This window comes from Phragmites australis, chromosome 20 (genome assembly GCF_958298935.1).
Source record: "Phragmites australis chromosome 20, lpPhrAust1.1, whole genome shotgun sequence".
NCBI classification, from domain to species: Eukaryota; Viridiplantae; Streptophyta; class Magnoliopsida; order Poales; family Poaceae; genus Phragmites; species Phragmites australis.
In genome coordinates this window covers 12,400,939-12,472,718 of record NC_084940.1, presented here as the reverse complement: position 1 = coordinate 12,472,718, position 71,780 = coordinate 12,400,939, and the positions used below count along the sequence as shown (strand labels likewise).

Genomic DNA, 71,780 nt, shown 5'->3' with positions numbered 1-71,780 from the left:
TCTCTAGTCGCAATTTCAGCCAATTGTGCCATATGTCATGGATCCCACTCAACGAGATCAGCACTAAGGACGTCTAAATCACTGACCACCCGGGAGTAGCTACCATGATCTTGTTGCTGACTCCATCTCAGCCTAACATGCATCCACCGATATCCTATCGTATGCCTCATGTCATCTGTAATGCCATCAAATATGAGGACTGGATAGTAGCTCTTGAGCACCTAAGGCCGATAAACCGGGAGGTACTCCCAGCTCCACAGCTGTAAGAGGCGTAGGCAGCCTATAACATATCTCTTCTTTTTTGATCACTAGGTTGCATCGCACAATCCTCTGTAGGTGGCAGCCAGCATAACAGATCCCTAATTATAAGATAACGTCTCATAAGGATGTCACACAAGCTGACTCGATAATCATACAATATGGAGGACGACATAATCGTCTGCCGTGTTGCAGAATATGATGCCTCCCGGCAGGACATACAAGTACACCTTATAGTGAGGTATAACTGTAGCCTCGTCCATATTCGGAGGGCATGGACTGAACTATGGCAACACATGAATCCAGGACATGGAGAGGCCAACATCCTTCTTGTCATATTGCATACCAAACCTACAAGATGCAGATGATCAATGAAGCTTGAATAGCACTACAATATTTGAAGTGCCTTACATAATAAATAATTATATGCCCCCAATGTAACCCTTCCACTGCTCCTTTATTGGCCACGAAACTACTAACGAGGTGCCCCTGATTGGCAGCCCGGTCAGCATTGCCACATCCCTCAATGTTACGGCCATCTCGCCAAAAGAAAGTGGAACATGTGCTGTCACGTCCCAAATTCCATAATCATGAGATTAAGCTTAATCATGTGTCATTAGCGTCATAATTAATTTCGAGGGGAATTATTTTGGCACATTAGAGCAATTTATTTTGGGTCATTTGGATAAGAGAAAAAAATTTGGGAGAGAAAAGAATAGAAATCGCATTGAAAATACCTCATTTCTCTAATTCGTGGGCCCCATAAGTGGGCCCACCCTCCCAACCACCAAAAGAGGCAGCACCACCTACTCCCTCTCTCTCCTCCCTCACTCCCCATGCCTCCACCGTGCAGCACAGCTATAGCAGGCCCTCTCTCACTCTCCCACTCAAGCTCTCTCTCCCTTTCTCCCAAAAATCTGACCTTAAGAGAAGGATTTGAGGTACGCATATGTTACCATTGCGATTCTTAGCTCATAAGCTACTCATCTATCCAATTCATTTTCGTTTTCATGGAAGAATTGAGTAGTTCTTGAAGTCCTTAAAGTTCTTGAGCTTTTAGAGCAAAAATGGAGTTTTGGGCAAATATGAGCTCTAGAGTCGTGTTGCCATTTAATGAGTAAGTTCCAGGACCCTTGGACTACCCCTAACAAGTTCCATTAGGCTTGGAAAAGATCGCAACTCAAATCAACCAAAAATCCACTTGAGAGCAGTTTTCTGGGCTGATCCGGATATTCCAGCCTCACCCGGATACTCCGTGTTCAGCAGAAATCGTCCGTCGAATTGTGTTTACAATTAGTTAGGGTTTAGGGTGCAAGTTAGGTTTAGAATCCTTTGGATAGGGCATATACACATTTGTGTAGCACAGATTTGTAAAGTGAGTCAAATCGATTGGGGGAAAAGTTGTGGAAGAACCTAAGTCTGCATCACCTGGATAATCCAGGTAATCCCGGAGACTCCGGGTAATTGCGTTAATGAATAACCGAGAGCCTCTCCCGGAGCCTCACTCGGAGTGTCCGGCACATCCCCGTTAAGTTAGAACAGTGGCTAACCGAGAGCTTTTACCTGAGGATGGCCCGGAGGCTCCGGAACCCGGATGTTCCGGATTCACCCGGATACTCCGGGTCAGACAAGCAAAAAGGTGGTAACTGGGCGCCTCTTCTGGAGGTTCACCCAGAGGGTCCGAACCCAGACACTCCGAACCAACCCAGATACTCCGGATGGCTGTTAGTTTCCAGATTTCATTTAGATCGTTTAGTATTGCATTGGTTCGCATGTCTTATACTTTTAGCATGTTGTTAAGCATTGTGGCATACCTTGTTGCATTCACTCATGCTCATCATTGCATGCGCTCTTCTTTAGTGAACAAGGAGCCGAAGCGGGAGGCGACCGTGATCGAAGACGACTCCAATCTTCCAGATTTCTACGAGTGTTACGTGGGTAACTATAGGTAGCCACCTGAGCAGCAAGGCAAGCAACTAAGCATATTGCACCTTTGTTCAATTAAATGAAGTCTAAAATTGATAATCTATGCTTATGTATGTTGCATTTGTCGAGTCGAGATCAGGTACAAGTGGGTAGATCCTATGTTGAATGTATTACTTCTACCTTGAATTGTTGTTTATCCTCTCCATATCGCCTTGAGTATGTTGTTGGTGTCTAGATTACAAGTTAAATCGAAATGCTTAGCAAATGCATAGGTCATTCGGTAGAAGTCGAGCGGTGAATTGTCTCATCGTTCGCGAGCATAGGTGTTATTTACTTTCACAACGATAACAATGTTGGATATGTGATGATGATGGTTGGATGAGTGGTGAGTATGAGACGAGATGTGAGCGGTGCTAGGGGTGTTATTTGCACCGGAGGAAAGTCCTGGGGGCAGGATGGGAGAGAAACCTGGATACCGTAGACCGCTTGCGTCGTTTAAGCACTGATCATCAGTGTAGTCAGCTTTAACACTTACCTTACTCATCACATGCCGATCTAATGGTAAGGCAAGCCGAATACCTCTGTAGCTGTGATCTTTTGGGCATGAACATCGACGGTGTGAGCGAGCGGGCTTGTAAGAGGTGCTAGTTTGCTCCGGGAGTAGTTCTAGTACCTCTGCGTTGAGCGATGTATGATCCAAATGGTTGGGGCTTATTGGGAAAGGTTGACATGAGTACCCCTTGTATGGATCTGTGTGGTCATGCAAGTCGTATGGTCCTTAAGTCGTGTGGGTCTAGAGTATCCCCTGCAGGGTGTAAAAATATTTCGAAATGTCGCGCTCTCGGTCATGAGCATGCTTCTGTCTGTCTGCATCGGTCGTAGAGTTTTTCGCTTGTGGTTGATGGTTGGATATGTGGGAGATGGTTGAGTTGGTCTTTGTTACATGTATGTTCTTATGGTTCCAGTTATGTATGTTTAGTTGGTTATGGCAGGGCAGATTTATGTTATTGTTGGTTAAGTTAGTTGCTCAAACATATATGTCTAGATTGCTTACCGCTTATGTTTAACTTAACCATGTGGTTTTTCCTTACTAATGGCTCAAAGCATAATCATTGGAGTCGAGCTATATATATGTGCTTTATATGGTTTAAGTTTTGCAAGTACCTTCGTACTCATGCCTGCGTTTTCAGGTGCTGCTGGTGAGGCGGAGTCAGTGTTTGGCTACTTTGTGCCTGCCGATCAGGGTGGCGGGCAAGAGTAGTGCATCCTACTCTCGGAGGTCGTGCTTTTGGGGTGGAGCCTAAGGGCATGTGGCTCCACTTTCTTTTGTTGTATAGGTTTATATTTCTGCTACGTAGTTGTTGTTATCTTTTGATGTAAATTATCGAAATGGTTGCATGCTAAAGACTTGTAATGTAAATGTTAATTACTTGCTCTTTCTTAAGCTATATTGTGATGCTATTTGTTGGATAGCATGTGTTCCGATCTTGGGCACAAAACACGTGCAGAGACTATCGGGATGATATTCTGTTTAATCATCGAGATTGTGATTATAAATAATGATCCTCCTGGTGATTAATTAGAATATTATTTGGACGGTTCCCCACATGTGTGTCACCCATGTTACCCTGCAGCCTCTTGGCTCTAGGTCTTCCAGGATCTGTGCGTCGTGCTCGGGGATAAGGTACCCACTAGGCCCCTCGATCTTTTTGTAGCTACTCCGATGTTGAAGGACCACATCTTTGGAAGCCATGTGCTCCTCAATGCATCGATCGTGAAGTATGGTGCTATGTATTGTGATCTGTCATTGTCACCCATGTCTCTGCAAGCAGCTATGACACGCGAGCATGTGATATGGTGCAGTTTTGGCTTATTGTATATGCACTTCACCTCATGAGGCCCAAGTTGACATTATTGTATGGTGTCCCCTGTGCTATAACCTAAAGCATACCTATGGAGGCACATGAACTCGAATTCATTGTTGGTCAGGTCGTAGATCCTTGTCCGATAAAAGTGTGCCTTGTTTCTCCTTCTGAATATGGTTTTCTCCACCTTAGGTGCAAATCGTGTACTTCAATTCATAACAGCATTATCACAGTCTCAAAAGTAGTCCACTATTCTATAGAATATGAGCTCAATGATTGCACAAAACGGGAGGCCTCATACTCCCTTTAGGATATTATTGAACGTCTCCACTATGTTCATTGTCATGATGGTGTACCTAACATGAGATATAATAATTTTAGAAGGTTTATTTGCATAAGAAAGGGTACAATATGATCATTTAAATTCTATGTGCTAACCTGGCACCATGAGTGTCATGGAGTAGGGCCCAACGCTCTGTTGACTTCCCCGCTATTCACTGGCTAAACATAACATATGAACGGCTAACGATAGTTTGTCCCCCAATTATTTGCGTTCGCAGATGATCCTCCTATGCTCGTTGATCTGTCATCATCTTACGAGTGGTCTCATTTAACTCTGTCCATATCTCGTTGAACTTTGTCTGCTGGTTCTGCAAACACAACCATTTGAATCTCTTTACAAGAGACTTGCTGCGGTACCTTGTATACAGGTTCACTCCCAAGTATCGCATGCACCATCTTCTCTCCACATCAGGCCATGCAATGCAGTAGTTTGTGCTATCATGCAGCACGTCCAACGCATGCAGAAGGCCCTTGTTGTGGTCTGAGATGATGCAAACTCGTTCCCTGTTGCCCATGACACATGTCATCACCAATGTGAGGAATCACAGTCAGTTATCATTGTTCTCACTCTCAACCAATGGAAATGTGAGAGGAATGATCTGATTATTTGCATCCGCCGCTATCACTGTTATAAGGGTACCATGGTATTTGCCGCTCAGAAATGTGACATCCACACATACAACCGGCATGTAATGTTTGAAAGCTTCGATGCATTATCCAAAGGACTAGAATAACCTAATGAGATATCGGTTAGTGGTGTTTTATGATCCATCCTCTAGCTTGATCGGTCCATCCACCATGGCCCATTGAGTCCCTGGATTCGTCATGGCAATCTTCTGCAATAGCCTCGGAGCATAGTTGTAAGACTCCTTGAAGCTTCCAAACAACATCTTCAACGCCTTTTGCTTCGCTCATCACGTGGTGTGGTAATTGACCAGCATACTCGTCTTAGTCTGCACCTCCTCCATAATGGATTTTGGTGACAAACAAATGTCTGTGCCAACAAGGGTGATGAGGAGTTGGGCTATGAACCTCGCATAAACGACGTGGCTCACATTTCTAATAGCCTCTTCATTGCATTTATGTGAGGTGTGTCTATTGATCACAAAATAGTTCTCATATTTCAGCTTATGTGCCTATACGAAATAAGGACAATTCGGGTGCTTGATACACCTGATCTCATACTCCGTAGGGTTAGATCGGATGCACTTGTGGTCCGTTCTTGTCATTATAGCATAGGTGCTAATAAACTGGATGACCTCTCCCTGTCACGAAACTATTACTCGACCTGGATGTCGCTATTCTGGTATCCCCAATTAGATAAGGTGTTATACTCAACGATAATACAATTATGTAGGCCAGCACCATGAAAGTACTGGATCGTCGGCACCGGGTTATCGTTGTCAGCAGCTTCTTCATCCCTGCTACCACCGGCTTCATCATCCATGCATCATGCATCTACCTCAAAAGGGTCCACTCTAGCTCCCTCTCTACCGGAACTGCCCTCCCCGATATGCCCTCCATCCTCTTCATGTATCACTTGCTAGCCTGATCCTTCCACTGTAGTCAATGTATCACCTTGCACCAGTTGTGACACTATGTTTATATACACCTCCATATTAAAGTTCTCCTCCAATGCCTTGCATGAGTACAAATCCCATGCATTGCTTCTTCTCATCTCAAGCAACGTATGGACAACTACTAAGCTATTTGGAACAAGTTGTGGTCCGATTAAGTGCCTCTGTGGTCCGATTTTGCCCCCATGACCGCCACTCTCAGCTTCTACTAGCGAGCATTGCATCTATCGTTAACAATAAATTGGTGTCGATTGATATCGTCAACTCCGGCGGCTAGAGCCTGTCAATATCTTATTTCTACGTGTCTTAGTGTTAGAATTATTGGGGCCGGCCCATGTAATAATTCCTAATAAATCTCAAAGACCCATATTATGGATAGGTGACTCATGTTGAGGCCCACCCTCTATTAGTATCATATTGCTAATGGAAGTGGAGGTAGGGGGTTTTCCCCTATATATATGCAAGGACACCCACCTCTTTGGGTACACGAAAACATAGACTGCTAATTGGGAGTAGCCCTAAAATTAGAAACACTCTCATTATGTGAGTCTATATAAGAGTTAGGGTTTTTACCTCTTTCTTTTTGTGTTGTGCTGCCGCAGTAGTCTACTCCATCCCGGCGTCAGCGTGCCCGGCAACCGGGAGAGCAGGTCTCCGAAACCCTCGCTCTTGAGATCTTCAGCAACCTCCACAGCGCAGGATGAGTACGTAAAAATTATGTTACTCAAATTTTATTTCCTGCGATTTCTAATTTCGAGTATAGTAGATCTAGTCATTTGTTGTGCTTTCATACACATATCTAGATTATGCTCTGGTAATATGATCATATCAGTTTATCAGTTTCTGCTCATGAATTAATTATGGATTAAATTAAATATAAAAGTGCCTTATACTCTAACAATCCAAAAACCTTATTGTAGGCACTTAGATTTATCAATGGCTGATTTTGTCGATGCACTGAGGCCAAATAAGTTTTCTGGTGTGCACTTTAAGAGATGGCAAGTCAAGGTCACTATGTGGCTGACGGCTATGAATGTCTACTGGGTGGCTAAGGGCAAGCCGGAAGGAACCCTTGCTGCTGAGCAGGAAAAGGCATTCACGGATGCCAATACAATCTTTGTATGATGCATTCTTAGCGTTCTTGGTGGCCATCTTTGTGATGTGTATATGCACATACAAAGAACGAAGGAGTTGTGGGATACACTGAATGCTAAATTCGGTGCATCAGATGCAGGAAGTAAACTGTATATTATGGGGCAGTATCATGACTATAAGATGGTTGAAAATTGCTTTGTAGTCGAGCAGGCTCATGAGGTTCAGTGCATCGTGAAGGAACTCGAACTCCTCAAGGTCAATGTACCCGACAAGTTTGTGGCTGGAGGCATCGTTGCCAAGTTACCTCATTCGTGGAGAAACTTTGCCACTGTTCTAAAGCACAAGAGATAAGAGATTACTATTGAGAGAATGATCGCGTCTCTTGATGTTAAGGAGAAAGTTCGGGCTAAGGATGTGAGTCTACAAGGAGGCGAGGGACAGACTAGCACCAATATGGTGCCAAAGCCCTTCCACACTAAGAACAAAGGGAAAGATAATAAGCCAAACAAAACTATCACCTTCAAGAAGAAGAAGAAGAAGAAGACAACAAAACTGTCTTGCTTTGTGTGCGGTGAGATTGGACATTTCGCCAAGGATTGTCCAGACCGCAAGGGAAGAAAGGCTCCACAAAAGCAGAACTCAAAGACTGCTAATGTGGTGACCATTGGCGAAGCTGGAAACAGAGCTGCAGGGTATGAAAATTTACCCTCAGTGTTTTCAGTATTTTAGTCTACCAATTGGTGGATTGATACAGGGACCAATGTTCATGTGTGTGCTGATATCTCAATGTTCTCATCTTATCAGGTCGTCTATGATTCTTCCATCCTAATGGGGAATGAGTCACATGCTTCTGTTCGTGGTATTAGCACGGTAGATCTGAAGTTAACTTCGGGAAAGATTGTGCAGCTAAGGAACGTGCAGCATGTCCCTACAATGAACAAGAATCTAGTTAGCGGCTCCCTTCTTTGTAGAGACGGGTTTAAGGTGGTGTTAGAGTCCAATAAAGTAGTAGTGTCAAAGCATGGACAATTTATTGGTAAAGACTATGAGTGTGGAGGCCTGTTCCATTTTTCCCTTTCTGATTTCAGCAATAAGTCTGTGAACCATATTTATAGCAATGCTAATGATGATGCTAGTGTTTGTTATTCGCGATTATGTCATTTGAATTTTAGTTCTATGACTTGACTTTCCAGCATGAGTTTAATTCCAAATTTTTCCATGGTCAAAGGTTCTAAGTGTCATAGTTGTGTGCAATCAAAGCAACCTTGTAAGCCCCACAGGGCAGCCGAGAAGAGAAAATTGGCATCTCTAGAACTCATTTATTCAGATCTGTGTGAAATGAATGGTGTGTTGACGAAGGGTGGAAAAAGATATTTCATGACTTTGATTGATGATGCGACTCGATATTGCTATGTTTATTTGTTAAAAATGTAAGATGAGGCTCTAGATCACTTTAAAATCTATAAGGCAGAAGTTGAGAATCAACTAGAGAGAAATATCAAAAGAATTAGGTCAGATCGTGGTGGAGAGTATTTCTCTAGTGATTTTGATTTATTCTGTGAGAAATATAGGATTATTCATGAGAGGACACCTCCCTATTCACCCCAGTCAAATGGGGTTGCCGAATGAAAGAACCGCATATTGACTAACTTGGTTAATGGCATGTTAGACACTACGGAATTATCTAAGGCATGGTGAGGGGAGGCTCTGTTGACTTCATGTCATGTCCTGAATAGAGTTCCTCTTAAGGATAAGGAGAAAACCCTATATGAAGAATGGGAAGGGAGAAAGCCATCACTTTCTTATTTGCGCACTTGGGGATGCTTGACGAAAGTCAATGTACCAATAACTAAAAAGTGCAAGCTTGGACCTAAAATAGTGGATTGTGTCTTTCTGGGATATGCTTATCGGAGCATTGCTTATAGGTTTTTAGTGGTTAAATCTGAGGTACTTGACGTGCATGTCGATACAATGATGGAGTTTTGTGATGCAACATTTTTTGAGCTCATATTTTCTATGAAAGATTTACATAACATGTCTAGACTATCTTTTGAGATAATCTTTGAACCTCCTCCACCTCTTGAGATTATTGAACAAATACATGAGTAAGAACCTGAGGAGGATGGCAGTGAAGCTCCTAGGAGGAGTAAGAGACAAAGGATTGCAAAGTCTTTTAGTGATGATTTCACTGTATACCTTGTGGATGACACTCCCAAGTCTATCTCAGAAGTGTTTGCATCTTCAGATGCAGACTACTGGAAGGAGGCTTTACGGAGAGAAATGGATTTCATCCTCGCAAACGAAACTTGGTAGGTCACAGAACGACCCTATGAATGCAAACCTGTGGGTTGCAAGTGGGTGTTCAAGAAGAAGCTTAGGCCTAACGGTACTATTGAAAAGTATAAGGCTCGGCTTGTGGCTAAGGGTTATACCCAAAAGAAAGGTGAAGACTTCTTTGATACTTATTCACCTGTTGCGAGATTGACTACTATTCGAGTGCTATTTTCCTTGGCTAACTCACATGGTCTCATCGTTCATCAGATGGACGTTAAGGCAGCTTTCCTTAATGGAGAGTTGGACGAGAAAATTTATATGGAACAGTCTGATGGGTTTGTAGTAAAAGGTCAAGAATGTATGGTGTGTAAGTTGTTGAAGTCCTTTTATAGCCTTAAACAAGCTCCTAAACAATGGCATAAGAAGTTCGGCAGAACTTTAACATCTGCAGATTTTTCGATCAATGAGGTAGATAAATATGTGTACTATCGCCATGGTGGGGGTGAGGGAGTTATATTGTGCATGTATATTGATGACATACTGATATTTGGAACAAACCTTGACGTGGTTAATGAGGTCAAGTCTTTCTTATCTCATAGCTTTGATATGAAAGATCTGGGTAAGGCTGATGTAATCTTAAACATCAAGTTAATCAAAGGAGAGAATGGGATTACTCTTACACAATCTCATTATATTAAGAAGGTCTTGAGCCGCTTTGGTTACCAGGACAGTAAGCCTTCTCCAACACTTTATAATCCTAGTGTGATACTTTGAAAGAATAAGAAAAGTGGCAGGGATCAACTGAGATACTCTTAGATTATTGGATCACTCATGTACCTAGCTGGTGCTACAAGGCCCAACATCTCATTTGTTGTGAGCAAATTGAGTCGCTTTACTTCTAACTCGGGTGATGAACATTGGTGTGTGTTTGAACGAGTCATGCGCTATTTGCTTGGTACTATGAGTTATGGTCTTCATTATTCCGGGTACCCATCGGTACTAGAGGGTTATAGTGATTCAAACTAGATATCGGATGCTGATGAGATTTACGCCACAAGTGGATATGTATTCACTCTAGGTGGTGCAGCTGTGTCATGGAGGTCTTGCAAACAGACCATCTTGATGAGGTCAACTATGGAAGTAGAACTCACTGCATTAGACACAGACACTGTTGAGGCAGAATGGCTACGTGAGTTGTTAATGGACTTACCTGTGGTTGAGAAACCGATACCTGCTATCCTTATGAACTGTGATAATCAGACGGTTATTATCAAAGTAAACAGTTCTAAAGATAATGACAAGGCCTCAAGACACGTAAAGAGACGATTGAAGTCTGTCGGGAACTTGAGAAACTCTGGAGTGATAACCTTGGATTATGTCCAAATAGCTAAGAACCTAGCATATCCCTTTACAAAGGGACTATCATGGAGTGTGATAGATAATGCATCAAAGAAGATGGGTATGAGACTCATGTGAATTATACCATAGTGGTAACCCAACCTATATGATCGAAGATCCCATGAATTAGGACTTGGGAAGAACAAGCTATTGGTCTAACTGGAGGAGAGTACCTTTGTTGTTTGACCCACTCGAGTGAAGATGCAATACTCTCAGAGATCTGTAAGGCAGGTTGGCTAATACCTTAATGTGTTCTGTTGGCTTTAAGTAGCAAAGATGCTGACCTACAAGGCATTCTTGAAAGAATACACCTATATGAGTCTGACTGTTAGTCGCAGTCATAAGATTTGAGTGATCTCTAGTAAATTCATGAAGAAACCATGGAGCATGACTTATATGCTCCACCCGCGGGGTAGTCTACTGGCAGCCAAGTATCAGTTATGGCTTTAAGTGAAACTTGTTTGCAGACAACTTGCAATTCAATGTATAGTCCATTGTTTAAGTTGTGAATGACTGTAGCTTGATGTTCTAGGTGGATGTTAAACTTAACAGTCTCCACTGAAACACTGGTATATCAAATAAAATTCTCTATGGGACTTTGAGATCTAGTGGGGGATTGTTAGAATTATTGGGGCCGACCCATGTAATAATTCCTAATAAATCTTAATGGCTCATCGTGGAGAGGTGGCCTATGTTAAGGCTCACCCTCTATTAGTACTATATTGCTAATGGAGGTGGAGGTGGGGGGTTTCCCCTTATATATATGCAAGGACCCCCACCTCTTTGGGTATACGAAAATATAGACCGTTAATTGAGAGTAGCTCTAAAATTGGGAACACTCTTATTATATGAGTCTATATAAGAGTTAGGGTTTTGTTTCTTTCTCTTTCTGTTGTGCTACCATTGTAGTTTACTCCATCCCGGCGTCAGCGTGCACCGGCAACCAGGAGAGTAGGTCTCCGAAACCCTCGCTCTTGAGATCTTGCACTGGGAGAGGGCGAATAAGGTTTTTGGGAAGCGCTCCGCGCAACTGCTCAAATTATTCACCACGGTTCATCTTTCTGGTCGCTTGGGCACTGCCCGCTGTTATCGTCAACAATTTCGGCGCATCGTTAGCAGAATTGATTGTGCCATCAACACGGTACAACCAGCATCTTCAGCAACATCCACAGTGCAGGACGAGTACGTAAAAATCATGTTACTCGTATTTTATTTTCTGTAATTTTTAATTTCGAGTATAGTAGATATAGTCATTTGTTGTGCTTTCGTACACATGTCTAGATTATGCTCTGGTAATATGATCATATCAGTTTATTTATAGATTAAATTAAACATAAAATTGTTTTATATTCCAACACTTAGTAGGCCAATGCTGCAACTACAATCTTCAATGAATATATGTGCGCGGTTGCTGAAGACTTGTTCTCACCATGTTTTCTGTTGGGTTTTTGTTGTGGTGATTACTTTTGAAAAGGCAATTTTGTGCAACCTATTGTTTAGTATTATTCTTAGTATCTCAAATTTCGTCGAGGGTAATATAGCATAAGTATTGAGGGGAGGGCATCAAATCTGCGAACTTATTTTCCATCAGTTGACACTTAGGTAGGCTGATTGAATTCTTTTTATGTGTTTAGAGTTAGATTTCCTTGACTTAGAATCAAGTTTAGTTTAGGAATATTTGCCGTAGCCACTCTCTGCGGACTGCATGCGGGCAGACTCAACATCCATTGAGTTTCCTTATCTCTACTTTCTTAAGCACACACTACAAACACCCGTATATATATAGCATGTATATTGCTGGCCTACGACATCAAAATCTAAGTTGCCACGTAGAAAGAACCTTAGGTGGAGAAAAAAGAACATGAAGAGGTAGAGTGTCTAACTGTCTATTTGGTCACACCGAGATAACGTACGATCTTGCAAGGTCACGGTGAGACATTCATTGCATGTGGTGTCTTCAGTTTTAGTATCATCTCTAAATTCATAAGGAGTCCGGTTTAAAGACAACAGCACTGTACATAACATTATTTGTTGTCTTAAACTTTCTAAGAATACCAACCAACAAGGTATCATGTGAAACTGTAATTGTTCTTTACTCACTACCTCATCGATCACACCATAAACATCAACCTGACAGTACAATTATATACCTCAGCTATAAGCTTGATGCTTACTATTTTCTTTGTTTTTTTCACGAGGATCTTGGATTTTCATTGGCACGGAGGTAAAGCATGAGCTTGGAGAATCGTGCTCTCTCATTCAAGAACAGCTTGGTGACGAGAACATAGGCGAAAGATACATATGAAAGGCAGGCCCACACAATGTCTTCTTATGGTGTATCCACGCTATAGGAATATCCTTTGAGGCACTGAAGAAACAAAAGGAGCGGTTATCATCTGATCTCAATTGATAATAATACTTTCAGAGACTACGTGCATCTTTTGATGCAGATGCTGGAATAATGTTATTCCATCATCTACAAAAATAGTATTTTCAGATGTTCGTGACTTCGTGAGTATATTTGAATTATAAAGTATATACCTGACTCTGAATCATATGGATGATTTACATCATCTACAAAAATAGTATTTTCAGATGTTCGTGAGTATATTTGAATTATAAAGTATATACCTGACTCTGAATCATGTGGATGATTTACAGGTGTTCGATAAATCGGACGTCATACGGCTATGGATAGAAAATAGAGCTCAGCTGCCACTAAAAGTTGATAAGATCTCTGTTTAGATGGGCCTCCCCGGGTAAAACCTCGACGAAGTAAAAGCTTTCCCAACCTTGCCACTAAGATCATTTGGATGGACGGTGGGCGGGGAAATCCCAGCCCAATCGAACCTAGAGCCAGGAATGGGCCACGGCAGTCGACGGCGTCCGTACCTCCAGGTGCTATTTTTACAAATAGACTTCTGATGAAACTTTTTTAAAAAAAATGGACACTTACCTCGTCATTGTAGCCCACGATGCCGAGGGAACATAGCTCAGCGTCTTCTCACATAACACCGATATGTGCCACTTAGGATGAGATGCGGGCAAGGGAGCTAGCGTGGTAGAAAGCTCGAAGTCATGGTCATGTGGCTCCACGCCAGGCCTCGTAGCTTGGCGTCCTGAGGTTTGACGCCAAGGTGCTGAGTAGAAAATGCACACTGCACACAACACTCCAAACTCCACTTCCGGGCACATGTAGCTCAGCCACTTGTGCCCATGCCAAGCTAGTCGTGCATGTGTCCTCCTCCGCCCACCACACGCCCTTACTTGTCGTCGCCAAGGTTTCATTTACCGACTGGAGCTCGGTTACCGAGCTCCGGCGGTAACCGAAAATGCGCGATAACTGCAGTTACCGGTCAAAAATTCAAAAAAAATCGGAGAAAATTCATTCGGCAAATTTTAAATTTTTGCGAAAAAATCATGTTTTTGCCCTCTCGGTAACCGAGCGGTTTGGGTCGGTTACCGAGCGGTTTGGGTTGGTTACCGAGGGATTTTCTCGCATTTTTGATTCGGTCGGTTACCGAGCGGTTTGGGTCGGTAACCGCTCGGTTTTCTCGATTTATCGAGCGGTTTTATCGAATTTCAGCGCAGTTCAACAAAAAACCTAAAAAAGGGTTCAATCTTGTAAAATCAATAACTAATTCATCCGAGCTTCAAATCAAGTGAAACAAATTTTGTTGGCTTCCTTGTAACATGATCTACATGATAAAAGTATTTATACTCATAAAAAAGTTCAAAATTTTCTGTGAGAAATTTTATTTGTTAAACCAAGGTAATTGCATAGTTTACTCTTTGCTAATCCAAAAATCATGAAACTAATTTTGATAGTCTTCTTACATGATCCTATATCTTTTAAAAATATATGAACTCATGAATTAGTTATTGTAACATGCATGATTGTGTAAATGTGTTGCGACTAGATTAATTCATAACTGACGCATCACACCTTAAAAATTAGTGAAACCACTTTCATTAGCTTATTTATATTATGATTTACGTAGAAAAAATAATAGTAGACATGAAAAAATTAATTACAGTGATGTTTCTTAACATATTCACTTTATGCTTGTGAACTTTGTAAAAATCATAGAGAATTTAATAAAACTCTAAATAAAGTGAAATCAATTTTAAAGATTCTCTTAAAATACGTTTTATACAATAAAAATATGTGTTTGCATGTTACACTTTTCCTTAACATGAGTTAATAATTGAGCCGCGCGCTTCAATTTTTTTCAATTTTTTTTCAAACTTTCTCCCTATAGAATATGATGCAAACGACATTATTTTTGAAATGTTTTTTCACAGAAGTTCTTAGAATTATGTCTAGTTTTTTTTAAGATTTTTTTGATTTTTTTTTAAAGTTTTTTATTTTTTCAAATTTTTTGAATTCAAATTTCGGTTACCGAGCGGTTTTTGAAATCGGACCGGACCGGGAAGGTCGGTAACCGCGATTTTTGAGCGATTACCGACGGTTTTTTGAACCCTGGTCGTCGCACGGGCCCCCACTCCTATTCAGGGGCGGACTCATATGGTGGTTCTGGTAGGCTCAGGACTATTCTGGTTCAGCCTAAAGTTTACGATATTATACTAAATTTATATTATCTTCTATCAAATTTTATATTTTTTTATCGAATTTATATTTTTAAAAATTTAGATACCTACCCTACGAAAAAATTCTATGTCCTATTCAAACTCTCTCCTCGATGACACTCTACAATCGAACCAGACATGGCCTGGATTTTGAACCATTATGTGCGGTTACCAGGGTATACCTGACGACGAGCCGTGATCCGTGATATGAAACTATATGTTTTAGCTGCATGCATGTGATTAACTTAAGGACACCGCAGGTTATCTAGGTTCGGGTCTCCCTGAAATAACAATCCTATATTATGTGTATTTTTTTATATGGGTTTGAATGGACTGGATACATTTACCTTATTCTCCATGTCTCCCTTCCTTTATATATCCAAGAGAGAGAACTTACATAGGGATCCAAGCTAGACCTATATCTAGCTAATCCTTCTAACCTATGCCCATCGTTACAGCGAGGGACCGAATTCCACTTGCCCTGTCAGTCTGCAGGGTCTATGCCATCGGTCCCACACCCGTGCCATCCTTATCGCCTAGTCTGCTAGGTCCCGTCCCCACGTGTCACCTGCGCTCCTGCAAAACTTGCCCCGCGACCAGAGGTCGCGGGGTTCCCCTCTGAGACCTGGAGACTGGTCAGAGAAACTGGTCACGTGGTCACTAGCTGGACGCGCTGGGGGGCCATGCTCCTGCCTAATCAGACCGTGTAGAAAAGGTTGATATTTGACCACCGTGGATCCCCTGCCAGAGGACCCTATTATTCTTTACACCGATAGTAGCCCCCAAGCTCCCTCGTGGATACAGTAGACTGAGCAATTTATCATATGGTCAGACCCATTCATACCATTTGGGCCCGTGTGAATATGAGTTCGCCATGGGAATGGTTGGTGACATGGTCCACTTTCATGGTTGGCTCAGAAAACCATATACTGAGGGGAGGTTAAATGTCTGGAGAGAGAGAATCCTGGGACAGAGAAAAAACAAAGGCATGTGCATGGGAGAGGATCGTGGGAGAGACAAACTTTAATTGCCGCTGGACCAGAGAGGATTTTGGTTCGCTATGTGGCCTTTCGAATTCCGAAACGGCTAGGCTCGCGGCGGTTGGGATATCATGCTGGCCCTATAAGTTGGACAGCCAAAGGCTCCCCACGAAACTTTTCGCCATCTCCCCAATCACCAAGCCCTAGAGCCCAACGCCCATCACTTTCTTCTTCATCAGAGCTTTCTTTATAGCCCCCTTCCCCAGAAATCCCATGGCGCCACGCACTGGCAACGAGCCAAACTTTCCCAAGTCAAAGTGCACTGAGGCAAGGCTCAAGGTGATGTACGAGAGCCATCTGCTCCCTCATCGCCTTTCTTCTGGGTACCGTGCTGGGGAGGATACGCCTGCTCCCCACGAGGGGTAGATCATGATGTTTGTCTCCTTCCTGGTCGGTCTTGTGCCATCCTTCTCTGAGTTCTTCACTACCGTCGTTTCCTTCTATGACGTCCATCATCTCCACCTCAACCCTAACTCCATTATCATGCTGAGTGTTTTTGCTCACATGTGCGAGAACTTTATCGGGGTCGATCCGTGCCTTGATATCTTTAGGTACTTCTACACAGCTAGGTCGGTGGCCGGGTCGGCCATTGGGAGCTGCGGGTTTCATCTCTGCGATGGCCTCGCCGGCTCATACCTCGAGATGGGCCTTAAGTTCTCGTAGTTGGGCTGGAGGGAGGACTGGTTCTACCTCAAGACGGAGGACGCCATGGATAATATCCGCGTGTCGAGCGGACTGGCACAGTACAACGAGGACTAGGGAACCACCCCCATGCCCACCATGAAGTTGTTGGTCCTCGCGGCCCGGGTCAAGAACCTCGTGAACGCCGGGTTGACGGGAGTGGACTTCATCTGTGACTTCGCCAAGCGCCGACTGTGCCCTCTGTAGAGGAGAGAGCACTTGGCATATTTGTACACCGGGAGGGATGCCGTCACTCGGGAAAGCTCCACAGGTAACGTCGCATCCCTTTTCATGGTGTCTGCTTGTTGATCGTATGGTATCTTACGTATTCCCTTATCTCAGAGTTGGCTAATAATGTCGTTGACCAGTGAGTCAAACTCCTAATGGTGACCGCTGCGAGGAAGAATGGACCTCCGCGAGATGCTTTTCCGCTGTGTGATATGTCGCCTTCGGAGAGGGCCCGCCGCATGGTATGCTTGGCTTTTTCTTAGACTTTTTGATCCCCAATCTTCCCATGAGTTGAGGTTTCGTAGTTTGTGTTATAACAGGATCTTCCACTGGTCGACGTATTGTGTCCGGTGACTACCGAGGCCACGACCACAGAAGTCAGCACAACTGGTCGCGGAGGTTGCCAGACGGAGACTGCAGGTGGTGGTCTTGAGAGTGACACTGGACAGCATGGGGCTGATCCACGTCACCCCGACCAGCCTCACTCCAACCAGGTGCCCACTGGCCAGACATCCCTCTACCAGACCCCTTCTGCCAAACCGGGAGTGGTTAGGCGACTTTCGGCCGAGCGTCTGTGCTTAGGGGGAAAAGACTGGCTGGGGACTCGTTTGTCCTGGACGCGTCCAAGCGCATCCATGGGTCGTCCACAGGCCTATCCTCCTTGAACAGACGGTCCGGCGACTTCGTGAGGACCAGGCTCATGCTCACGTCTCCGCGCCTGCGGTGAGTTCTCTGGTTGGTGTAGGAAACACCGAGTTCGTATTCTCCTTTTGATTCTATGGTTCCGTTGTTGTAGTAGGTGAAAGTGCATCTAGCCCTTATGTATGGTTTTGGTAATTAATGACAATACCTATAGACTAACAATGGTGTTTAGTGTGTTAGTAGGTTGTTCCATAGGTAATGCATTGAGAGATATGCACGAGCTCTAGGTGAATGGGGAGATTGAAAATGCATCAAGATAAATGAGCTCTAGGTTATTTCATAGGAGATGCATAAGTAATGAATCATGAATTTACTGAGAAATGCCATGAGAACAAAAGAAATGTATCTTTGTCAATGAGCTCTCAGTGATGCTCATAAGAAGAAAGAGAAGCTCAAAATAATTGGCAATAAACTTGAAGACTAAGTTACTTATGGAGATCAAGTAACTAAAGGTATGATATTGTCAATAGAGTTTTATAGACTAACCCGTATGCTATATGCTTAAGAATGACTAGGGTTAGGTTCTATATGAAGATTGACAATATGCATGAAGGATAATAAGTTACGTGTGGAGATCAAGTAACTTAAGGTATAAAAGTTGTCAATTAGGTTTTATAGACTAACCCACGTATTTTGTGCTTGAGAGTGAGTTGGGGTTAGGATCCATATGAAGGCATAAGTTGAATTGAAATCATATATGCCAAGAGTGAAGAACAAGAGTGGACTCCATATTTGATAAAATGAATTCCTTGAAGATGTCGAATATAAAGTGGTTTTCTATGGCAAGACGGTGAAGGGCAAGCAAGACACGGCTGCGATGGACCATCCGGTGGTGAAGGGCAAGCAAATGGTGGCGCCGAAGGACCAAGGTGGTGGTGAAGAGCGAGTGAAGGCTTTGTGCCAATGGACCGTGTGAGGCCATGGGAAGCTATGAGTGGTTCGCATCAATCATGTGAAGAATCAAGAAAAGATGGAGTGAAGAATATATGAAAGTTGGCAACCCTCAAGGTTTGAATTAAAGAAGCGGTACTTGAAAGTTATTCAAATGCTCAAAGTGGTTCAAGCGAGTTTTATCTTTAAAATTGAGTATAAGTATGCCGCACTATTAAGAGGGATGCAACGTGAGCTAATTATCGTGTCTAAGTGCTCAAGAGTTTGTAACCAAACCCATGTGAGAGTTTCTTTTTAGAAATCCAGAGCGAAAAGTGTGGAAGTGTCCGAATTAGGTTTCGGAGTGTTCCTAATTTGATCCTATGTGTTTTAGGTCATGAATTCAGTTGAGATGTGTAGCCCTCTGAATAAGCTTTCCATATATTCCAAAATCGTCGAAATCGGACTCCAGGATCAAAAGTTATCACCATTTTTCAGTGGGTAGTTATGCTGAATCCGGATACTCCGGGTTAACTCGGATTATCCGAGTTGTCCGGAGTCTCCGGGTGAGGTTCCGAGGAGAGGTCTCGGTTTGGGCCTTTTCAGTTGACCCGGTTACTCTGGGTGAGATTCCGAGTCTGGGTGCTCGGTTTTGCCTTCTTTAGCTTACCCAGATACTCCGAGTTGACCCGGAGACTCCGAGTCAGTACAGAAAAGTCTATAACAGCTAGTTTTTTGTGGTGGGCTATAAATAGCCCCTCACCCCCATCCTTTGGGGCTGCTGCAAGGGCACAAAAGAGAACATTTTTAGAGCCAAAAGAACTCCTTCCCACTCCATTTTAGTGAGAGATTTGAGAAAAAAAGTGAGTTGGGTTGAGAGATTGAAAGATTAAGTGCAAGTGAGCAATCTTGAGCATTTGAGTTCATCGGCAAGAAGTTTGTGAAGCATTTTTTACTCTTGGAAGCGGGCTAGGTGTTGCCTGGTGAGCTCCCGTGCTTGTGGTGAGTCGCGAAAAATTTTGTGAAGGCTTCGATTTCGCCTCCACAAGGGAAGAAATCAAGAGTAGAAGCCAAGCTCAAGTGTGACCGAGCTTAGAGAGGAAAGTGGTTGAAAGAGACCTAGCTCATTGGAGTTTCCTCAACGGAAACACAGGATTCACGATGGTGAATCCGAACTTCGGGAAACAACTCGTGTGTCTCCTCTCTTGTTCCCTTTCATTTGAGTTCTTGCTTAATATTTGTGCATTTTGCTCGATCTACTTGTTCATGTGTATTTGACTGTAGGTTCTCCATGGATCTACTAGAAATCATCACTTGGAACACACGACATCACTTGGTTTGAGCTAGAACTCTTTAAGTGTACTTTAAATTCAGTTTCGAGCTCCATTCTGTACAGAACCCAGAGAATTCGGATTTACCCGAAGATTCCAGAACTGTACAACCTGGAGACTCCGGATTGACTCGAAGTATCAGGGCAAACAGTGTTTTCAGCCTTATGAACAGTGTTTCCAGCCTTTTTCAATTAGTGCTTTCTTGCATATCTTTTGCTAGAATTGAGTAATTCTTGTAACCTTAGGATTGTAACTTTCACATTTATTTAGGGTGATTGTGCACTAGTTGAGCCTAGCATATTTAGATTTTTTACTTGTGAAAAAACCGTTAATTTATATTCCGCTGCAAGTTTAGGCTAACGGTAAAAGAGGACAATTTTTTTGTAAAAACATCTATTCACCCCCCCTCTAGGCGACATCATTGTCCTTTCAGTAGGGCCTCGACCACTCCTATAGCCCCGATCGTGACTCCCCCTCCGGTGCCACAGCAGGGCATTCCGGTCCCTCCTCCAGCATCAGCCTCGGCCCTGAGAGCACTAATTGTGATTCCTGTGCCGACAGAGCCAGTCGTGGAGCCCGTTTCCCGACCTCGGTCCGTAAGCTGGTCGCCGACAAGGAGGCGGCGGCGAGTAGGTGCGCCGAGCTGGAGAGGTAGCTGGCTCAGGAGAAGGAGGTGAGGCTCGTGCTTCAGCAGAAGTATGACGAGCTCCAGCACCAAAAAACTACGCTCGCCGCCGAGAACCTCCAGCTCAAGGCGGATGAGCAAACCACCCATGACCTTCTCTTGGATGACTTTAAGGCGTTGGCGGATCCCTTGGGATAACTTGAGCTGGACATCATTGAGCCACAGTCACGACACATAGCCCTATCCTAGCCCTGCACCACCAAGGTTCTCTATGGGAGGTTTTTCGAGCTCCAAGGTATCCTAGCGGCGAGAGCCACGGAGGACGTGGCAGAGGCAATGAGGGAGACAGCGGGGTACGTCCTCTGGTGCTACCGCAGTCGTGACCCCAATTTCGATCTGGACGTCATTCGGGAGGGAGTTATGGCCACCGGACCTGAAGTCGAGGATATGCTGCAGCAGGAGTGCCAAGGGGTTGTAGATTTTGTAGAGTCTGTTTTTAGGGTGGAGACCGCTGAGGTGTAAGAATTGGGCAGTAACTCTAGTTTTGTAATATATCTAGATGATGCCTTTTGTTTTCTGTCAAGCTTGTGTTGCCGTTGTGGTCGTAGAATCCACGACATGTCCTAACCTGGTTCTCACTCTGAGCCCCCGACCACGCCCATAAATGGAGCACGGCTAGAATCGACCGGCCCCTCTGTTCGTAGTGTGCCCTCGATCACGCTTACTGATGAGTTTGACGACCAACGTACTCAAAAGGCAATGGCTAAGTGTGAGTGAGGTTTTGCGGTCAAGCGAGCGGGTCTACAGGGCGATCTCCAAGGTATGTTGGTCCGACCATCCGAGCTATGTGTAGTTTTAGGCTAGCCACGTAAAATTTCGACCAGCTGACTCCTGCATGGCTCTTGTCCTGTTTGTCAACCAGCTTGTTGGGAGGAGCTACTTATGGTACGATGGGACCTGGCACAAATGACCAGGGAGACCGACCAGCAGCGAGAACAGTTCTACGATTGCCTCAGCCGCTTTTGGGATGAACTCCTCGTGGCATGAAGGGACCAGGAGCAGATGGTCAAGGAGAATGACGAGTGGAGCAAAAAGTTCTACGATCGCCTTAGATGGACTTTTACCCCCTTTGACTCGTTGCTCTGGTCCGTCGGCATTTAGGTTTGCCCGACACCCGGAAACACCGTGGCCAATCATATTGACTGGTTTTTGGCGGCCTCCAACGAGGCTCGTGATCTTGAGGACAAGCTTCACGTGACAGTGGGTGACCATTTACTGGATGTTGGAGCCACTAGCGTCTACCTTGCCTTAGCCTGCGCTCAAGAGCATTTTCTAGACATTGACCTTATCTCGGCAGTCTCTGAAGTCTTTGCCGACACTATGAGGACCACGAAGGAGCTTCAAGGTTTGTCTAACAAATATCTGCCTGTTGTTTGTTCTCTTTTCTGGTCTATTCAGTTTGATCCACTACCACATGTTTTTGGGTCCCGTATGTACTGATTAGAAAGTTAGTGTCAACCCCTGGGTGTTGCCCGGGGGGTTGCTTTGTAATGAGAGGACTTGTTATTTAAGCAAGTTTTTCATGTGCTCAGGTAGCGAGTAGATTAGGAGTGCTTGCTATGCATGGGGGGATCATGTTGCACTGCTCGCGAGATAGGTTCCAAGCGCTCGCGATGACTTAGTACGACAAGCCCTTCGACGGCGATCAACGCCCGACCTGATTTGGGACCTATGGCCTTGTGGTCGTTAGGGTGGCCCTCAACACGACAAGCCCCTCGGTGGCGACCAACGGTTGATCCGAATTGGGTCCCATGGCCTTGTGGTCGTGATCCTACGAACGTCTACACCTTTGACTTTGCATGAGTGGCTTGCTTTTGCTCTATGGCGTAGTCACTCATGAGTTAGGTTCCTGCGCTCATGATGACTTTTGGTCCAACAAGTCCCTCGGTGACGACCAACGCTCGACCCGAGTTGGGACCTGTGGCCTCGTGGTCGTTAGCGTGGCCCTTAGCACGATAAACCCCTTGATGGCGACCAGCGCTCGACCCGAATTGGGATCCGTGGCCTTGTGGTCATGATCCCACGAGCGTCTATACCTTTGACTTTACGCGAGTGGCCACATCTGGTTCTCACCTCATCAAGGTGAGCAATTGGGTGGAAAAAAACTTGGCTTCCAGGGAACCAAACACATATTCTAATAGTTCTAGCCCCTGACCATCTGGTCGGAAGAAGAAAAACTCCGACCAGGCGGTCAAGCCTTTGAAACGAAAAAACTTATAATTTGGTGGGAAATTGTTTCTGTTCGTGAAATCCTAGAAAATAGAGAGCCTAATTTTTAGAACTTTAAAAGACTTACAAGTCATGTTTCGACGCTCATCCGAAAGACCTTGTAAAATAGGAAAATAGGTTCATTTCTGAGGAGCCTTACATGTAGAACTGATGTTCTGAAAGCTGTGTGATTTGTGCCCGACCTCCGTGGTGAACTTGACCATGCCAGGTTGGGAACTATAGACCGCATCGGGGTTACCCACAACCAGTGTCCGTTCTAAACCTTGTGGTCATGGAAACACCTGGGTTTCATCAGCATTGGGCTACTCGAATTTAGAGCACGTTCGTGAAACTCTTCGCTCGAGTCTGTATCACCCTCTCGCCGCTCCACCTAGTCACTACCCGAGTAGTTGGCCATCGATGCTGGTTGATAGGCGATCTCCGACTCGCGAATCGACTCTCATGGTTTGTAGTTATTCGGTGCTTGGTCTAGTTGGTTGATATATTGGCCATGGTACAATCATAGCCCGCATCATTTCAACAGCTCGCAAGCATCCTGGAGGGCTGTGGGCCGAGAGAATCCTTACCAGAATATTTTTTCGACCAGAGAGCAGTATGAAGTGTGGCCACCACTGATGCCTCTAAGGATGTTGGGAAACACTATGCTCCCACCTTCCTGAGTGATGTATTTCAATAAAAAATTGTTGCTCCTTCGGTGGTAAAGGCGTCCCTCTACAGAGGAGTATTTTTGCGAGCTTGCCGCATGACCTTTTCTACTGCCATGTCATCATCTGGGGTTACTTGATTTTGAAGGTAGTCCAAGATCTGATCTATCCAGGTCGAAGCCGAATCAAGCAGGGCAACCACATGACGGCCACCCGAGGTTGACGACACCAAAGGAGGCGTTGTCTCTAAAGGTGTTGGCTCTGGTGCTCCGTTTTCAGGCAGAGCATCACTTCCACGTTGGTCCGAGACCGCAGTGGGTGGTCTTGTGGATCTTTTTTTTTCAAAGACTCTCACTAGGATAGGTGCGCAAGAAGAGGCCAGACGGGCTAGCTCACCGGCCTAAGAAGTTATCCTTGTCAGGGACAGTGCTAGACTTCAAAGCCGATGAAGCGTCGCTCTAGCTTTCTTACTCCGGAGCATCGCCGTTGGCTGGCTCGAGCACTGGCGCCCTATATGTACTTGGGTTATGCCTAGTAGCGAGTCCCTCATCGCTAGTTGGTGTATTAATCCTTGTACAGGCGTTGCTCATATTCCAGTTAACAGCCCATATACTTTGCAAAATCGTCTAATAATTGGAAAAAACATAACTGAACTATGTACCTGAGGAAGTCGCTAGTTGGTGGGGTCGAGCTCATTCCAGCCCCGCTCCCCTTATCATGAACGACCTATTGGCGTTTATGGTCCTGTGCTCATCCATCCCCGGTTCCAAACGCCCTTCTTTCCAGACAACCCGTACCATGTCCACAACCTCCTATGATCTTCTGATGTTCTGAACAAGCTGTTTATTTTCCTACTATCCACAAAAAAGTGATCGTTCTTTATTTTAGAGCGGAAGACCTTTTTTTCGTCCTTCGGATAAACCTGCTCAAAGAGCGCTCATATCTGGTTAGCTTCAAGGTACTCTTTTACCTGATTAGGGATCTTACCTTACCGGTGGCTCTGGGTCATTCCGTAAAAAGAGGGGAACACACAAGACGGTTGGCGAACCATCCCAGCATGGAGGGAGACTTTTCAGACGGCCCTGTAGTTGCCAGGGCGGTTTTCCCCTAAGGCACACGGCCTAAAGTCTATCGTCAGGACCCAGCAGCGTGAAGGTCTCTGCAGCCTCCGGGCTCATCTAGATCTTGCTTCATGGTGAACACCCCACAACAACCTGAGTCCTTGGAGCTAGGCTCGTTGGTTGCACTGGATCCAGCCATGGGTAGTCCAAACACACTACCAAAATTTAACAAGATGTGAAAAATGTGCCCCCTACCTAGCGCACCAAATATCGAGGGTTGCCCCCAACAATGATACCGGGGTATACCTGATGACGGGCGTGTGATCCATGACCTGGGGCCATATGTCCTAGCTGCGTGTGTGTGATGAACTGAAGGACACCGGGGCTTATCCAGGTTCGGTCTCCCTAGGAATAAAAACCCTACATCCTGTGTATTTTTTTATTTGGGTTTGAATGAACTAGATATACTTACCTTCTTCTCTGTGTCTCCCTTCCGTTATATATCCGAGGGAGAGAGAACTTACATAGGGACCTAAGCTAGACCTAGGCTTAGCTAATCCTTCTAACCTATGCCCATCATTACGGCGAGTGGTCGTATTCCACTTGCCCTGTCGGTCTGCAGAGTCTGTGCTATCGGTCCCATGCCTGCGTCATCCTTATCGCATGGTCTGCCAAGTCATGTTCCCATGCGCCATTTGCGCTCTGCAAAACCTGCCCCGCGACCAGAGAAAATTGATCACGGGGTTTCCCTCTGAGACCTAGAGACTAGTCAAAGAAACTGGTCACGTGGTCGTTGGCTGGACACGCCAGGAGACCATGCTCCTGCCTAATCATAACGTGTAGAAAAGATTGATATTTGACCGCCATGGCTCCCCCTGCTAGGAACCCTATTATTTTTATATTGCAAAAATGAATATATAATTTTATGTTCACAGAAGGTGTCACAACTTTTTCATATACCATGCAGACATCACAAAAGGAACCCCAAAACTTTTTAATACACACAAGAAACCTAAAATTACTATAATCACAATAATCTCATCCTGTATGCATGAAATTAAAAAAATGAATCCCATTCCACTGTGCAGACATGAGATTCACAAGAACACAAAATCATAAATATTATCTGCACACTAGATCTGGCACATACCAGATCGGACGGTGAGATACCAAGTTGAAATGTGCCTTGGTGTGCGTATGATGAGTTATTGACAATGTTGGATTTGAGATGAGTTTGGTTGACATGAGCTTGTTTGTGCGTGTTCTTGTTTATGGCTAACTAAAGTTTAAATTAGAGCAGACTGGTTCAGAGTCCAGAAAAAATGCCTCACCGAAATATCCGATGTGTGGGTTCTTGACCACATCGGATAATCCGATGGTACAGTGAAGTAAGCACCAAAGCATTTTTAGTGTTGAAGCAGAAATAGAAGCAAACACTGGATAGTCCGGCTTTTCACTATGAGCATCGTAGGATATTGCCGGACCTTTTGTTGCAGAGAGGTTGCAAAAGGGTGGTTCGATGGATTTGCACATGCCAGATTATCCGGTGATGGGCATGAGATCACCGGAAGCCTCCACTGGACCTTTTTTTGCAGAGAGCAAAATTTTCATGGAACATATAGTGCTACACTCACCGGATGGTCTGGTGTTTAGAGGCAAAACCTGCCGGATCATCCGATGTTCACGTTTTCAGTACATTATATTTTGAACTGGGGATTTGTGATTTTTCGTTTTGAACTAACTTGGTTTGGAGTTGAAGAAACATGTTTGCTTGTCTCATGGTGTGCAGGTGATGGATGCAACTTGGCGGTCGACGGTAGGATGATCGAGGCCAAGCTGGAGGCTTGGTGCTGGAAGATCAAGGAGGCTGGACGGAGTCAAGGGTGATCCTTGCTGTACACGTAGAGGTCAAGCAAAATATTAAGCGAAGGATGAAGACGGCATGTTGAAAAAGTCAAGTGAAGGGGATGCTGGTGCAAGGGACAAAATGACCCGAGGGATCGGGAGCGGGAGAGACTTGCTGGTAGTCAAGATCGCAAGATGGAGGACACGTGTCATCATGGGAGTGCTCGCTTCAGGTGGAAGCAAGTAGCGACTAGTCACGCATTGAGAAGCGTGCTAGAATTTCGCGATTTAGCCTCAAAACAATAAGAGGACTAGAGGAGTACGTGGCACCATCATGAAGCTTGCATCAAGGCAAAGCTAAGTCGTGAAGGCACCCCGACCGTCTAATAAATGAAGAAAAAACTAGACCAAAATACCCTCGATGGTAGGTAGGAGTGTATTATAAAAGAGGGGTAATTTAGGAAAAAGTTAGGAAACTTAAGGGTCAAATTTTCTAGGCCTATGAATAGAAGGGTAGGGTTATGGAAGAGTTGGAACCAGCCATTTTGAGTCCCTTATGCTATTCATATGAGAGCATTGTGCTAGCGTTTTAGAGGATAGAAAGATGAGTGCTTAGTCTATGTATTAGGTGATAGCTTTGTGATGAAAAATCTTTATAATCTGTCTTAAATAGGGCTAACCTCTACTGCAATGAAGTTTATTTTTCTTCATGTTATTGTGCTCACCTCCTTTCAGTTTCCCTCTATTGGTTCCTTTGCAAGTTTGCAAGTTTTTCGGTTTTCGGATTTGATTTTCGCTTTTATTTTTTGGACTGAAATTTCAGAACAATGTGAGGTCATTCTTCTTGTTGCTAGAGGCATAAAATTTGCCTACACACGCTTATGTGATGGGGTCTTAGATTCCCTTAGCTCTAGATAGTCAATTTGGAGAGTTTTGTTGCTCAGCGTTCATCTTTTTTGTTTCTTTGTAAGTTGTGATCTTTCGAGTGCTAAGACACATGGATTGATCTTAAATATAACCTATGGTTCATATAACATCCGTAGAGTCGTGTTGCTTCGATTTTCTCTTATTAAAACTTCTCTCTATTTTTGCTTTCGCTTGAATTTTGAGGTGCGTTGGGTGATCCAAATAGGGGAAGGCCATTGATTTCTTAAGAAATTTGTGGAGGCGCCTATTCACCCACCCTCTAGTCGTCAATCTCATTCCTACAATTGGTATTAGAGCTAGTTTGATCACTTATTGACTTTAATCAGCTTTGTGATCTGTAGGCGATATGGAGAGAAATGGGAAGATCCTGTTGTTCGATGGAAGAGACTTTCCGTACTAGAATGTGCGCATCAAGGCTTATATTTTAAGCCAAGGAAGTGCAATTTGAGAAATAGTTGATTCCAACTATGTGATTGCTACTGCTCGCACGACTTGGATTTAAATCGAACAATATGAGGCCAACAAGGCTAGAAAGATTTTGTTCACAAGTCTGAGTCGAAATGAATTTGACAGGGTCCAGCACCTCCGTACTGCCCGAGAGATCTGGTCTACCCTGAGTGTCTTTCATGAAGGCACTAATCAGATTAAGGCCAGACGCCGAAGCACATATAACCAAGAATATCAAATATTTGTGTTAGGCCCTAGAGAGTCTTTGGATGCGATGTTTGCTCGCTTTGATGGGATGGTTAGCAATCTCCGATCTACTGGTGTTCTGCCCTATTCTGATCACGAGAGAGCGATCAAGCTTATCTATGCTCTTGATCGTAGCATATGAAAAGTGAAGATCTCGAGCACTGAAGAGTCACCAAGTTCTGACACATTAACTTGTGATGAACTCTTCAGCAAGCTCAAGTCCACCGAGATAGACAAGGTGGCTCGGATAGGTCTTGGAAACCCCTTGTCTTAGAACATGGCATTGGTTTCCGGATTGAATGGTGGTAATTAGGTTGGAGCTAGTTTCTCTTATGCTAACACTTCATCGAGTGGTTTTGATTTGTCTTCTTTGGTTTCTATCACAAAGGAGCAGGTAGACACTTTGGATTATGAGGACCTTGCTCTCATTATGAAAAAGTTCACCCGCTTCTACAACAATCGTCGAGACCTGAGGAGAGGGGGCTCCCGGGATGTTTTGAGTGTGGTGATACCACTCACTTCAAGGCGGACTACCCCAAGCTCAAGAAGAGGGAGGACAACAATCACAACTACAACAAGCACAAGAAGAAGAACAAGAAACCCTTCTTCAAAAAGAACCATGATAAGATGGCTAAGAAGGCAGCCAATGCGGCTTCTAGGGCATTCATTACGGCTCTCAGTGACATCAACACCTTATCAAGTGAGGAGGAGAGCTCGAAGGAGGAGAAACCCCAAGTTAAGAACAAGAAAAAGTCCAAGGACTTCATTGGCCTCTGCTTCATGGCGGACAACAACAATGACAGCGACCCCAAGCTTGATCCCTCCGAGGTATTAACTTCTTATGACCAGCTCTCTATCCAAGTTGATACCTTGAATGATGCTCTCGTTAGTTAGGATATGTTACTTAAGAAAGTTGTGCGTGAGTTGAAGGATCTTAGGCCTAATTATGAGTCTGTGTCTACTGAACTTGCATTGCTTAGGTCTAAACCTGATGTTGAGGAGTGTGAGAGTTGTTTGATTGTCATGGCTGAACCTGAAGTCGTCAGTCGGCTTGAGAGTGCTGAGAAGAAGCTCCTTGAGGAGTCTAGGTCTACTCTCTTGGGCACTTGCAAGAATTACCATTTGCTTGCAAATGATGTTGAATTGAAAGACAAGTGCCCTAAGGAGTTAGAAACTAGAATGGAGAGTGCTGGGTGTTCGAAGGATGTGCAGCCGAACTGTTCCACATGCATTATCTTTCATGACAAGCTCAGTTGGGTTAGAGGGTAAGTTCAAAAGCTTTTGATTGAAAATGAGTACCTCCTTTCTCTAGTGGAGAAGTGCTCAGAGGGCAAAGGAAAAATGAATTTAATCTTGGCCAAGACCAAGATGTGTGCTGACAAGACGGGTTTGGCTCTTGCGTTGGGTTCTGAGAGGGTGACGTACAACGGGAAGAGTAAGACTTTGTTCACCACACCTACTACCCTAGATACTAAGAAGTCCAAAATCAATATCATACCACTACTCATCAAGAAGAAACCCATACCACAACCAATCAAGAAGAAGCCCTCACCAGTGCAGATGGACAGAAGCATGCTCATGACCGAGAGCGCGGCATTTCGAAATATTTTTACACCCTGCAGGGGGGATACTCCTGGACCCACACGACTTAAGGACTATACGGCTTGCATGACCACACAGATCCATACAAGGGGGGTACTCATGTCAACCTTTCCCAATAAGCCCCGATCATTTGAAACATACATTGCTCGGTGCAGCGGTACTAGAACTACTCTCGAAGCAAACTAGTACCACTACAAGCCCGCCCGCTCACACCGTCGATGTTCAGGCCCCAAATGACCACAGCTATAAAGGTATTCGGCTCACCTTACCATTAGATCGGCATGTGGTGAGTACGGTAAGTGCTAAAGCTGACTACACTAACGATCGGTGCTTAAACAATGCAAGCGGTCTACGGTGTCCGGTTTCCTCTTCCGACCTACCCAGGGGAACTCCACATCCTTGCAGGATAAACACCTCCTAACACCGCCCACGTCTCGTCTCATACTCACCACTCATACAACCATCATCAACCCATATCCAATATTGTGATCATTGCGAAAGTAAATAACGCCTATGCTCGCGAACGATGAAACAATTCACCATTCGACTTCTACCGAATGACCTATGCATTGCTAAGCATTTCGATTTAACTTGTAATCTAGACACCAACAACATACTCAAGGCGATAAAGAAAGGATGAACAACAATTCAAGGTAGAAGTAATGCATTCAATATAGAATCTACCCACTTGTACCCAATCTCGACTCGACACATGCAAACATACATAAGCATAGTTTATCAATTTTAGACTTTATTCAATTGAACAAAGGTACAATATGCTTAGTTGCTTGCCTTGCTGCTCAGGTGGCTGCCTATAATTACCCATGCAATACTCGCAGAAATCCTGAAGATTGGAGTCGTTTTCGACCACAGTCGTCTCCCGCTCCGGCTCCTTGTTCACTAAAGAAGAGCGCATGCAATGATGAGTATGAGTGAATGCAACAAGGTATGACGCAATGCTTAACAACATACTAGAAGTATAAGACATGCGAATCAATGCCATACTAAATGATCTAAGCGAAATCTGGAAAATAACAGCCACCTGGAGTATCCGGGTTGGTCCGGAGTATCCGGGTCCAGACCCTCTGGGTGAACCTTCGGAAGAGGCGCTCGGTTACTGCCTTTTTATTCGACTGGCCCGGAGTATCCGGGTTCTAGAGCCTCTGGGCCATCCTCCGGTGAAGGTGCTAGATTAGCTACTTTTCTAACTTAACCCGGAACCTCCAGGTCGGTCCAGACTATCCGGGCTGTGCCGGACACTCCGGGTGAGGCTCCGGGAGAGGCTCTCGATTAATCATTAACGCAACTACCCGGAGTCTCCTGATGAGGCAGACTTAGATTCTTCCACAACTTTTCCCTTGGTCGATTCGACTCACTTTACAAATTTGTACTACACAAACGTGTATATGCCCTATCTAAAGGATTCTAAACCCATCTTGCACCCTAAACCCTAACAAAATTTGCACACAATTTGACAGACAATTTCTGCTGAACCCGGAGTATCCGGGTGAGGCCGGAGTATCCGGGTCAGCCCAGAAAAGCTGTTCTCGAGTGGATTTTTGGTCGATTCAAGTTGCGATCTTCTCCAAGCCTAAAGGGAACATGTTATGGATAGTCCAAGGATCCTAGAACTCACTCATCAATTAGCAACACGACTCTATAGCTCAAATTTATCCAAAACTCCATTTTTGCTCCAAAAAGCTCAAGAACTACTCTATTCTTCCACAAAAACAAAAATGAATTGGATAGATGAGTAGCTCATGAGCTAGAGAATGCAATGGTACCACATGCATACCTTGGCCTTGCTCCTAGAGAGATAAACCAAGGGAGAGTGAGAGAGCTTGAGAGGGGAGTGAGAGGGGCAGCACCTGTAGCTGCTGTGTGCTACACGGGTGGGGACGTGGGAGTGAGGGAGGAGAGAGAGAGGGTAGGTGGGGCTGCCCATTTGAGTGGTTGGGATGGTGGGGCCACTTGTGGGGCTCACATGTTAGAGAAAGGAGGTATTTCCAATGCGATTTCTATTCTTTTCTCTCCCAATTTTCTTTCTCTTATCCAAATGATTCTAAATGAATTGCTTTATAGTTACACAACAAAATCATGCAAAATTAAATATAATACTTAAGAAGCATATTTATGCTTAATTATGCAATTACGGATTTTGGGATGTGACACTAGTGGCTCAGGGTTTCACTCAAATTGAGAGGATATACTTTGGAGAGACCTTTGCACTGGTAGCTAGGCTAGAAGCTATTAGGATCCTCCTAGCATTTGCTGCATTGCAGGTTTTCAAGTTGTATCAAATAGATGTCAAGAGTGCTTTCCTAAATAGTTTTATATAGGAAGAGGTCTATGTCAAGTAACTCCCAAGCTTTGAGCACCCCAAGTACCCTCACAAAGTATACGAGCTTCAGAAAGTTGTGTATGGGCTTAAGCAAGCACCTATGGCTTAGTATGATAGGCTTAGGTCTTTCTTGTTAGAACATGGGTATGTCATAGAGTCGGTTGATAAAACTTTATTCACTCTTAGGCATGGCAAAGATTTCCTACTTGTTCAGATTTACGTGGATGATATCATTTTTTTGGCTCTTCTCATGCACCTGTGGCCAAGTTTGCAGAAACTATGAGCAGAAAGTTTGAGATATTGATGATGGGCAAGCTCAACTTCTTCCTTGGATTTCAAATCAAGCAATACAAGCAGGGTACATTCATTCACCAGATGAAGTATACTAAGGAGATGCTGAAGAAGTTCGACATGAGCAACGTGAAGCCCTTGACGACACCGATGGCTACATCGATTGTGCTTGATACGGATGAAGAGGGAGAAGCGGTGGATCAGCGAGAGTTCAGGAGCATTATTGGCTTTCTCCTGTACCTGCCGGCAACAAGACCGGATAGCCACTTCACCGTCTGCCTCTACGCGCGCTTCTAAGCTTCACCGAGAATGTCTCACCGCCAAGCGGTGAGATATATTCTGAGGTACCTCAAGCACACTCTCGAGTATGGACTCTGGTTTCCTGCTTTCTCTTCGCTTTCTCTTTAAGGTTTTTCCGATAAAGATTTTGCTGGGTGTAGAATTGACATGAAGAGTACTTCTGGTACGTGTCATTTCTTGGGTACTTCTCTTGTGTGTTGGCCTTCTCGCAAATAGTCTAGTATTGTGCAATGTACTCCTAAAGCTGAATATGTAGCTGCTACTAGCTGTTGTTCATAGATTTTATGGATGGTTGCTACCTTGAGGGATTTTAGGTTAGATTTCAAGAGTGCGCTGCTTTTGTGCGACAACACTAGTGCCATAAGCTTAGCCAATAACCCAATTCAACACTCCAGAACTAAACACATATATGTGAGATTCCATTTCCTGAGAGACCACAATGACAAGGGAGGGAGACATTGAGTTGAGCTACATAGATACCCAACACCAGCTAGCCGACATCTTACCAAGCCTCTAGATGCAACAAGGTTTGTCTTTCTGAGAGGAGAGCTTGGTGTGTGCCATCCTTATAGCATTGCGTGAGAGAGGGTTGCCTTTGTATATACTATATCTTACTTTTTATTGCATTTGCATTGCATAGCATTTTGTAAGATAATCATGTTAGCAAGCTTCACTTATATGTTTTTTGCACTTTCTTGTACTAGTTGCAAATTTGTGCTAAGTGTAATAGATATATAACAATTTGTACAAGCTTAGGATCTTATTAAAACATGACATAAAATCTATTGAACAAACTTGTCTTTTTTAAGAATGAACTTAAAATATGAACATAATCTCTTGTCACCCTTGAGTATTTGCTTTAGCTTGATTAGTGCTTAAATTAGGGCTAATTCTATGAAAAACTTGTGTTGTGCCGCTTTGTTCAGTTTAGCGGATTAGGGGTCTTTGACCTTTATCTATACAAATGTTTAACCCATGATTCCCTTGGGAAAGTATGTGCTCTTTTGTGTCGCAAAGGCATAACTTATTTTGGTTTTGTAAAAAAATTGCATATCTTGAATCCTTTGTTGAGTTAATAAAATAAATGATCAAGTTTTGAGCTAAAATTGAATCTAATACGGTGGCTTAAGGCTTCATATAGTTTGCCAAAAAAAATGAACCCATGGTTGTTTAAAGCTCACTTAAGGATAGTTAAATGATCAAATGGGAAAGTTAATTTGTGCTTTTTAATCTGCTAAAAATGTTCTTTTTCATATTATCAAACTAAGGCTTGGATTGATATGTGGGTATTTGCATAGCCCGTCGGTTTGAACTTGCTTGCCTAGTTTGAACTTGACATCGCACTACTTTTTCTAATCTTTGCACTAATCATGAAATTGTGAATGCTTTTGTGGTGATATCTTTTGGATAATTGAATAGCATGATCAAAACTTACTTCACTCCTGATGCTTATGATATGACCTCATTTCAAGACTTTGTGCTCCTTTGAGTTACATTGTTTACTTCTCATAGTTCTTTGATATCTCTTGTTCTTGTAAGTGCTTTGTGATCTATATGTGAAGTTTTGTAGACTTGTATTTCATTTGTACATCTTTGACATTGTCTTGTGTCCTTGATATTTGCATTGCCAAAGGGGGAGAGCATATGCATAAAGATGAGAATATGTATAAATATCCTTCAAAGGGGGAGAAATGAGAAAATTTGATGCAAACCTCAAAGAAAAAGGAAAAATATGCATTCATCAAGGGGGAGCTTTTGTTTTTGTGTTTTTGAGCTTTTCTTACTCTTTTGAGGTTTTGGCTTGTCTTTGTCTCTCTTTTGGCTTTTTGCAATCCTTCTTATACCAAGTGATGTGTTTTGCTCTTTTTTGAGTTTTTTGTCATTTGGATGTGCTTCATATCTTCAAATCAAAATCTTTGTGTTTCGAGGGTTATCAATGCACTCATCAAGGGAGGGATTGAAATATCAAGTTAAAATATGTCTTGTTGTGCGTATGATGAGTCATTGACAATGTTGAATTTGAGATGATTTTGGTTGACATGAGCTTGTTTGTGCGTGTTCTTATTTATGGCTAACCACAATTTGAATTGGAGCAGACTGGTTCAGAGTCCAGAAAAATGCCTCATCGGAATAGAGGGGTAGGTCTATGGGAGAGTTAAAACCAGCCATTTTGAGTCTCTTGTACCATCCATATGAGAGCCTTGTGCTAGAGTTTTAGAGGAGAGAAAGATAAGTGCTTATTCTATGTATTAGATGAGAGCTTTGTAAGGAAAAATCTTTGTAATCTACTTAAAATAGGTCTGACCTTTGCTGCAATAAAGTTTATTTTTCTTCATGTTATTGTGCTCAACTCCTTCTAGTTTCCCTCTATTAGTTCCCTTCCAAGTTTATAAGTTTTTCGGTTTTCGGATTTGATTTTTGTTTTGATTTTTAGGCTGAAATTTCAGTACCTTCTGAAATCATTCTTCTTGTTGCTAAGGGCATAAAATTCGCATACACACGTTTATGTGATGGAGTCTTGAATTCTTTGATCTCTAGATAATCAACTTGGAGAGTATCATTGCTTGATGTTTATCGTTTCTTGTTTCTTTGCAAGTTGTGATCTTTCGATATCTAAGACATATGGATTGATTTTAGATGGAACCTATAGTTTATATACTATATGTGGAGTTGTGTTGCCTCGATTTTATTTTATTAAAACTTCTCTATTTTTCCTTCCGCTTGAGTTTTGAGATACGTTGGGTGATTCAAATAGAAAAAAAATAATCGATTGCATAAAATTTTTGTTGAGACACCTATTCACCTCTACTCATCAATCTTGTTTCCACGGGCAGAGAGGCAGTGCACTCACGTGACCGGACACAAGGTGGACACAGACGCCCAGAGTACATATCGAAGTCGGCTCAAATGCGAGCTGGACACCAGCTCTGACATGCACACACCTGCCGCTCCCTCTCCCATGCTGCTCGCCATAATGCCACTCCCTTGCTCACACCGCTCACCGGCACACCACCACCTCGCTTACGCTAGTCGACGCTATTACCTGATCTAGACACCCCTAAGCGCAACGTGACCGGTGCTAACCCGAGGTGAGAGCTAGCGCAGAGCTGAATGGCGAACCGGCGAGCCCTAGCTGACGAGAAAGGGAGCGTCGATGAGCTACCAGGTGGATCCGTCTGTGATGCCGGATCTGGTCACACCACTCCTCAAAAATACTTTGATCTGGTAATGTCCCAACACAGTTGACTAGTGCCTCACTCACGCCCTCAGTGTTGCATTGCCCGCCCCCTTGCCCATCACCCATGCCACCAAGTTCGCCTTGAGGCTGTTCACCACCTCTTGCCATCGCAACTCACAAGGTAAAGAGACCAAGGAGAGCCATGCGGGAATTAGCGACGTGCGAGGATGGAATGGTAATGGGAGAGCGACGGGCACTGCAATGTTGTGCTGTGATTTTTTTTTTTCACGGATTCCAAGACGTGGCGTTTTCTACTCAACACCCTAGCATTTCAGAACACCACGTTGAGCTATTTTGGCTCGGCCCCAGCCTCACAACGCCGAGGTTTTGGCCATGTCAACTGCATCCTCCACGCCTCATCCTAAGTGGCATAGCTCGGCGTATTGTCAGAGAACGCCGAGCTATGTATTGGCGTTTTGGGCCGAAATTTGGGTCTATTATTGGGAATAGTTTTTGAAGGTCTATTTATGAAAAATGTTTACCAAAAGGGCTAAATTGAAATAAATTCACTCCAGCTCCTCCCCCGCCGCCGCCCTCCCCTGCCTCGCCTCCTCGCTCCTCCGCCACCTCTCGTGCGCCCGCCCTTCCATCCATCCCGAGGCCTCCACCTCCCTCCCTGGTCTGCTGGCCCCCTGCTCCCCACCTTTGCTACGACGTTACCATGGAGGACATGGAGCCCAAGAACGCCGCAACCGGCCCCACCTTCGCCCCCCCGCTCTTCTCCTTCTCCAACCCCGGCGGCGCCTCTTTCGGCTTCGGTTTCGGGTTCGACTCCGGCGCTCCTCCGCCGCCCCCGCCGCCTGCCGTTGAGGTCCTTCTCTCCGAGGTACCGTAGTACCATTTCTTCTCCATTTGTTTCTCTGCTTTCGTTTCTGGTGGGAGCATTAAAGGTTCGATCTCTGCTTGGTTTCTTGTCTCTCAGGAATCGCCCGTCGCAGTCGCCAGCTTGGAGCCGGTGATGGTCGATGACTCCCTGTCGATTTATAAGGTGCGGTTGCAAATGTGCTCGCTTGCTTACATTGTGTTTGTGGAAATGCCTGTCTCTGTGTAGCCCAAATTGTCCAATAACAACTGTGCAACACTGCAAGGGGATGCATCAAGGGCTATCAATCTTAACTGTCACACAATCACTTTCAAGCTAGACTTCTGATTATACATACATATACGTGTATATATATGTATATACATATACATATAATATATATGTATATACATATACATATATGTGTGTATACATATACATATACATATGTATGTATATACGGTGAGTCTATTCTGTGCCTAACTGCACTGTACTTTACTGTTGCGCTATCCTCCAGTTACAATTCAAACAACAGTCAATTATAATCTGTTAAGTAGACCAGTTACAACTGCGCGTCCAGAAGTACATAATTTCAACACAAGAAGCTAACTAGTTACGTTTTAGATTGTGCTATAATTACAATCGTGTTCCTTAGGTTGTACATCATTATACAAGGAATTCGTTAGGAGTTACGTTCATCCACAATGCAATTGCAACTCAATTTTTTTTTATTTATGTCTGGTTGTAACTCTCTGTCTTGCGGATTTTAACTCTACTATTTTTTAGATTGTAACTGGGGTTGATGCAACAATAACTAGAATTGAGCCTAGTCACATAGTATGTAGAAAAAATCAGATATATTTACCAATTTACTCTACTTATGTATAAATCTCTGGTTCATATTTGCTCTATATAATATTATTTAGTAAAACAATGATGAAATTTTGACAGATGGTAAATCAAAAGGAAAAGGAAAAAGAAGACAAATGCTAGTAAAGAAAAAAGAAGACAAATGCTAGTATATTAGCAAGTTCGTCTCTTTTACTTCTTACAGATTTTGAGTTTCAAGTTGAAATTGTGCTACCCCAACAGAGACCATATGATACATAAATTTTTCATGTAGATTTGATGCGCAGACTAATGGTTACTGTTTCGCAAACGTGAAACTTGCGTCGAACGTGTATAACTTGAATAGAACAATTGTGGGTGTGCCAGTATACACAATGTATACAAAAAATAGGAGAACGATGTAATAGAAACGTTGAGCTTATTCATTCGTTATTGAACTCATAATGTACAAAGTTTCATTGATTACAGCGCGTTACTCCACTCATATACGCACACACTATCTGAATAGATGATCTTTCAGCGATTGTGTCGCTTGGTTCCCGTGGCCTCGTGAAGCCTCCAGAGGTTAATTACGCTCATCTCTCAGGCTACCTTCGATTAAGTTGCCCTGGTGATCGTCGTCTCAAGGTCGTCTTCGAGTCTGTAAGGTTAAAAACACAAACACATTGACAAGCAGAGTGGTAATGTGAGGAGTAAAGTAAAGGACAGTCTTAGCATTGCATCATCGACCGTAGGCAACCCGGGGCATCATTGGTCTCGTATCATTGACCTCAGCAAAGTGACAGCAATGGAAGTGAGTTAGGAGCACGGCACGACACGTAGCTACAACGGGAGCCCGATATCATGCTTAGCTCACTAACTCCCTCGAACCTCAGTATAAACATCATCGGTCATATCCGAGGCGACAGACAACTCTAGGGCTCAAACATTAGTGAGCCACAAAGGCAAAATATTGCTAAGCCTCAATTATGTGTCATTGGCCGCGACAGTACCCTCTCCAGGGACATCGCATCAATTGAACCAAGATGATGTCATAGCCATCATCACCATAACTAACCATACTTCCATCAGGACGAGCAGCATCACCATAGCCAACCATAACCCAATGGCAGGGGTAGCATCACCATAGCCAACCATCATAATGGCGTGCACAAGGGGCACCATTAGACAACAATCATCAGGACGACGCGCAGCAGAGGCACTATGACTGGCCAGCGGCATCAGAACGGCACGCAAAGGCATCATCGTCCAACCATCAGAGTAGCAATAGGGCATCATTAGACAGTAGCCATCAGAGAGCAGCAACAGGGCATCATCAGACATCAGCCATCAGAGAGCAGCAGCAGGGCATCAATCATCAGGACGGTGCGCAACAAAGGCACCATGGCCAGGTCACCAATAGAAAGGGTGGCATCACGGTGGCAGGACGAGAACGCGCAGCGTCGGCACGCACGCTGCGCCGGTGCTCTAAGCATGGCACGACAACCAACGACAGAGGGATCGAAGAACAAACACTACACGCATGGCGGCATCGATGACCAACACAACAGCATGGCAACAGGCATCAACTTGATGTCATGACAACAGCGGCTAACAGAGCATCTTCCTGAGGGATAGATTCCGGTGAAGCTTCTCCATGGCGTGCCGGTGGACAGAGACCTACGAGGCATCTCTATGGCGTGGCGATGAACAGAGACCGACTGAGGCAACTCCCTGGCACGGCGACGAAGACCGGTCAAGGCATCTCATGGCGCGGTGGCAGTAAAGATCGGTCCGGTCATCTCCACGGCATGGCGACGAAGACACCGGTCGAGGCATCTCCATGGCGCGGTGACGGAGACCGGTCGATGCATAAGATCACACTTGGGAGAAATCAAAATGCCCTGCATGCGTCATACTCACCTTCAAGGCAGCGTGAGGAAGAGAACATCGAAGCGTGCATGGTGATCAGCGACGACGAGATGCTCCTGGCACTTGGCGAGCTCGCGGCGTATGGTGATGAGATGGTCGGCGGCAAGGGCTTCACGCAGCAGGAGCTCTGCTCTTGCGTCTTGGATCGAACCTCGACGGCGGCGATGAAATTGGCGCAACAGGAAAGCTTCGGCGTGCATCTCCTCCAATCGATCTCCTCACGGGCATCCCCTCCCTTCTCTTTATATAGGCACACCCCGGGGTTCCCACCCAGGGAGATAAGGACTCGTAGTTGGTTAGGATTTGGGGAAGAGAATCCGACGCTCGATTCAAACCAAATCAAATAAGGATAGAGCCGGGATTCAAATCGACACGAATAAAGATGGAAACTAGCTCGGTCTTGTTGGAGATAGAGGAGGGGAGCCCGGGATTACCGGCTCAGAAGGAGCAGCGCGCCCAGGGAGAGGAGCGGCGACTCTGGAGAGGAGGCCGACGCCTGGGGAAAAAAGACCTTGTGGTCGGGGAGAGGAAAAAAGAAAGGGGCCCACCCCAGGTCGGCTCGGCTAGGGAAAAGAAGAAGGGCACGGGCGCTTGGGCCGGCCCGGGAACGGAAAGGAAAAGGGGCACCCTAGGGTGGGCCTAGCGAGAAGGGAAATGAGTTGGGCCGGAAAAAAAGAAAACAGCATGTCCGCTCTTTTTACTTCACTTCTTCTTTTCTTTTCTTCTTTTTTTATTCCACCATATGCATGTGTAAACATATATGTGTGTATATATTTCCTCGATTCCAAAATGACATCATACAGTTACTTGCATTATTGCATCTCAAGGGATGATTGCATTTGATATGTTGCCATACTAGTTGTCTGGCACAATTGAGAAGCGGCAACTATGTGTTCAATTACTTGATCACTTCTTTTAACCTATGCTGCTGAGAATGATACGAGGATTATTGAACATGCATGTATCAAGGGAGTTTTATCTACTGGCATGTTGGAAACTTCCTTTGCTTCTATATAAGCACTTTAGCATGCCAATTAGTGTTGCAGAAAAGTATTTGCAGTGTGTTTGTTGAGAAATAGGAAAAAAAACCTATTTTGTGAGCTGTATTGTTTTCTAGCCACTGTGCTGTATAGGTTGCCCTTACTTGAATTTCAGGATTTATTTTGAGCCCATTAATTACCAACACTAACAAAATGCAAACAATCCTTATGGAGTTGTATTTGTGGGGTTTGCCAATTATTGTCTAACTGTAGTTTTCTTTGTATGGTTAGGTTACTGTTACTGCTTAAAATTATGTCAGATAAATTCACTCTTGTTGCACATTAAATTGTGCTTATGCAAAAAACTGGCATTTTGGAGTTGATCATTAGTTGACTGTAGTTTAAGTGGTCCTTACCTTCAATGTGTTTATTTAATTATGCAATGATAGGCGGCCTTGAGTGAAGTGAGAAAGGATGCTACAAATGGAGCATTTTATCAGTAAGCAATAGACACTTCACGGACAAAGTAAACCTGCTGGAACATTGAAGAACTTCAAAACCCCATCTTCCCTCCTTCCCTCTCTCCTAAACCAAGAAAAAAACAAGATTGGTTAGCCCTGACATTGTTTTCTGACCAACTCAATGGCTTCTGTTCTTGGCAAGTCAAGGTAGTAAGTGGCATTGCACATATGACATAACCACATTAGCAGCAAATATGATGTTATCATGTTAAGTTGGTTACTTCTATTTGATAATAGTCTGCCATAAGTTTTCCCTTATTTACCCCTTTGCCTTAACGGAAATTGGCTTCTCGAAAACATAGTTACTAGGACTGGACCGGCAATCGAATCGGTGAGCCTCTCGGTTCAATGATTCATGGAAAAATTAGGCGGATACCATTGCAAAAGTGCTCATATTGGAAAATACCATCGGCTGTGAGGATGAAATATGGGCCCAGGGCGCACATGTCATCCTCACACCGATGATATTTTCTAATTTTTGCGATTTTTTGCAATGGTACTCAGCAAATTGCCCCATGATTCATCAGTCCAACCAGTTGGACCACTGGGTCAATGTTATTTAAAAATTCTATGTTTGATACTATACACAAGACACAATGTGGCTTGATGGTTAGGAACATGGGCACCAAACACTAGGTCGTGGGTTCAAAAGCCCCCACACGCATGTTTTCTTCATTTTTCCTTCCCCATCACTACAACAGAGGACAAGCATCAACTTAGAGCGGTCCAGCCGGATGATTTTATATGCGATTTCCGCTAAAACTGGGCGGTCCAACCGGTTTTCCACCGGTTCAATGCACAGACGGTCTTTTAATTGAACCAGTTGGAAAGGCCTCTGGTTCTGGTTTATTCTGGTAGGACCGCTGATCCAGTCCTAATAACTATGCTCCAAAAGGTTTAAATTTTCATTTCCTAAATCATTGAAAAGTTTCTTTTGTAAATGTCCCCAAAAACTGGTAGAAAGGTTTTGTGAAGGCTTCTTCTCGTTCTGAGGTGGAACAGAACTACCTTGTTAGAATTTTCAGTCCCTGGCCCTTATGCCCACCACTTTGTGGCAATTGGGAATTCTATTCACCAAAGGTTGTTTAAACCAATATAAATTGGTTGATTAAGATCTTAGGATCGATCGCTAGACGACCACAAACCCTCTCTCGGATCCGGCATTTCTTTTTCTTTTTCTTTTTTGTTGGGGGGGAGGAGGGGGTGGATTGTCGTATCCACCATAAGAGCGAGGGATTGAATTTCCATGCTGGATGATCAGCAGCTTCAAGTGAAGACAAAACGATCAGCAGCTTCGGGTAGGAAGAGGAAGATTTGAAAACGGGCAGCCTCACCTTTTCCTCCCTCATGAAATCCAAATCTTTTATTGCTCTTATACACATCCTATGGGTCATGGGTCATTCACTCATTCTCAGCATGGTGTATGAATCAAGGGCTCTGGTGGACACTGCACCCCTGGGACTCACTCTGCCTATCAGTGGCCAAGTTGAGCGTGATAGGGTGACTAACACCTGCATCGTGAGCTAGGGTGGATCCAGGAAAAGATACAGCTGGGGTCAGTCTTGCACTCTTGCTAGAACACTGGGTCATTGCCTATTTACTAGGTGCCACTTGCTACTTATGTCTAATATCTTAGTAGAATTAGCAAGAAATTGTCGGGGTCGCATGACCCCAGTGAAATACTTTGGATCCACCCCTGATCATGAATGGGCAACACAGCGACTAGAGGAGGAAGATGATTGTGGTTGCTTATTCGATGTTAATGATACGTTTAGGATGGTATATGATATTAGGCACTTAGGTTTATAAAACTGTATATTTTGATTGTATTTTAGCGTGAGCCAGGCCTGGTCATTTGTATCTCCTTGTGATGATGTTAGACTGAACTGCTTTTCTTTCTGTATCTATTTATCAGGGGAGAGTGAGTACAGCTGATGTTTTTGCGGTAAAAAACTCTGATTTGGTCCCAGGAAAATATGAAGGTGAAGACTGAATACAATTTGTTCTTTGCAACATGTTTTTCTTATTTGGCTCTGTGAAGTTGAGCATAACCATGGGTACCAGGTGGGTTGAAGCTGTGGGAAGGTTCATTAGACTTGGTGAAGACCCTAAATTCTGAGATCAAAGGCGATAGATTGCTTCTAGAAGGCAAACGTGTATTAGAGGTGCGATTCCTGCTCTCAGGTGTTATACTGTTATGTTTATGCATGTACCATTGGAATTTCTTTTTTCTTACTGAGCTTAGTTATTTTAGGTGCAGCCTCTCTGTTCTGCATATATACTTTTGCAACAAATAAAGTGGCGCTTGTAATCTGTTGTAAAATATCCTAGTGACTGTACTTTTTAACATAATTATTGAAACAAACAGTTGCGAAGTAGGAAACCAATGTATTGAACAAGCTGCTTACATTAGCTATTTTCTTTTGATTCTTTAGCTTGGATGTGGACATGGCCTCCCTGGCATCTTTGCAGGTCTTAAGGTATTGATCCGTTCCTCTGGCATTTGAAAATAATTCCTCATTTATATTGATTTCTCAAAGGCTGAAACTATCAGGGTGCTGGCCTGATTCATTTCCAAGATTTCAATGCTGAGGTGCTTAAGTGCCTCACCATACCAAATGTAAAAGTGAATCTTTTCAAGGAGACATCTGAAGGAACATGCACATCTAGTAGTGTTGGTTTCTTTGCTGGTGATTGGAGTGAAATGGATAAGCTGCTTCTTTGTGGGGATGCTGAGAAAGACAAAACAACTGGTGGTGATACAGAAGATAAAACGTATAATGGCTATGATATCATACTGATGGCTGAGACTATCTATGCATTATCTTCTCTTCCAAATCTCTACAGGCTCATCAAGAAGGTCAACATTCAAAATTTCCATTTTACTGAATATTCTTTTTCTAAGACTAAAATTTGCTGAATATACTCTTGCTTACATACTGAAAGCCTTTTGCAGTGCTTGCACTACTCTGGGGGTGTGGTTTACATGGCAGGGAAAAAGCATTACTTTGGAGTAGGTGGTGGCACAAGGCAGTTTCTACGCTTGGTTGAAGAAGATGGTGAGTACTGAGTTGTCTGTTCTTCCTGTCTAGAACTGTTATCATCAAGTTTTTTATTCATGCACCCTATAGCTTGTTTCCAGTAAGATCAAATGCTTGTTTTGCAAACTTGTAGAATAGCAAGATTGGGAGTTAATATCTGCCTGCTATGCGGTGCTTGTTTATATTTAATGTTTTCCACTATATATGTCAAACTACAGAATTATATGACATTTTAGATTTTGAATTGTCATTTTTTTCAACTTTGACCCATAATGTATACAAAACAATTTAAATTGGTGACATGGAAATAATACAATTAATCAATTAGATTTGTTATGCTTAGACTTCCAGAATATAATAAAAAGTACTACTACTAACATATTACTTAAAAAGATGGTCAAAGTTGCTTGTTGGAGACCTTGTTTTGTAGTGTCCAACATGCCATATGTTGTTCAAGAGAGGGGGTAAGTTTTTCTTTTGCTACTCCAAATGAGTAGCGTCAATTACCGGCATGTAAACATGAAGTAGTTGTAGAATGTAGACTATCGATGCTTAATATAATATTTTACATGCCATAATTATAGAGGTTATTATCTTTTCTGTTGATGGGAACTTAACTGTAGACTATGGACAGTTTCTCTTGATTTATTATGTGGATTCTGTTTTACACTTGCATGCCGTGTGGTACTCAAGTGTTGTTTTTACTAATTTTTTGTTGTTCTTTAGGCGCCATGCAACCTGAGCTGCTGAATGATGTTGCTGATGGATCATCCAATGTTAGGGAGGTTTGGAAATTCTCATTCAAATAGATTAGCACTGTCTTTGTGATTGTTGGAGAAACTAAAAACATGTATTGTACTCCATATTGGTAGAGAGGCAGGTCTTTGTTCAGGTGTTCCCTGATTCTGGCAATGTACCTGTGTCTGTTTCAAAAGTTGATATTTTCTTTTGGAGTCTTGAAGATTCATAAAAGTGCTTTACCTCCCGATTATACGTTTTGAAAACTCATGTAGCCTTTCATCTAAAACCACGAATTCTCCATTATCTTCTCACGTATCCTCTCATATTTCCTCCGACATAGGTAGCTCCCTTCTAGATTAATAGTAGAACTTTCCATTGAGCATCATTGCAAAGATTCCTGATAATTCCAATGGCAGACACAACTGATTGAGTACATGTGACAAGTCAAAAAAAAAAAAGGGTGCAAGGACAATATTCTACCCCGATGCTTCACCTTTCCACTTTGTTAGTAATAGTAACTTGTATTCTCTAGAGGTCCTATGTAAGAATATATACATATGTACAAGTGACAATATGCAAGAAATCCCTTATAGTCTAGGGATATTATATAAAACATTATATATCTCTAGCACCCTTCTCAAACTCATAGCGGATCAAGCACACTGAGTTTGGAGAGATAGAACATGCGCTGAGCTGTACTCTGTGCCTTTGTTAAGAAATCAGCTAACTGAAGCTCGGAAGGAACATACTAAAGAGCAATCACCTCATCCTATACCTGCGTCCGTGTGTAAGAAACATCAACACCAATACCGATAGTGAGTGCATGTAGACCTCCTCACGCAACTCACCATTAAGAAAGGCATTCTTGACATCAAGTTAGGAGATAGACCACTTACGCATAGAAGCAACAACAAGAAGAGTGCGCACTGTAGTGTGGGTCAGCAGAGCAAAAGTCTTATCATAGTCACGACCATGCTCCTGTTAGAAATCACGGGCAACAAGACAAGCCTTATAACGCTCAAGAGAACCATCAAAGCGAGTTTTAACCTTATAGACTTATTTGCACGTGATAGGGCAAACATGTGGGGGAAGCAGATCAAGATCCCACGTGCCAGTGCGCTCAAGAGCAGCAAGCTCCTCAACCATCGCATGCCGCCATTCCTGATGAATAACAGCCTCATGATAAGAAGATGGCTAACCAGGAACAACAAACGATTAGGAGGTTGAATTGATTGGTGATCACGAAGAGAATACCGAGAGGAAGGAACTTAATCATCAGAAGGAGATGACTCATCAAAAAGTGGCTCAGCGGGATGTGAGACAACACGGAAACGACGAGTATAGTGGAAAAGAAAAGGCCTAACCAGACAGAAGTAGTAGGAGCATGAGACGAGGATGCCAAAGGCGTGGAAGACACCTAAGTAGGCACAACAGGAGAGGGCACCAATGGTGTCCGAGGAAGTGAAGAAGAAACAAGTGTGGCAGGAAAAGTGAGAAAGGGTAGAGGCTCGACCAAGGATGTTGAAGTAATGGAAGGTATGGGACGAGGATAAAAGGAACGAGACTCATCAAAAGTAACATCCCAAGAAATACGCATTCGGCGAGCAACAGTGTCCCAACACCTATAACCTTTATGCTTAGCATTGTAGCCAAGAAAGATACACTTAACAGATTGAGTAGTTAGTTTGGTACGTTCACGCGACGCGAGAAGAACGTAACAAACACAACAAAAAAGACGAAGAGCGGAGTAGTCAGGAAGGCGTCCACATAGACGCTCGAGAGGAATCCCACCCTTGAGAGCAGAAGAGGGTTGGATATTGACCAAGTATGTGGCAAGGGAGACCGCTTCAGCCCCAAAATAAGGTGGAACAGAAGAGGCAAGTATAAGCACATGAGCAGTCTCAAGGAGATGACGATGCTTGCGCTCAGCAACACCATTCTGAGCATGAGCTCCAGGGCAAGAGAACTGAGACAACGTACCCTATTCAGCAAGAAAGGAACGAAGATGCCCAGACAAAAATTTACCAACAGAGTCAATACGAAAGACATGAATAGGAGTGTCAAACGGAGTGCGAATCATAGTAGCAAAAGACTTATATATAGATAACATCTCGCTACGAGAAGACATGAAATAAATCTAAGTGTGACGAGAGAAATCATCTATAAAGATAATATAGTAGCTATAACCCCCGTTCGAAACGAAGAGAGTTAGACCCCATACATTTGAATGAACAATGTCAAAAGGACGTTGAAACACTAACTCACTATGAGGATAAGAATGCTGAATCTGTTTGCCAAGCTTATAACTTTGACAATCTAAGGACGTATCTCTTGAAACAGACCCTAAAAGACCACGACGAACTAATGAAGACAGACGTGACCCACAAATATGACCTATACGATAATACCACTGCTGGAAGAAGCCAGTAGTCGAGGAAGCAGAAAGCCGACAGCGGCAGTGGAAGGAAGACGAAACCAGTCAAGCTCCCATAGATGCTGAGAATCATGGCGCCTGGGGCCAGTACTAATCAGAGCACCTGTGCAACGATTCTAAACACAGTAAGAGTCAGAATCTAGGATAACACGACAACCATAGTCAGTAAATTGACCAGCTGACATGAACTGCATGGTGAGTTGGGGAACATGAGCAACAGAGGGGACACTAAAAGAAGTGCTAAGAGTGCCTCAGCCAGCAATAGAAAGGGAAGTACCATCAACGGTAACAATATAAATAGGAGAAACAAGAGGATGAAGCGATGACAGACTGGAAGAATCAGAAGTCATATGAAAAGATGCTCTTGAGTTAAGAATCCAAGGTGAAGTACTTGACTGTGTAGAAGGTGGTGTCTCAGTGACAGAAGAGAGAGTAGCAGAACCAGCAGAACCTGTCAGTACAGAGCTAGAGGTAGCAACCAGGCGACAAAGCAGTGTCACAATCTCCTATAGAGTGTCGGTCGAAGAGGTAGTCGAGGAGGTAGCTGAGGTGGAAGCACCAGAGGAACGTCGAAGATGCTTCTTCTTCCGGTAGCAGTTCGCCTCGACATGTCCCTCCTTGCTACAGTAGGCGCAGCGAGGGCAACCACCACCACCGAAGTGGGCACAGGTAGTGAAGGAGTCGCATGAGCAACAAACAACAGTGTAGTCAAAGACGTAGGGCCAACAAGTGGACCTGCAGAGAGCCTCCTCTGAGCGCAGCTCCGTAAGAGCCCCTACAAGCGTGACACGAGGATGTCAAGCAAGCAGTTGAACCCTACACTGCTCAAACTCTGGATGAACGTGAGTTAGTAACTCGTAGATGCGTCGAAAGTCACGCTCAGCTTGTAGATCCAAGCAGCACTGACAAGAGTGGCAACCAGCAACAGAAAGAGAGTCCAACTGATGCCACACATCTGTCATCTGAGCATAAAAAGCATCAATTGTGGCATCACCCTGCTGAAGAGACTGCTCCTGACAAACAACAGACAGATAGAGAGCATCCCCTGACGGCTCATAGGTTTGACGAAGATGAGCCCACATCTAAAAGGAAGTAGAGAATCTAACAATCTCATAAGAAAACCTATGCTCCATACTAGCAATCAGAATAGACGTCGCACGAGCACCATCATCCATCCACTGAGCAATGTCAGACAATCGGTCACGGTACAGCTCCAAAGCTTCTGAATAGGCGGAGACAGCCTTCTCATAAGCAGCTGTGGCGATATCAATAGCTGTCTTGCCTCCTTTGTCAACAGTCGACTGCACGGGCTCCGTCGAAGGCTCCAGGGAAGGCATACAAGGAACATCACCACAAAGAACACCACAAAGACGAAGGCCGCGCATGTGAACGCGCATATGTTGCACGAAGTCCTGATAATTAGCACCATCAAATATCACCGAGCACCGAGGAACTGAAACGGTGTTCGACGACATCCTGAAGAGGTGACGAATGACGGCAAGAGCGCAAAGGAGAAGCGGCGGTCGACGGCGGGAGTGTAAAGGTAGCGGTGAGCAACAGCAAGTAGCAACGAACGACGACAAAAGCGCAAAGAAAAGCGGCAAGCGACGGCGAGAGCGCAAAGAAAGCGGTGAGCTGTTGCCCTTTTTTTTTTAATCTCAAACAAAAAAATGAGTCACTTCAGTTCACAGCCACACGGACCGAGCGAAACGCAGAGGTAGACAGACACCAATCGAGCAGCGCCGGCCGAGCAGGCAGCTGGCGAAGGAGTTTGGCGAGGAGGCGGTGGCAGCTGGCGAAGGAGTCCGGTGTGGATGCGGCGGCGGTCGGTCAAGCAGCTGACGAAGGAGTCTGGCGAGGAGGTAGTGCCACGAGATCTGGTGTGCGTTGGCGAAGTCCGGCATGGAGGCGGACAGGGTCGGGCGAGCAGAAGCAAGTGGCCCGTCAACACATGCAGTGGTAGAGCCGGTGCTAGGGTAGATCCGGTCGTTGCAGCGGTCGACGAGACTCAGGAGGGAGGCGACACACGGCGCGTTCGGCAGGCGGGAGGCACGTGGAGCACCGGCCGAGCAGGAGGGAGGCGGCGCACGCCTGGCGGAAGACAGAAGCATGGGATCAGGGCAATCCGATCGGGAGAACGACGGATCCGGCCGGGGAGAGGACGGATCCAGCCAGGGGAAGATCGGATCGGGAGGGGTAGAAGTCGAATCTGATGAGCACTGTAGATGAACAGTCACCGAAAGACGTGTGAAGTTGCAACACGTGGAGAGAGGAACCCAAACCCTAAATTTTGACTCTGTATACCATATTAGGAATAACAACTTGTATTCCTTAGAGACTCTGGGCTAGAATATATACACATGTACTAATGACAATATACAAGAAGCCCCTTATAATCTGGGGATACACAAAGTAATATATACCTCTAACACACTTTACACATGAAATGATACACCATGCCGTCATGGGGTCATGGCAACCAACAATGTTTTTAAGTAAATAGTTGAGGATGTACTCCAACAGCTAGATGCGGATGGGGAGAGGTGTGAATGAAGAAGGGACATGGATGTGAAAGGATGTCTAGACCCATGTGATGCAAGGAATCCAGCATTAGGGCTAGCTTTGTCCCTTTCTCCACGTTTCAATGCTTCTAATCCATCAACATGGTACCATTTTGAGGGTCATTCCATGTGCCTACTGTTCTTGTCCTCTGTGATCTGTATCCTCCTTGTAGTGTCTATATCTCTTGCCTTGCAGCTTTTCCAGTGACCTGCAATGATGAGCTTCCAGGACACCGTCGTCGGCAGAGGCAGCCGGATGACCAGCTTATTCCACTACCAGAGGCTGGAATGTAGGGACGATGGGGCCGCCCCGAGGCCCTGGTGGCGGTGGCTGCCGGCCCTGAACGGTAAGGCGGCTTCCCCCTGTTTCTTCCATGTCAAGAAGCTGAAATGGAGCAGGATCACCTCAGCCCTCCTGCCAAGGAAGATTGCTGAGTTCTCTGCCAAGATCTGCCGCACCAGCACCGCAACAGAGGCTGACATTTGCCCAACCGTCATCTTCATGTCTCCATGGGGCCTCCCGGTGTTCTCCCGGCCACTCTTGGCCTGTAACAAGAGCAGGATCCCCATGGAAGGGATTCCTTCTGAGAAGCAGGTATCATCTTCTGGGAAGCTCTTCAGGCGTGATCTCCGTTCCTGGTGATGATATGTATGTTTGTATTATATATTGGTGAGCTAGTGCCTAATTGATCCTGTAGGTTGAGTAAAATTTTCTGATGTCTTCATGTTCGTGTTGTTCTGCCAGTAGGATCTGAGCATAGATCTGCTGTTTCATCCTGGTCAGAGCATCGGATCTTGTGTGAAAACTAAGTGCAACCCCAAGTTAATGCCTGACTGCCCGGTACAGGGCTCACCCGAGCCATGGTTGATTGTTGTGCCTTGTGATGTTGAAGTTCCCCTCCCTCCAGCTGAAGTATCTTCTGCGATGTCCATTTTGATTCATCGCTGCTGGGGGCCTGCTGCGTGCACCGACTAAATTTCGGCGCAAAATCGCAGCGGTAAGTCTCTGACAGCTGGGCCCCACCGGAGCCGGAGTTTTGCGCTTGTGAGGCTCGTGCTATCAATCTTGAGCCTCTCACGGGCTATTGGCCTAAGTGATACATGTGCACAAGCCTCGCGGTGTGCTTTATGCTGTCAACTTGTGCCACTGGCTGCCTACTGGCCTAGATTGCATTCGATTTTTAGAAAAGAAATGAACCTAGATAGTCCGAGTCTGGTTCAAAATAAATTGGTTTTTCCTCCGCCGCGTTCTGAGCCAGCTCAAGAAATGCTTAGATCTGAATAGGAATAACCTCTTTTTTGCTAGTTTGGAGAGGGGAAATAAATTAATTTCCCCCTGCATTCATGCCAAACCTACTATATTTCTGTCACGGTCTCCAGGCCGGGTGTCCAGGACCAGAACACTACTGCAGGCACAAGGCGCCAAGCACGTGTGAGGAAGCCTAGCCTTCGGTATCCGCGGGCCAAATGGGCTGGGTAGCCTGGGTGATGGGCGTGAGTTGCAGCTAGCAAGTGCTGGACTACTAAGGGTGTGTTTGGATGGGTGCAGTAGCTTGTGCTTGTATCTACTCGTGCTTGTATCCTTGTATATGCTCATGGAGACGATTGTTTGGTTGCCGTGACCACCGGTCGAAGCTTGCATCCGCTCGTGCACGGAGACGCTCTGACGTTGCATCCGCTCGTGCACTTGAATCGGTCGTAGTTCACATGCAGGCTCGTAGGATGCAGCTGAGGATCGGCTGGGCCTATTTGTTTGTGACAGTGAACCCCCTCATGTAACCTCAGATTCAGCCTACCAAACATAAACTCAAATTCAACATACATCTGTAGATCCAATCAACCAAACACTCTTTTTTTCTATAATACAGCTCCCCCAGCCTGCTTTCACTCATCCAGGATATACGATACAGCTATACGAGACACAATGCTTGTGCTTGGTTGGTTAAGGGAAAGCAGGCTGGGGGAGCTGTATTTTAGAAAAGAAGAGTGTTTGGTTGGTTAGGTTTACGGATGTAGTTGAATTTGAATTTGTGTTTGGTACACTGAATCTGAGGCTGCATAAAGAGGTTCACTGCCGCTGACAAGTGGGCCCATCCCATTCTCCGCTGCATCCCGCCAGCCTGCACGAGAGCGCGAGCGGATGCAACGTCCAAGCGTATTTTAGAAAAGAAGAGTGTTTGGTTGGTCGGATCTACAGATGTATGTTGAATTTGAGTTTGTGTTTGGTAGGTTGAATCTAAGGTTGCATGAGGGGGTTCACTGTCGCAGACAAGTGGGCCCAACTGATCCTCAGCTGCATCCCGCGAGCCTACATGCGAGCTAAAACCGATTCAAGCACACGAGCGGATGCAACGTCAGAGCGTCTCCGTGCATGAGCGAAGGCAAGCTTCGACCGGTGGTCACGGCAACCAAACGATCGTCTCCGTGAGCATATACGCGGATGCAAGCACGAGCAGATGCAAGCACGAGCTACTGCACCCATCCAAACACGCCCTAACCAATCACGTCCTTAACAACTCTACTCTATTTCAATCTGCCTCCCCTCTTCTCTGCTGTTCTTCCAGTTCTCCCGGTCCTTGCTTCCGATTTCCCCAATCCCGTGCTGGAGCGTGACAATTTTGTTCTCTCTTTACCTGTCGTCTTGGACATATGTACTGGTATCACAATTATGCTTACATACTTTTCATAACAAATCTACTAATATTATACCTACGTGCACAAATATAAATACTAGTAGTTGGTGGCGGTCAAGATTTTTATAAGGTTATACGCGTGCATTATAGGATGAAGTAACTACTTTGCAGCACGGAGGTAGTACAAATCAAACTTTGGTGACCCTAAAGATCTATCTAGGGCCAACCTAATAAAGTAGAAACCACTCCCGAGTGAGTGTGTGTCGTGGTGTAACTGCCATGCACATAAATGTGTAACACTTGCCCGGCCGTCTCTCTCAAAGAACTTAAAAAACATCACGAAGCGAACGAGCAACTGCCCGAGTGATCAGCTGGCTTAAAGTAGCATTTGGGAGCTTTGGGTTTGATCCCAGACGAACGAATTTCGGAGCTCCCACGCGGTTACGTATAGAGCGTGGGGGCAATGCTCTTCGTGGAGTTGAGCCTGACGGAGGTTTGATCCCCTATTTTATTTTTACCCTAGACCTTTAATAAAAATCGTGCAGATGAGATCGTACTGCTAAAAAAAACATTGTAAATTAAGAATAGCTTAGTTGTTTAGGGTCCTCGTGCTGAAACCTATCCATTTAAATTTGAATTTTAGATTTGTTACAAGTGTTTTTATTTTTAATTAAATATTAAGATGAATAGTACAAGTACATGTACATGTGTTCAACGATCAAAGCACGTGTCCATATTACGTGATGTTATATATCAAATCTTGTTTAGACGTGTATTAAAACGCAGCCACATGAGTACATAAGTGCGTCCAACTTACTTATAAAAACTTGAAACATCAGTTTCACCACAAACGCACCTCAATAACCTCGCAAACATAGTCCAAGAAACCAAACATGGAGAAGGAAGAGAAGGATGCCCAGACCAAGAACGCCAAGGCAGCGAGGAGCAAGAAGCATACAAGGCTCCAGAGGTCATTCCTCCGCTTCTCCAGAGCCCTCAAGAAGCTCCATGGCCGCGGCCATGCGAACGACAACGGCGAGCCGCCGTCGTCCTCCGCCACTTCGTTCCTGTCCGGGTGCATGCACCCCCGGACACACTCCTTTGCCTCTGTCCGCCGCCACCGCCACTTCGCCGCCGCTAGCCGCAAGCACGAGGAAGATGGCGACGACGCTCTCGCCATCAATTTTCAGTCTCTCCGGGTCGGCACGACTCCTGTTATTGCCGGCGAAGACGGCTCGTCGACGCAGAACTATAATAGCGACGGCGGGGGTGAGGAGGGCGACGGCGTGCCGGTGCCTGCGGCGGACAAGGCGGTGGTCGGTGGCGCCGGCGTCGCGGTGGTGACGTTCTCGGCCGCGCCGTACGAGGACTTCCGGCGGTCCATGCGGGAGATGATGGACGCCGCGCGGAGTGAGGCCGAGGCCGGGGGGAGCGGCGCCGCCCCGGCGTTGGCGGTGGACTGGGACTTCATGGAGGAGCTACTGTTCTGCTACCTCCAGCTCAACGACCGCGCGGTGCACCAGGACATCCTCCGGGCGTTCACCGACACGGTCGCCGCTCTCCGGCGGAGGCGCAGGACGGCGGCGAAGAGCAGGCGGACGCGTCGGCAGCGGCGGCTGGCTAACGAAGACGGCCGCGACGGTGCCGAGGCGGAGGCGGTGGCCTCGTCGTGACTGACCCATATGAACATGCGCATAAACCGGCGGGGCCCGCCTCGCCGGCCGGCTGACTGGCCGGCGTTCTACGAGTTAATTGTGTGTTGTTACATGAACTTGATGGCTTGATGCTCGTTAATACGTACTTCGGTAATGTGTACAAGTGTTGGTAAATCAATTAATTTTTTTCGACGAAAGTAGATCAATTAATTTGATGAAGTAACCTGCATATTCAGTAATTTTTTGGAGTAATTTTACCTTGCATACCCGGCACTTTTTCTTTGCGCCATTCTCCATTCTCACTCTCTCCTCTGTATGCTTTCCCTGTGGCCTTTTCCTCCCGTGATCGAGCCGGCGGCGGCTTGAGATCACCACCGGAGTCGAGCTCTTCTTCCTCACCGTGTCTCTCTTTTCCCCCTTCACCTTCATCTGCACCGGTGATTTGTTGCAATAGCTTGTTCGTCCATGATGGTGGGACACACCTAATTCGTGTGCGCTCACAGCACAACGCCGAACCACCTCGACAACACCCTCACCTTTCCATTTTCAGAATCATTTTCCCTCCCAGTATTTTTTTGGAATTGGAGAAAAAGTTTGTACGAGAAAAGTTTAGCTCGAAAATTTAAGAAAAAGTCTGTATAGGAAAAGTTTGACTCGAAAAGTTTTAAGAAAAAGTTTGCATGAGAAAACTTTTGAGAAAAAGTTTGCATGAGAAAAAATTTGGCTCAAAAAGTTTAAAAAAAAGTTTACACGAGAAAATTTAAGAAAGGTTTTTTTAAAAAAATTACATAAGCCCATGCTACAGTCGTTCTTGACTTAAGCTCGAGCGGTCACGCGCGGAACTTAAGTTGCACATGTTTTTCGTTCTAAACTGTAATGTAACAAGATACGTTTCTTTTGTTTTGTCTCTTTTTTTCGCGAGGACACATTACTTTTGTAGCAACATTTCTTCCCAAGATCGTGTATAGCAAACGTGTTGCACAAGTGTTGCTGACTTGTTATAATAGGTGAGTCACAAGTTTATGTTGCACCATCTTGTATCGTGATATTGAAAGTAAGCATACTTATTTTTTTCTTATAAAAACAAAAATATAACACGCTTCCTAATCTTTATGCGTCTGAAATTGCAGAGATGATTTTAGGCTATGCTGAATTGAAGAAGCCGGCGAGGTTTAGCGACAGGGGTTCGATTTCCAGTGGGATTCTCTATTGGTGGGCTTCGAGAGAGCTCCTGGGGAGTGAGGCTGGCCTAGTGGAAGAGACGGATATGGGACTGGAATGGCAAGGCGACGGGGACACTGCTAGCCACACGCGGTGGAGGATGACCAATGGACAGTGCTAGGGTGGGGGCGAGCGAAGACAGCTCAATAGAGCTGGGATTAAACTAGGTTAGTGCAACGGTGGGCGGCTTCGACAGATCTGATAGCAGGAGCATCGTCGGAGACGGGTGGAGGCGGGCGAGAGACAAGGGCGAGCACATGAGATGCCAAACGCGGTTGGATCCATAGGGTGGAGATGATACTGACACGAGACACGAGCTGGAGATTGAAGATCCAGGGAGAATGTTGGATCTCCATTCGACAAGCGACACACGTCGATTGAAAAAATAGAAAAAAAAATGCATCTGACATATAGCATCACCCAAAATAGAAAGCAAAACTTGCTAGTTGGAGCGGTGGACTAGGGATTTATTGTTTGCCCTCGCTTGTAGCGGCACATATGAACTCCTTAAGGTACTAGTATGTCGATCTATGATTCTCCTCTCTGTTATGTTTGTAGCTTGTAATAAGTTGCCAAGTTGTGCTTGAACAAATAAAAACCGTCTGAAGTCAGATTGATATCTTTGGTAGTGTTATCATCGACGGACATCCGATTTTGCCAACACTGGAGGAGCTGGTGGAGGACCTCGCTCATTGACGGCTAGGACGACGGAACCTTGACTGTGCAAATCACCCCGAGCTCAAACATGGCCACCATGTCGTCCAGGTAGGCTCGGTTTTGAATTTCCCTGCCGATCTACCTCTTCAATGACCATTTCACAAGACAACAATCCGCTGCTTGCTACTATCGGCCTAGTAGGGCTGAAAATAAAGTTAGAGGCACATGATCCAGCTCGAGCTAAAAAAGGCTCGGTTCAGTGGCCAAACGAGCCGAGCTTTAGTCACCTCCCTAGCTCGGTGGCCAAATAAGCAGAGCCCGAGATGACTCGCGAGTGGCTCGTTGGCTTGGTCGCCGGCCCAGCCCATAGAGGTCAGTGCTCCTTTAGGTTCCAACTCTCCAAATCCAAGCCAATTCCCAATCTGAGCAACCTCCATATGTCAGACGCACCACTGCCCTCACATCCTACACTCCCACTATGCTGCCTCTCCGAGACTCCGCCCAATGCTGCTGCCTGCCCCTGCCTAGCCACCTCTCTGCGACTCCACCCGCCATGCCTCCTCGTCGGGATCCCGCATGAGCTGGATCACGTCCTCTGAGCCATGCTGTGGCGGTTCGTAGATGAAGTCGACAAAGACCTCCAAGGCAAGTAGGGTGGCCGAGTCAAAGAGCACGGGGACAACGATGGAGGGGTTGAGGAGGAGGAGGGCGGGGTCAAGGGAGAGGCGTTGGAGCAGACGGGGAAGGTGAGGCTAGACTCAATGATGCACTGTAGGTCGGCGACGGTGGCAGAGGTCAGGTCCGGCACTGTGATGCGATCTGTGCTGTCGTGGCTGCAAATGCGGAGCAGTAGCGGATCATCACGATGGCTGGGTCGCTGCTTCGCGCTTGGCTTGCGTGGTGGATTTTGAGGGGATGCAGCCTTCTTTGCTCAATTAGTATGCTCAATTTTTCATTGGGAACTTGCGTCAGGCATGAAGACCAGCATCATACCCTATCAAGCCTCCGCCGAGCCTGACTTTTAGTTCGGAAAGTTGACTGAGCCGAGCCATCCCTATTGCCTAGTGAAGATTGTTGTAGTAGAAGAAAAGTGGGTCAGGTTCTTCATGTTACTTATGGTTTATGACATCAATGCAATCCAGTGAGACTATTCATGGACAGATTGGCCTCAAGCATGTCTGTGTTGAGGAGAGGGTGATGGACATATATATGCCCCCTCTAGAAAAATAGTTAACCAAGTGCTTAATTTTACTAATCACACGCAAAATAGAAAGTAATATGGCTCTCTCTCGCTAAGTTGTCTAAGCATATACCTTTTCTGTACTTCCGGCTGTACATACTTCTACTCTAATGAGTGTTAAAAAAGAGTATGATCATCTTAAAAAGTAGTATACGCATCTTAGAAAATAGTATATATATTTCAGAAAAATAGTATATACTTTAATTATAATGGGATCAATTATGAATCAAACCGAAAGTATGTACTCTGAAGTATGAACTAGTTTTCCTATATATATATATATAATAACTTGGCCCCTATCTACTGTAGTTCTTCGCAAGCTGAGTGCATGGAGTAGTCTCAGTCATGCTTGATGGTTAAGAGAGCTTGGAGTTCAACGCTGTTCAGTCTCTTGTTAAATTAGAATTAGAGGTGGCAAGAAGGTTAGGCTTGGGCACAGTGAATTGTATAAGTTTGTAGTGGCGCTTCTGGACTTGAGACTTGGATGTTCACATAAGAGTGTGACGAGAAGTGGAGTCTTCTGATAGGTTTATTCTGCTGTATTTATTTTAGAAATTTCAATGTGGTTGTGCATCTCTGGGCCGAATCTTTGCTGTGTCTGGGCGTCATCTGGATGGGCCCAAGTGGGTTTGTCCTAAAGGGTGTCGGCTGAACAGCTGAGGGGGAAAAAAGGAAAAATCCCCTTCCGGGGGGGGGGGGGGGAGGCGGCTGGAACCTCATCTCCGTTCTTCTCGCGATGCAGCTCGGCTGTGGATCCCGGGCGTGTGCTGGCCGTCTGATGGTCCGGATAGGGATGGGCTCACGGAGGGTTCGGAGGGGCTCCTCTGCGCCGTGAGTTGCTCGCCGCCTTTCTTCCCTTTTTCTACCGAGTCTTGGCATGGATTCCAGAGATTAGATCACAGTGGGCATCTCACACTTTGGGTTTTCCCCTCTTTTCCTCTCTGTGATTTGAGCTTCGGGGTTGAGAGCTTGGACTCCAACCGAGGCTTTGGCCTAAGCTCTTGCAGCACTGGAGGTATCTTGTTGGTGCTCGGAGCTGCACTGCCGAGGTTCGCCCGCACTGCAGAGGTGGTGCGGTTGAGGTATTGTATCTCCGTCTTCCCTCCATCCGACGGCAAAGTCGGTTGATTGGATTTCTGGGACTGCAGCGTTCGTGCTGTGCCTTGCCTCACTCTCCAGCCTTTCCAGCATATTCACCGTGAGTTCTCTATTTCACTGATCTGAACTGATAGATGCATGATACAATTGCTCTGTGATGACGAATTTCATTGAAATTGAATTAGAATGTTGAGTACAATAGATACAACATTGATTCTCTGTCTGCAATTTGTATGAGCAGTGATATGATCCTTCAATTTTGATTAGAAGGAGTCTGATCTCCTGTGTGCTGATTTTGCTTGAGTTATCTGTCACTGCTTGTTAATTTTCACTCCTGGACTTGAGTAGCAAGTATTTCTGAATTCAGCACATTGTGGAGATTGCTCAGCACTCAGCAGCTTGGAATAGATTCTAGATTACTTTCTGTCCCTTGTGCAGAAAGGTTTTAAAGTTTTGTTTATTAGTTCTGAGAAGGCTAGATGCTGGCTATGTGCTGAATTCTGATTTTCAGTAAAGAGCTTGTTGTTGGCTATGTGCTGAATTCTGATTTTCAGTAAAGATATACTTGCTGTTATAGCCAGGAATTTGTGGAATACAGAGAATTGTAAATTAAGGTTGTCATCTAGGTGTGATCTCATGTTCTAGCTTAATTAGTGATATGATTTAGTGGTCAGCTTGGGAGCAGATCTTTATTGATCTGGAGCCAGCTGATTTGATCAGTCTGAGAGCCATATGAATATGTCATCTAGATCAATTCAGATTTTATTTATGGTTTACCTTCTCAGTGCTCATGGTATAAAAGACATGTATTTCATTTTCTTATCTTTGTTATTTTTGATCTACTGTTTTTATTATCTTCTTAGAGGAATATGTATATATATGCTATTTATATCGCACATATTTCAACAATCCAGAAATCCAATAGCTTCTGTGATGGCTAGCTCTAGCTCCTTTGTTCCACCTCCGTCGTCCTCGGACGCGATTAAGCCTGAGAGCTTCGATGGAACCGGCTTTAAGCGCTGGTAGGCCCGGACGAGGCTGTGGATGATGGAGCTCGGATTATTCTGGGTCCTCACCGAAGAGTCGCCCTCTCCTCAAGGGGAAGCCGTGCTAGACGAGGTCGAAAGAACGCGTCTCGATGCGTTAAGGGCCCGTTGGGAGAAGGCAAATGCCTCAGCCCTTGCACGTCTCCTGGCCGTTCTGTCAAACAGGCTCTTCGACGTCTACGTAGGATTCGGGGAAGCACGGAAGGTGTGGACGGAGCTGAATGACAAGTATGCTGAAAGCGATAATGGCAATGAGTCCTTCATGGTGGCAAGCTACCTAAACTTTCGTATGGGAGATAGCAGATCAGTCATGGAACAAATTCATGAGTTACAGCTGATCGTGCGTGACTTAGGCCAATATGGTTGTGTCCTCCCGGAGAACTTTCAGGTTAATGCTATTTTGGCCAAGCTGCCTACTTCTTGGCGTGATTTTGTCACTGCACGTCGACACTTAAAACAGCGATTGACTCTTAATGAGCTCATTGCTGCTATAAATGTCGAAGAGAAGTCAAAGGCAGGTTATGGTGGGGCGAAGACGCCTGCTCAAGCTAATCTTGTTGAGCACAAGAACCATCCTAAGAAGAATGTGAAGAAAGAGAAGGCCAAGCCTGGTTTCTCTGGACCGAAGACTAATACTATGAAGAAGAAGAAGAAGCTTGAGATTGTCTGCTACGTCTGCGGTGGGTTGGATCATAAGGCCAACAGATGTCGCGATCGTAAGGGCAAGGGGCCAACACCTGACCAGCAGAAGGCAGCCAAAGCCCAAGTTCATGTGGCTGTTGCAACGGTCGATAATACCGGTAAAGGCGATGCCACTAGTGGGTATGTACCTGAGGCCTTTATGGCAAATTCACTAGTAAGTTGGTGGGTTGATACAGGTGCTACAAGGCATATTTGTGCTGATCAGACATGTTTTACTTCTCTCCAGGGCGCAGACTGTGGATCCGTACTGATGGGGAACAGGGTCTCGGCAGCAGTGCGTGGAGTAGGACAAGTGAGCCTGAAGCTGACTTCCGGCAAGATTCTTGTCCTGAAGGACGTACTATTTGTGCCTGCCATGACCCGCAATCTACTCAGTGGATCGATGATGTGTCGGCAAGGAATAAAATTAGTCTTCGAGTCGAATAAAGTAGTGATGACCAGGTGTGGGTTGTTTGTAGGAAAAGGCTATGATTGCGGAGGCATGTTCCGCATTTCTACTCTTGATAGCTCTGCAAACATTTTCTATTCTTCATATTCTAATAAGAACATTGATATTTGGCATTCTCGCTTGTGTCATGTTAATAATGAAGCAATTGTGCGTTTGAGCAAGATGGATCTTATTCCTTCATATAAGTATGATAAGAGCCATAAGTGCGAGGTGTGTGTGAAAGCAAAGCAGCCCCATAAACCGTTTCATACGGTCGAGGGGAGAAGCACCTCGCCACTTGAGCTGGTCCATTCTGATCTTTGTGAGATGAATGGAATATTAATCAAGGGTGGCAAGAGATACTTCTTTACTCTCATAGATGATGCCACTAGGTTCTGCTATATCTATTTGCTGAGAACAAAGGATGAAGCATTAGAATACTTTAAGATCTATAAGGCCGAGGTGGAAAACCAGCTGGGGAAGACAATAAAGAGACTGAGGTCTGACCGAGGTGGGGAATATATTCCCAGGGATTTCTCCGAATTCTGTGAAGAAAGTGGCATAATCCATGAATTTACGCCACCATACTCACCACAGGCCAACGGAGTAGCCGAAAGGAAGAACCGAACTATTTGTGACTTGGTTAACGCCTTGTTACAAAGTTCTGGTATGGCTAACTCTTGGTGGGGTGAGGCTGTTCTCACAGTTAACTATGTCCTGAACAGGGTCGCTCCTCGGAATTGCGAGGTAACCCCTTATGAAGGATGGAAGATGAGGAAACCAAATCTGTCTTTTCTTCGCACCTGGGGCTGCTTAGCTAAAGTGCATGTTCCCCTGCCGAAGAAAAGGAAACTAGGACCAAAGACTGTTGACTGTGTCTTCCTAGGGTATGCACACTAGAGCACTGCCTATAGATTCCTAGTGGTCCATTCTGAGGTCTCAGACATTGTCGTTAACACGATAATGGAGTCTCGGGATGCGACATTCTTTGAGCACATCTTTTCTTTGAGAGCGAATGAGATTGTTTCCCATGATCTTTTAAAAAATGACCATGTTCCTCAGAGTGTTGATGACACGGTTCCTAATCTGGAACTTAGGAGGAGCAAGAGGCAAAGAATTGGCAAATCATTGGGAGATAATTTTGTCACCTATGTCGTGGATGATGAACCACGAAACCTTTCAGAGGCATACGCTTCTCCAGAAGCGGAGTACTGGAAGGAAGCGGTCCGTAGTGAGATGGATTCGATTATCACTAACGGAACCTGGGAGTTAGCAGACCTCCCAATTGGCTACAAGTCGATCGGCTGCAAATGGATTTTCAAGAGAAAGCTCAGACCCAATGGTACCATAGAAAAGTACAAGGCCCGTTTAGTGGCTAAGGGTTTTACGCAAAAGGAAGGAGAAAACTATTTCGATACTTACTCTCCTGTGGCTAGATTACCCACTATCCGTGTGCTCTTGGCACTGGCAGCCTCGCATAATCTCATTGTGCATCAAATGGATGTCAAGACCGCTTTCCTAAATGGAGAGCTGGACGAGGAGATTTATATGCATCAGCCAGACGGATTTGTGGTAACAGGACAGGAGCGTAAAGTATGCAGGTTAATCAAATCCTTGTATGGTCTCAAACAGGCCCCCAAGCAATGGCATGACAAGTTTGATACTACACTGACTTCGGTCGGGTTCTGTATTAATGAAGCCGATAAGTGCGTGTACTATCGTTTTAGTGGGGGTCGAGGTGTTATCCTATGTTTATACGTGGATGACATATTGCTGTTTGGGACAAATCTGAAAATGATTAACCAGACAAAGTCTTTTCTATTTCAGAACTTCGATATGAAGGACCTGGGAGAAGCTGATGTAATTCTAAACATCAAGCTCATAAAGGGCGAGAATGGGATAACACTCAGTCAATCCCATTATGTGGACAAGGTGCTTACACGTTTTGGTATGATAGACTGTAAGCCTGTAGCCACGCCCTATGATCCAAATGCTAAGCTGAAGAAAAATGTAGGCCATGGAAAAGACCAGTTAAAGTATTCACAGGTGATAGGTTCCCTAATGTACTTGGCCAGTGCAACTAGGTCTGACATCTCATATGCAGTATGCAGGTTGAGTCGTTATATATCCAACCCAGGAGATGATCATTGGATAGCACTGGAAAGGATTCTCAAGTATCTAAAGGGGACAAAGAACCTTGCGATTCACTATTCTGGCCATCCTGCAGTCATAGAGGGATTCAGTGATTCCAACTGGATCAGTGACTCGGATGATATGAAGGCTACGAGTGGATATGTTTTCACTCTAGCAGGCGGAGCAGTGTCTTGGAGGTCATCTAAGCAGACCATCCTTACTCGCTCCACGATGGAGGCTGAGCTAGTGGCGCTAGACTCAGCAGCTGTAGAAGCAGAATGGATTAGAGAACTCCTTTCTGATCTCCCGATATTGGATAAACCAATTCTGGCTGTTCTCACCTACTGCGATAACCAAACCGTTCTGGTTAAGGTGAAGAGTAGGAAGGACAATATGAAGTCTTCGAAGCACATAAAACGACGACTCAAGTCGCTCAGGCATGCATTAGAGATGGGTATAATCGCGGTGGATTACATTCAGTCTTAAAGGAACCTTGCGGATCCTTTCACAAAATGAATGGCTAGAACAGTCATTCAAGCGGCATCAAGAGGAATGGGATTATTACCCTATGATAAGATTCACACCGGCAGTAACCTACCCTAGGTGATCGGAGATCCCGTGAACTAGGCTCTGGGATAACAAGCTGTGTGGATATAAGAGCAAATCAATCCCATTTGCTGCTATGCTCTTCTGTAGGAGAGGGTGAGCTGCTAGCTCTTAATGAATTCAATGCCGAATGGCAATAGATGTCGTCCTACAGAACATCTAGGAGAATTCACCTATGTGAGTGTGATTGTGTGGTCGCAATAACAGAGAAGCCAGGTACTTCTCTGAGTGGCACTCATGAATTAAAGGTACTCGGACATGACCATAACGTCCAAACTGAGAGCTAAAGGCTTAGCAGCCTAGTACAGGGTGTTGTATGGGTGGAAGCTCTTACACCAAGATAGAGGATCAAGGTTTAGTCCTCCTCTGTCTGTTCGAGCTAATCTCTATATGACTAGGTATTGTGTTCAAACCCGAAAGGTACACTTTACTCAATTCCTGTATATAAAACCGAACTTTACCAACATTAAAATTTGGTGGGGACTGCTGTATTTATTTTAGAAATTTCAATGTGGTTGTGCATCTCTGGGCCGAATCTTTGCTATGCCTAGGCCGTCATCTGGATGGGCCCAAGTGGGTTTGCCCTAAATGGTGTCGGCTGAACAGCTGAGGGGGGAAAAAAGGAAAAATCCCCTTCGGGGGGGGGGGGGGGGAGGCGGCTGCGGCGGCTGGAACCTCATCTCCGTTCTTCTCGCGATGCAGCTCAGCTGTGGATCCCGGGCGTGTGCTGGCCGTCTGATGGTCCGGATAGGGATGGGCTCGCGGAGGGTTCGGAGGGGCTCCTCTGCGCCGTGAGTTGCTCGCTGCCTTTCTTCCCTTTTTCTACCGAGTCTTGGCTTGGATTCCAGAGATCAGATCACAGTGGGCATCTCACACTTTAGGTTTTCTCCTCTTTTCCTCTCTGTGATTTGAGCTTCGGGGTTGAGAGCTTGGACTCCAACCGAGGCTTTGGCCTAAGCTCTTGCAGCACTGGAGGTATCTTGTTGGTGCTCGGAGCTGCGCTGCCGAGGTTCGCCCGCACTGCAGAGGTGGTGCGGTTGAGGTATTGTATCTCCGTCTTCCCTCCATCCGACGGCAAAGTCGGTTGATTGGATTTCTGGGACTGCAGCGTTCGTGCTGTGCCTTGCCTCACTCTCCAGCCTTTCCAGCATATTCATTGTGAGTTCTCTATTTCACTTATCTGAACTGATAGATGCATGATACAATTGCTCTGTGATGACGAATTTCATTGAAATTGAGTTAGAATGTTGAGTACAATAGATACAACCTTGATTCTCTGTCTGCAATTTGTATGAGTAGTGATATGATCCTTCAATTTTGATTAGAAGGAGTCTGATCTCCTGTGTGCTGATTTTGCTTGAGTTATCTGTCACTGCTTGTTAATTTTCACTCCTGGACTTGAGTAGCAAGTATTTCTGAATTCAGCACATTGTGAAGATTGCTCAGCACTCAGCAGCTTGGAATAGATTCTAGATTACTTTCTGTCCCTTGTGCAGAAAGGTTTTAAAGTTTTGTTTATTAGTTCTGAGAAGGCTAGATGCTGGCTATGTGCTGAATTCTGATTTTCAGTAAAGAGCTTGTTGCTGGCTATGTGCTGAATTCTGATTTTTAGTAAAGATATACTTGCTGTTATAGCCAGGAATTTGTGGAATACAGAGAATTGTAAATTAAGGTTGTCATCTAGGTGTGATCTCATGTTCTAGCTTAATTAGTGATATGATTTAGTGGTCAGCTTGGGAGCAGATCTTTATTGATCTGGAGCCAACTGATTTGATCAGTCTGAGAGCCATATGAATATGTCATCTAGATCAATTCAAATTTTATTTATGGTTTACCTTCTCAGTGCTCATGGTATAAAAGACATGTATTTCATTTTCTTGTCTTTGTTATTTTTGATCTACTGTTTTTATTATCTTCTTAGAGAAATATGTATATATATACTATTTATATCGCACATATTTCAACATGTTCTTCTGATGGAGTCTTCTAAAATTTATTGATGACGATGAGATGAGGTTTTGATTTCGGAAAGTAAGGATCACTGTAAGTTTTTGCTGCAGTATACCTACTTTAGTCTTCTACGATGTGGACTCCTGCCAAAGAGATCAATGAAGTTGATAGGCTATTCCCAACATCGTCGTGTTCTCTCCTATCAAAAGAAACATTGTTGTGTTCTCGATCGTTCTTCTAATTGGAGCTGATTAGCGTGCTGATGTCCTTAGAATTCGACAGCAGTTTCCATATTTGTAATTCTCCTCATCCATGACCATCCGTGGTGCGCAGGCCTGTAAAGCATCAATGGAAGCCTCTAACAATATTTTTGGCATGAACTAGGGAGATGAAGAGGAGAGAGGAAAAGAAGAGAAATTAGAAGAGGGAGAACCAGAGGTGGATAAGTTCATTATCTGACTCCTTTGCATCCGCTACTGATGATGCGAACGCTGTTCTTTCTAATGAGGTTTTTCTTTGCATATTTAGCTCTTATTATTTCATTATCTTCGTGATCTGACTTGTCTTATACAACACATAAGATCATCTCCAACCGATTTACGTCAGGGTCCAAAATTCTTTTACAAATGGATTTTTGTTCCTTTCAACACTTTAATGATTTACCTTCACGGTTCCTGTCACGAAAGAATTACCAAGTTCATTACCTTTAGAACGGGATTTTCTTTATTTTTTTTCACGAATCTTTTCGAAGGGAAGCTATTGAAGATGAGAGAAAATAAAAAGATTAAGAATGGAGAAAAAAATTAAGAAGAGAACTAAATAAAGAAAATATGGTTGGACATAATCTGATCTTCCCGACTGCATTCCCGTGGAAGGGCCAGGGCCTCTGTCCCTGGGCCGAGAGGCCCATGGAGCTGGAACCCTCGGCCCATCACCGGCCCAACTAGACGTTGCGACTCACGACGCCGACACTGACGCTGCCAGTGGGCGGGCCCGGGACCCGCCTGGCAGAGCCCCTCGCCGCCACGCCATCAATCGATCAGACCCCACGTGCGGCAAGCCCCGCGCCACGTGCTCCTCGTCCCTCCCTCTCGTCCCACCGCCATGCGGGCCCGAGGCCGGTCCCCGTCATCTCACCGCGCCGCGCGCCCGCTACACGGCTACAGCAGCAGGAGGATATCGGAGCAGCAGCCACGCACGGGAAGGAGACGAGGCGAAAGCAGGAGAGAGAGAGAGAGAGAGAGAGAGAGAGAGAGAGACGTAAAGCCGCCGCTTCGTGCTCGTCGACGTCACCTCGTCGCGGGGAGCGCGCGTCTCGCTGTTGACGTTGCCTAGGGTTCGGGCAGATTGGTCGGCGGCGCGCGCCGGATCGGGAGGGAGGGGAGGGGAGATGGCGGGGAAGAAGCGGAAGGCGGAGGCGGCGCGGCTGGAGGAGACCGATCGGGCGCTGTACGGCGCGTTCCGGGGCGCCGCCAACTCGCTCTCGCAGCTCTACACGCTCGCCATGGGCGCGCAGAAGGTCTCCTTCAGCGCCGGCGAGCGCCACGCCATGGTACGTACGCGGACGGCCTCGGGCCTCTCGCTTCTCCCCGACCCCCTTGTGCTCGTCGTGTTTGGATTCGGGTCTGAGTGGGTCGGCGGTGTGAAGACTTGCGCCCCGGCTGTGAATTCGGTCGGCGTGCTGTTGTATTTTGGGGGTTTCTCGACTCGATTGGTGGGGAATTTCGGTGCTGAGGCCTCTTCTTTTGGGGAAGATTGGAATTTTAGCCTGAATTTCGTTAGCGATTTGGATCTTTTATCGTCAAAGGGATTGGCGATGGAAGTTTCTTGTCCAATTGGCGTTGGGATGCGATTTCTGACAGAGTTTCGTGGCCACTCTGTACCTAATTCTGATTATTATGTAGCACCAACATTTTCTGCATGCGAACTATGTTCATAGTGTGTCCTTTTGACCTATCTGAATAATGTATTCAACACGAACCGTGCCAAGAAAATTGTTTGCTATAATAAGAACTGTCGTATTGACATTTGAGGTCATTTTGGTTGGAATTCACCAGCTCTCATTGGCGCTCCTTCTCTACATAGCTGCTTTCGTGTTAGTTTAGCTCTTGTGCTCTGATTGGAAATGGTTCCGGACGTCTCACTTTGTGCGTTGCAAGAGTCACACCGGGCTAGGTTCAGAGGGAAGGTGTGCAATTGGAAAGCGGAAGTGCGGAGACTTTACTTATGGGGCAGGTTACTTCTGCAATAATACGAAGGATGCATCCTTTTCAGCTTTACTTCAACTTGTGCACTGCCATATGGAAAGTCGCACCATTAGGGGTAGGTCTGTACCTTGTAGGATACTTATTCCAGTCACGGAAGACATTTCTTGACATTAGAACTTGTAGTATCTTGAGTTGTGATTTTGGTCAGAACTTGCAATACTCAATGTTTGTGATAGGTATGATCAGCCATGCTTTATCTTAGTAAAGAAGTCAACGTTAGTACAGTGGAACATAATGGCTATGTTGGTTTGGACTAAAACTTCTTCTCATCTCATTACATGTTATAGACTAGTAAACCATCAAATGGAACATCAGCGAATGCATTGTAATACTGGCACTTAGTATTTTACAGTACAGCAATATGTGTTTCGATATGTGCTTTCATGTCTCATCATCTTTTGTGCATAAGCACTTACAGAGGTTTAGCCGTTTAGCTAGTCCATTGCGATGCCAATGAAGAACAAAGAGGTACGCCCAGGTGACCTAGACCATAGGTACAAGATATTACTATTAGTTCTATAAATAGATGCTTGATTTTTGTACCTTTACATCAGGTGGTCACTGCAGCATGTGGCCGCATGAATGTAGCTCTTTGTGAAACTGTTTGTTTCGTCTTTAAATGTCAAATTTGGAAGCGGGGCCTACCCTGTTTTAAAACACGGATAGCTGAAGAAATTTTCATGGCAAACTGCTCTGTTTCTTCCCCCAAATTAATGAGCATGCTGTTTTTCATTGTTACTATGATATCATCTATCCATCTTCATCTGTGGATTATATTTATTTCTCTATATGTTTAACTTTTCAGATAGATAAGTCTTGCTTTTTAAAACCAGTTAAATCTTGTCCATACTCCATTATGCAAATGTGGCATTAACATATCAGGGCCTTCTGGCACTGCTTTGAACTCCCATTGTGCGGGATGATGTATGCCTGTATGTGTATGGTATTAGTATTACAGTAGCTTTTCATAATGAACTATTGGACCGTCAACTGTGTCCCATGTCCTGTGAATTTAATGACAAATGGGTCTTGACCATCAAGATGCCTAAAAACAAAAGAAGTTTTCTCTTTCATTTCCGGTGTTTCTGAACATGCAATTTATGGTTTCTCTATCTCATCTTGAGTTATAAACAAGTTCAATAAACTTATGATTCTCATTTTAGTTTTGTGTATAAACACAATACTTTATAGTTTCAGCATTGTCGAGAACAAAAAAAGGGAGGAAAATGCAGTGATTGTAGGCTGACACCCCCATAATGCTTCCATAACATGTCCAGTTAACACAAAGGAATCCACCAGGAACCGTATCTGCAACTAACGGGCACTTACGTAGATTTCTGATGTAGAATGGCACCTTCTGTTTCTTTTTTTTTTGTCCTTGGTCTGATAAGACATCTGCTTCTTTCTTTCTTCCCTGACCTTTCCCTAATGCTCCAAGTTCTGTGATTGATGCAGGAAAAGCTCTATGAATGGATCTTGAGGCAGCATGAAAACGGTTTGAGGCTGACAGTTGCTGACATAGCCTCCCACATCCAGGTAAGGTTGCAGTAACCCCCTTTCTATATTTCAGTTCACTTCTGATTTCTGAGGCGCTTTTTAGATTTACATAAACTGGGATAAATTTCCATTTCATACATCATGTTCGGTTCTGAGTTATGTGCCACGTGTTCCTGGCTTGCTGCCTTTGCAGTGTAATGAGTGATTTATGATGAATAATAATGAACTGATGGTTCTTGCAGAATTACTTTTGATCGTATTTTCTTCGACTATTTATGTCTCCATCCGTAGCATCTTAGCATACAGTTACACCTTTGTTCTTTTTTTTTTTCCTTTTTGCACAGGCAAAGAATGGTAACATATTCTAATGAATCCTGTGTATGTGTAGCATGAGATTCAGTATGGAGGTGATAATGCATCAGCCTCTCCAAGATCACAATATTCTAGCCAATGCACTCCAGCTACGGTGCATATCCCCAACACAAGCAACCAGCAACCATCACCAAGCTTATTTGCGCCAGGAAACCCCGGACTGACACAGTCCAAGAACTCAATGGTCTTTTCAAACGCATTATCCAGCCCCATCCGCCGGAGCCTGCAACCATTCCATCTAGAACAGGGTGGGGATGCGGGGTACTTCACAAACGGTGCAACCCGTGATGCAAACCCCACAGCTTCAAACGAATCATCCATGGACATGCATTCAGACAGCCCAGCTCATGACTCCTACTGAGCAGCTTGCTCCATGGAGCTGCCGGAAGAACAACACTTCCAGTGAAAGAAGTTGTCTGCAGCCTGCCTGTCGTCACGGCTCAAATAGGATTATTCAATTTAACACCTTCCCTAGCCTTTTACGCTAAGCCTGTCTTGTGTTGTTACTACTACTACTACTTACCACCTCTTACTTTGCCAAAATACTGTAATTTGCATGTATTCATCTCCAGTGTAACACTGTACTATTTGATTTATCTGTGCATATTACTGTTGGTATGTGGTGAAGTGCAGGGATCAGACAATCGGAAAGAAGTAACATATTCTTGTGCCATCTCTCAATGTAAGCGTGTCTTGTGTTTATAGTGGTACTTACCACTTGTTGCTTTGTCATGACTAATCTCGATATATCTGTGCCTGCTTACTGTCAACGTCGATATTGAACTGTATGCGTCTTTGTTCAGACTGAAACGGCACTTGATTTATCTGAGCATATTACTGTTGGTGCGAGTCATGGCATTTCAAAATTTGCTGCTTGTGTGGACGGCCTGTAGCCATTTCCCAGGATAACTTTCACTACTGACTGAAAATATATCAAACAATAATACTTCTTTTTTTCATCTGATATCGTAGGCTTAAGTACGCTTATTAGGGAACATGACAAGATACCATATTGCATGTGCTAAATTTGTGCATGTTAATGTATCATTTCGTTTATATTTTATACCACCAACACTAACATTTGCACTTGCCTCTATGTTGTGTCCTCTGTAGTATTCTGGCATGTGGTTCGCTTCTAGTTTCAAGGTTCGGCCCCGGGTTCGTTTACAGTAGACATGAGCAAAACCCAGGCTTGGGTTGGGCCGTGGAAGAGCACGGTTCTCTTCGGGCCTCAAATCTGTGTTCAGGTCCGGCATGGCAAGGCTGCTGCTGAGGAGTTTTTTTTTTACATTTTCTAACTTAAAAAATTAAATAAATAGATTTTGAATGAAAAAATTTAAAAAATAGACACCTACCGTCCTCTCAAAGGGCTACGATCCTTTCAAAGGGTGGTAAGGATGCAGGTCTTACTGCGCTATCAGAGGGTGGCAAGCCCTTACAGCCACCAGAGGCGGTTAGGCTACTATTCCTGCAGTAAACAGTACACAGCCGCTAAATTTTCTCTTCTGTCTACTTTATTTAAACAGTGATCGTCTGTTACTCCAAAAATCCTAAAATATTTTGTATATGTTTTATAATCCATGTGCAATCCATTTTAATTGGATTCACCTAAAAAGCATGTGTAGAATTTAAACTAAAATTCTCTAAAAAAGTGTACTTTTATAACTTCTAGAAATTGTTAGGGCATCAAATAAATTCCCAAAAATCTGAAAACATTCACTAATATTCTTCTTATATGATGGACTAATTTCTAAAATTATTTTCAGCCCTAGGTTTGTATATGTTTGAATTCAAATAGAGTTAAAAGAAGAATATCACATGAAATTATAAAAAATACATATAAATGAAGTATTAGAAATGAACTCACTTTTTCACCATATAACATAGGGTTAAAAATAATTTTAAAAAAATACTCCATCATATAAGAAGAATATTAGTGAATTGTTCCAGAATTTTGAGAATTTATTTGATGTCCTAACAATTTCTAGAAGTTATAAAGTACCATTTTTAAGAGAATTTTAGTTTAAAATTTACACATGTTTTCTAGTGAATCCAATTAAAATGGGTTGCACATAGATTATGAAATATGTAAAAAATATTTAGAATTTTTAGAGTAACAGAAGATCACTATTTTAAATAGAAGAGATAGAAAGAGAAAATTTAGTGGCTGAGTACGGTTCACTACGGTAACGATAGCTTAACCGCTCTCTCACAGCGCGGGCGGTAAGACCTGCCTTTGTTACCGTGGGTATCCTTACCGTTCTCTGATAGGGCTGCAGCTCTTTGAGAGAGCGATAGACGTTTATTTTTTAGATTTTTTCATGCAAAATCTATTTAATAATTTTTTAAGTTAGAAAATGTAAAAAAAAAAAAACTCGCTGCTGAGCACGGTTCTCGATTGGA

At 44.6% G+C, this 71,780-nt stretch overlaps 3 protein-coding genes across 5 annotated transcripts; all 3 read left to right on the top strand.

The window, feature by feature from the left end:
- The first annotated feature begins 36,523 nt into the window (after positions 1 to 36,523).
- LOC133901958 (uncharacterized) lies at positions 36,524 to 50,700 on the top strand. 3 transcript variants are annotated; one of them, XR_009906809.1, is made up of 9 exons: positions 36,524 to 36,859; positions 36,956 to 37,021; positions 43,012 to 43,078; positions 43,161 to 43,261; positions 43,532 to 43,576; positions 43,651 to 43,956; positions 44,053 to 44,155; positions 44,864 to 49,978; positions 50,070 to 50,700. XR_009906809.1 is itself a non-coding variant. In XM_062343513.1 (8 exons), the coding sequence occupies exons 1-8, from the start codon at positions 36,695 to 36,697 to the stop codon at positions 44,944 to 44,946; spliced, it is 936 nt and encodes a 311-aa protein (XP_062199497.1). In that variant the 5' UTR covers positions 36,524 to 36,694; the 3' UTR covers positions 44,947 to 50,700. The 3 variants fall into 3 exon arrangements, 1 of the variants encoding a protein (XP_062199497.1); XR_009906808.1 differs by having other exon boundaries at positions 44,864 to 50,522; positions 50,619 to 50,700; XM_062343513.1 differs by having other exon boundaries at positions 44,864 to 50,700.
- A 2,669-nt stretch (positions 50,701 to 53,369) lies between these two features.
- On the top strand, positions 53,370 to 54,179 carry LOC133901467 (uncharacterized). Its single transcript, XM_062342827.1, has one exon. The coding sequence runs from the start codon at positions 53,400 to 53,402 to the stop codon at positions 54,177 to 54,179; it is 780 nt and encodes a 259-aa protein (XP_062198811.1). The 5' UTR covers positions 53,370 to 53,399.
- A 12,229-nt stretch (positions 54,180 to 66,408) lies between these two features.
- LOC133901348 (uncharacterized) lies at positions 66,409 to 70,058 on the top strand. Its single transcript, XM_062342685.1, has 3 exons — positions 66,409 to 66,793; positions 68,964 to 69,044; positions 69,394 to 70,058. Exons 1-3 carry the CDS (start codon positions 66,632 to 66,634, stop codon positions 69,736 to 69,738), a joined length of 588 nt encoding a protein of 195 aa, XP_062198669.1. The 5' UTR covers positions 66,409 to 66,631; the 3' UTR covers positions 69,739 to 70,058.
- Positions 70,059 to 71,780: the final 1,722 nt, after the last annotated feature.

What these genes read in the sequence shown, in the direction of transcription:
- LOC133901958 (XM_062343513.1), top strand. Translation starts at nt 36,695, where the DNA reads ATGGAGGACATGGAGCCCAAGAACGCCGCAACCGGCCCCACCTTCGCC. An exon ending in AAGGCAAACGTGTATTAGAG is followed by an intron (nt 43,262 to 43,531) that starts GTGCGATTCCTG and finishes TTGATTCTTTAG; the next exon opens with CTTGGATGTGGACATGGCCT. An exon ending in GCATCTTTGCAGGTCTTAAG is followed by an intron (nt 43,577 to 43,650) that starts GTATTGATCCGT and finishes TGAAACTATCAG; the next exon opens with GGTGCTGGCCTGATTCATTT.
- LOC133901467 (XM_062342827.1), top strand. Translation starts at nt 53,400, where the DNA reads ATGGAGAAGGAAGAGAAGGATGCCCAGACCAAGAACGCCAAGGCAGCG.
- LOC133901348 (XM_062342685.1), top strand. Translation starts at nt 66,632, where the DNA reads ATGGCGGGGAAGAAGCGGAAGGCGGAGGCGGCGCGGCTGGAGGAGACC. An exon ending in CCGGCGAGCGCCACGCCATG is followed by an intron (nt 66,794 to 68,963) that starts GTACGTACGCGG and finishes TGATTGATGCAG; the next exon opens with GAAAAGCTCTATGAATGGAT. An exon ending in ACATAGCCTCCCACATCCAG is followed by an intron (nt 69,045 to 69,393) that starts GTAAGGTTGCAG and finishes GTGTATGTGTAG; the next exon opens with CATGAGATTCAGTATGGAGG.